The sequence below is a fragment of the Pongo abelii genome, chromosome 8 (genome assembly GCF_028885655.2).
Source record: "Pongo abelii isolate AG06213 chromosome 8, NHGRI_mPonAbe1-v2.0_pri, whole genome shotgun sequence".
In the NCBI taxonomy this organism is placed as follows: Eukaryota; Metazoa; Chordata; class Mammalia; order Primates; family Hominidae; genus Pongo; species Pongo abelii.
This window is the reverse complement of record NC_071993.2, coordinates 10548355-10620443: the sequence shown is the minus strand read 5'-3', so window position 1 is coordinate 10620443 and position 72089 is coordinate 10548355. Positions and strand designations below refer to the sequence as shown.

Sequence of the window (72089 nt, the reverse complement as noted above, 5' to 3'; positions counted from 1 at the left end):
TTTAGTTCTTTCAGAGTATCAGGGAGTGGGATGCCATCTTCAAATCTAAAATAATCCGGCTTCAAGGGGGAAATGGAGTGTGGGAAAGTTGATTACCTGAGATTTGGAGTTAAATTGGAGTTGAGAGAACTTTCTTCTTGTCATGTCTTTCCCCAAAGAAGTCTGTTTATGGCGGATAAAAGTGAGGGCTCACTTAATTAGCTCATGTACTCATTCAATAAATATTTATTATGGGCCAACATATACTAGGTACATGATGGAAAACAAAGAAATTCCCTGTGCTATGGAACAAATTTTGAAGTGGAGACAAGTAATAAATAATTAAGCATGCAAATAAACATGAAAATGTAGGAATAAATGGCACACAGAAAGCACTTTGATGTGATGGCAAGTGACTTAGCTACTCTAGTTTCAGTGGTTGAGGAAAGTCTCTATAAGGATATGATTATTTAGACTAAATAAGAAGGAGCTGGGAAGAACATTCCTCTTGAATTTTTTTTCAAAGTACTAACACTGAGCAAGATCTTTTTTTTACCCCTGAGATGAAGTCACACTCTTGTCAACCAGGCTGGAGTTCAATGGTGTGATCTCAGCTCACTGCAACCTCCGCCTCCCAGGTTCAAATGATTCTGCTGCCTCAGCCTCCCGAGTAGCTGGGATTACAGGTGCCTGCCACCACTGGGCAAGATTTATCATGTGAATGATACTACAGTGTAAACACCAATTAAAATAAAATTTATGGTGTTTGGAGATGAAAATCAAGCTAATGTGATGTTTAGAAAGCAGTCCCCACAAGAACAATTTATTGGGGTGTTGATGATTCTCTTTGCACTTTGAGGTTTCTGTATAATATAGTTTTTAGTTATCGATTTTCATACTTACTTTCAAAGGTAGTTGTTACATACCCATCTTCAAATGCTTAAGAGTGAGTTTGTTTCCTTCGATTTGGGAGTTTAGCAATCTATGACCATCTATATCCTTTATAGCAATGATTCTCAAATTAGGTAGCATCTTGCTCACTTAGGAAATTTGTGAAAATATGAATAGCTCATGTGTACCCCCTGTGATTCTACTAAGGATTATATTTCAGTGCATGGGACTCTAGGCTTTTATTAAGAGATTGTTTGCTATGTTTCTCTGAATTACCCCCAAATTGAGAGAGCCACACAGCGGGTCAGGAGAGCTTGGGCTATGGGTAGCTGTGTGCAGAGAAAGGAGTTCTGTTAGATAACGGGAGCTGACTCTCAAATAAACCTGGTTATTGTGCTAAGTTAAGGGGGATCCACTGCTTCAGTGCTCCTCTGGAGGGATTAATGGAGGTCATAGGTCCTTCAGACATGACTCAGAGGCCTGTTGGATGAGGGTTTGGGCTCCCGTGTTTTCACAGAAACACTCTTCTTTTGACTGTTTTATATTTTGTGGTTACATGTATGACTGAACTAAGTTAAAGATTCTGCTTCTAAATAGATTAAACACCACTGAGCTATGTGGTGAAGAAAGAACCAGGAACAATTATTTCCGAAGACCCACTGAGGTCAGATTCATAAATAAGATTCTAGATACCAGAAATCATAGGTGAGATCCTGGGAGCCAGGCTAAATCTCCACTCGATCTTAGCCAAAAGGCTGAGAAGTGATCAGGCTAAATCTCTAGGTCAGGCTTGATGATGCTTGGTTAAGACAATGAATACACAGTTATGTTTTCTTTGCACAGAAAAAGGTAAAAAGGGTAAAATTGTGACTAATAGTAATAATAATTCCCATTTATTAAGAAACCATGACATTTTAGGATTGCAAACTTTATGCAATTTATTCCACATAACGAATGAGGAAGATATTAATATTTTCACTTTCCAAGTGTGTAAACTTGAGTTTTAAAATATTAAATGACTTGTCCAAAGTCCCCTGGTAGATCAAGAACCTAAACTGAGATCTGTGTGGTTCCAGAGCTCGTATTCTTAATCACAGCTTTCAATCAGACCCTACCTTAGAAAAAACAGAGCTCTTTGCCTGATTTCAGTGGTGAGAATTACAGAAAAGGTGATGAAACCATCGTGATACTTATCTCCTTACCATCATGATACTTATCTCGTTTCCATCATAACTTCTGTGTAGTTTGAAAATTAGTCTAGAGGGGCCAGGTGCGGTGGCTCATGCCTGTAATCCCAGCACTTTGGGAGGTCGAGGTGGGTGGATCACGAGGTCAGGAGATCAAGACCATCCTGGCCAGCATGGTGAAATCCTGTCTCTACTAAAAATACAAAAATTAGCCAGGCATGGTGGTGTACGGCTGTAGTCCCAGTTACTCGGGAGACTGAGGCAGGAGAATCACTTGAATCTGAGAGTCAGAGGTTGCAGTGACCTGAGATTGTGCCACTGCACTCCAGCCTGGGTGACAAAGCAAGACTCCATCTCAAAAAACAAAACAAAACAAAAAATTAGTTTAGATGAACCATCTCTAATAAAGACGAGAAGATGGAGAAAGAGAATACTTGTTATTCTCCATCTATCTCAGATTCTAAGAGGCGGTCCTTGCTTGAGGAAAAAGGAAGCAATGTAAAAAAATCAGAGCAGACAAGCGACCTGTCAGTAAGATAATGCCAGGAGAAGAGTGGGGATGGGCACATTGAAGCATGAACAAATCAAAGATTTAGAAGTCTTTCCAATTTTACCAAGCCATACCAAACCAAACCAATTAACCTACTCTTTGTGCTTTTACCTTATTATTGCTCCTAAAACAGAAAAAAATTCAGTTGCTTCCAGTGATTTACACTTTGCTGTGAATGCTTTTAAAACTGAAACTGTCCCAGCCAGAAATGATGGAGGTCTGCTTCCAAAAATGTCTGGGGCCAAATAAAGACCCATTCAAGTGTGTCATGAATTTCTGACTTCTTACTGTCACAATCCCTGCATGGGTAGCTTCATCTGTCATTCTGATTTAATAATTTATTTAGGGCGATCTCACATGCTACGAGTGAGTCCAAATACATGGTGAGTCCAATTACAACCAAAACATCATTTTCCTCTAATGACTATATAACTGTATTTTTAGATTTAGGCACATTTAGAGAGAGTTTTATCATGTATTACTGATTTTTTTCTCCAATCCAAAATTAAATGTAATAATGCTCTAACTGCATCAGATGCTATCAAGAGGAACGTGTACATTAGCTTCTTCCTTTGGAAACAGGAATTTTCTGGTACACATTTGTTTGAATATCAATTGGCACAAATCAAATATCCAAAATGCGTAATATACTTAATGATAAAAATACCTAACTGGGGTTGTGAGCTTCAACAAATAAATAAAGCTTTTCATTGGCCAGATCCCAGCCTTCAGTGGGTGGAAACTCGTAATGTAATTGATAATTAAATAGCATTGGAATCTATGGTTTTTCCCATTCAAGTCTTGGCTTACCTGCTGACAGTCAATTTTTGTGCCACATAACCTAATTTTTCTCAGACAAAAGATAGCAAATCTGATGGCTAACTTTTTTCCTGGAAGGGTATGTAAGCAAACTGTTTATATAGAATCTGGTGTCTGGCCACGTTTTTAACTGATGCTTGTCAAAGACTCAACAGTAAGAAGTGAGACTCAAAACAACCTCAGGGATAATCTCATGTCTAGAGCATTAAATTGTATTACAGATATTCTGAGGACAGAAATAATAAACTGCCCCATTATATGAGGGATCCATTTTCCTTGGGGAACATCAGGAATGAAAAGATTCCTATGCTACATTGTTTTAAACACCAGTTTCTATGTCATTTATGAATTGGCCAATTCTTTTTATAAAGGGCAAGATGATGACATTTTTTTTTTTTTAGTGTTGCAGGCCACATATAGTTTTTATCTCATCTTTCTCTATTTTCCTCCCTTCCTTCCTTTCTTCCCTCTTAAAAATGTGAAATCATTCTTAGCTCAAGGGTCATATAAAAACAGTCTGTCGAGCTCTTAATCCTATTTACTTTTTAGGGGTATTAGGTCATAACAGCACTTGGCCTAGAAAACTGCTCAGTCAAAAAGCTAAGACAGGGTGAGGATGCAAATGTGATTGATGAGGTTTATAATTAAGAGGGGATTAGCTTCAAAATTCTGGATGACTGAATGCCCACCAGATGTTTCTATTTTTTCTACCTACTTAGCTGTGACTGTGACTTAGGCAAACCAGAGAGATGAAACACTTCTGGGCCCACCCATTGTATTTTTGCTGTCATGCAAAAACTCTCTGAATCAAAGGCAGCGCCAGTATTGGAGTGGGCAGAATTGTATTCTCAGTTCTCCATTCTTTCCAATAACCTTAATTTTAAAATATGATAAATTTATGCCTCCCCCCAACCCCATCTTATGGAATGTGCTGCAGAAATGTAGCTGAAACTTCTAATCAGAGGCCAGGCTAAGAACATGGACTGGCCACTGTTCTCAGCCTCATGGTTTGATTGATGATATATTTGTCCATTTTGAAGAACAACAGAAATGATGTGTAGGTTAACTAGTTTGAATTATCTGTCTCCTTCTGCATTTGTACAGATATCTGAATTGGCTGTGATAGAAATAAAGAAATAATACCTTTAAGTTACCTACATTTCTGGAATTTTTTTTATGTAAGAATAATTTCAATTACATTGTTGGTCCTTATAATACCTGACTTACCAAAGGATCACTTTTTAAAACAGTATTAGTCACCAAATGAACCATTCACAAAATGAAGAACAGTTAAGTTCCTTGAAGCTAAACATTAAAGGCCAGAATGGGGCCAACAATGATAGTTTGCTAACTCTGTAAGAAAGAACACAAGGAATATAGAAAAACCATAGTTTTGAAAAATAAAAAAAAAGTATGATTGAAGAATATGCAAAGGTTCTCATTTTAAAAATATCTTATATTCAGAAAATGCCATAAGAAATAAATTTATATTTTCCCACCAAGAAGTTGGATATCTGTTAGGGCATTTGATGCTTTTCTTTTTAAAAACTTGCATGCCAACAAGTATATTTAGTGCAGATTTTAACTTACCATAAAAATCTTTGGGTTAAAGATATTGGAGAGTAGGATAAGGGCATAGCTACCATCCAAATACAGATGTTAGGGTCCCAGCCAGATGGCATTACTTTGATACCTCCCTTCCCGATTTTTGGATCAAATCCCCTTTCCCAGCAGATGTGAATAGACATCATAATACTATTACAATTCTCAGCTTGGTAATAAAAGACAGCCTTGAAATTCAAGTAGCCCTTTGCCTCTGCATCAAACTTAGCTCTCAAATACCTTCTCGATAGTAAACGTGATGTTGAATAATTCACACCATGTGACTGAACCGACTTGGGATGACACAGAGGGGCAGAGCTGTATGACTAAAGTTAAATCAGAAAGTAGAGATATAAAATGATAAATAATCTTTCCTCGTAAACACAAATGGCATTACACTGAAACACGTTGAAATTATATGGCATTTTCCCAGAATGTTCTTGAGTTTGAGGAAGTTTACCAGAGTATCTGTCAATTACTCCTAACTAAGCTGTGCTAACCAACTCTTTGCCTTGGAACGTGTGTTCAAGAGAACAAAAACCCAGCAGTCTCTGCGGTGGAAAGCAGCAGTCTCTAGTTAACTTTAGCAGAACCAGGTGCCAAAGTGACTCAGAAGCGATGGTATACAAAATGAAAAGGTATTGTCAACAACCATTACAAAAGAAAGAGCTAAACAGCTTAAAAGCAGAGTACAGAAAATAATAAAAGGAAGAAAATGTCTGCCCACTCAAGGAAAAATGCACTCCATGATCTTAATTGCTCACAATTGAGAGTTTAAGGGTTCATTACTTAAAAGTTAAGCCTTTTATGCATAAAAAAATACAGAGAAGGCCTGAGCAAAGTGTTAACAAGTAATTAGAAGCACTTCTTAGCCTCAAATTACCTATGAGGACAACGTATATTGAGCACAATTGGGAGAAAATGTTTTAATTACTGCATGACATGTTCTTCGTCCTTCTACTGATGGATTGATTATATTTGTGTTCCAGAAATAGGCCCTCAGATTATATAATTGAATATCCCTGTCTTCCCAAATAATGATGCTACCCTGAAAACTTGATCTGGAAGTAGAAAATTACTTTTTTTTTTGAGTGGTCCAGCACAGGAGCTCAAACAATTCTGCCAATAATTGCGACCTTGGTAAGTCAGTACCTTCACCAGTTTTACATATCTCCTTCCATATGAGTGAGACATGGGCAGATTGGTGTTTAGAAAGGGTCCTGGGTCAAAGTTTCAGGGGACATGGGATATAAGACTAGACCATTAGGAACCCACTGAAATGCTACTGAGAAAATTCTGTCATCTTTTTCCATCTATCTGTTTCATTTTGAGCAAGGATATAATAACTGCCCTCCCAAAATCAGAGACGTACAGGGTAATGTACCTGGACATCATCAAATGTGTTCACAAAAAAAGTGCTCTAGAAATATAAAAGTAGGGAATTGTTCCACATATGGCTTATATGAATCTTTTCCAAGAAAAAGAATTCCTGAAATGCTCCTTGGAATACTCCTTTGGACATTCGGAACTTGGCATCTTCTCAGTCTGTCTGCTCTCCATCTTTTCCAAAGAAAGCATTATCCTATTGACCTCTGTGTTAAGAACATCATTCCTAATTCACCAGTGAACCCTTCAGATCTACTACTAAAGTATGCCCGAAGTCTGTCCTCTTCCCATTATTTCCACAACTAATATTTTAGTCCTGACCTCATCACATCTGATAGGACTCACCTGACTGTTCACCTTGCTGCCACATGTTTCTTCCCTACAGTCTACTCTCAATAGAACAGTCACAGCAATCCTTTAAAAACAAAAAATCTTCAGTTCAAACCCTTACTGGTGACTTCCTCTCCTGCAGAGAATTTTATCCTTTGTAGTAATAACCCCCACAGCAGGGGGTGACAAATGACCTTTTCTGTATTGCCTGCAGGTAAGAATCATTTTTCCAATTTTACACGGTTGTCACACAAAAATTATATTGAATTCAAATTTCAGTGTGCATAAATAAGTTTTATTGCAAAACTGTCACATTTACTCATTTATGTATTGTGTATTGCTGCTTTCACTCACACTAAAACACAGAATTGTTGACCCGTAGACGTTATGGTCTGCAAAGCCTACTATGTTTAACTTTTCGGCTTTTTACAGTTTGTCAACTTCTGCTCAGACTGTGTGACTTCTCTTTTTCTACCATTCATGTTGTTACTCTGCTCCCACCATGCTAACTTACTCTGTTAAGCTTGTTCTTGTTACGGTATTATTTTGTCTTTTTTTCCCCCTTTTTGTGGAGAATGGGATCTTGCTATATTGCCCAGTCAGGTCTTGAACTCCTGGGCTCAAGCTATCCTCCCGCCTCTGCCTCCTTAAGAACTGGGATTACAGGCATGAGCCACTGCTCCTGGCCTACGGTACTATTTTATATGTTGTTTCCTTTGCCCTTGGATGCTATTTCCCTGAATATCCGAGGACTTCTTTCCTCACATTACTCTAGAATTTAATTGTTACCTTTCTGAGGGAGGGCTTCCTTGACCACCTATAGGAAATAGCACTGTTATAAAAATAAGAACAGGACACAAGTAGTAGTTTGTTTCTAAAATATAATCACTGGTTTGTCTGAATTCAAACCCTTCCCATTTAGATGTTGAACTTTTTCACTGTTAAGAAGCAGTGTTAAATATCAGATATTTAATAGTCAATAGCTCAGATATAGTTTAGAGGACGAACTAGGAGTGGAAAATGACATGATTCTCTTTTTCCCAGTTCTTCCAAGAGCTTAGTATGTGACTCTGGACCAATAATTTAGTATAATTAAGCCTCACTTTTTCTTTCAATGACTGAATAATTATTTCCTTTGATCTGCATAGTAAATATGATGGTTAACCATAGGCATAACCAGTACATGAAACAAATGTCTCAACGAAAACAGCAAGAACAACCTAACATCCCCAGAACACATTAAACATGTATCATTCTCATCAGAATTTAATTTTACATTCTTAAATCCCAGACTTTTTAAAAGGTGTGACTGTCTTTACAAAAAACCTGCTAAGGGTATATGTAACAATAGTACTTGTATTAGTTTCCTACGGCTGTTGAAAAAAGTACCACAAATTGGGTGGCTTAAAACAACAAATATATCACATCACAATTCTACAGGCCAGAAGTTCAAAATAAGCGGGTTAGCAGGGCACATTCCTTCTGAAGCCTGTAAAGAAACTCTTACCTTTCCCTAGATATTGGTGGTTTCCTGGAAATCTTTGTCTTTCCTTGGCTTGCAGTGGCATGTAACTCTGGTCTCTGCCTTCACTTTCACAATGCATCTCCCTGTGTATCTCTGCCTTCACATGGCTATCATCTTTAAAATACCAGTCTGATTGGATTAGGGGCCCAGCTTACTCCTGTATCATTTCATCTTAACTAACTGCATCAGCAATGACCTTTTTTTCAAATAAGCTTACATTGTTAGACAATAGAAATTATGACTTCAACGTATTTTTTGAGGCGGGCACGATTCAATCCACAACAGTACTCATAACATCAGGCAGCACAAAGCTGAAGCTTCAGGAATTTGCAGTGTCAGAAGTGAGGTCCTGCAAATATGTCTATAGCATCTGGATATAGAAGAAAATTCATAGAAGAACCCATAGAAAGGGAGAACTCCAAAATAGGAGTAAACTCTTTGCCTAAATTCTAAGTTGCCAAATTACATGGGCATAGGGGAAACCTCCAGGAGGCCAGACTAATAAAAGCAGCATTTGTGAGCTATATGAACAGAACAGATATATTAGTAGCTGCACACCAATGAGAAGACAAACACTGCATTAATGTCCAGGCAAATTAATTAAATACTGTGTAATAACGAGCAAGAATTCTCAGACGATTACAGAATTCATTGTCATGACAATGGATTATTTTCAATGTCTAGTTTACAACCGAAAATTACTAGACATGCAGAGAAACAGGAAAATATGGGCCGTATACAGGAGCAAACAATAAATAGAAACTGGCTCACAACGGTCACAGATGTTGGATTTAGCAGACAAAAGCTTAACAGCAGCAATTTTAAGTATGTTCAAATAATTTTAAAAAGTAATATGTAATCAATAAAAAGAGAACCTCCAGAGAAATAAATTTATAGAAAAATTACAAATTTGAGAACTAAAAAAATTGATAAATTTTAATAATTTACCAGAGCAACTCAGCAGATTGGAGATGGCAGAGTAAAGTATGAGTAAACTTGAAGATAAATCAATACAAATTACCCAATTTGAAGAATAAAGAGGATACACATTGATAGAAAAATAATAGAGGCTGAGAGGCTTGTGGAAGAGTATCACTCAGGCTATCCAATATGCAATTGCAATTCCCAAGAGAAAAGAGACAGAAACAAGCATGAAAATATTTTGAAAAAAAACAGTTACAGAATTTCCCCCAAATTTGGCATAGAACATTTAATTCAGATTCAGAAAACTTAATGAATGTCAAACCGAACTAAAACAAAGAAAACTATCTTAAGCACATTGTAATTAAACTGCTGAAAGTCAAAGAAAAAAAAGTCTTGAACTCAGCTAGAGAAAACACAGACGTTAATTACAGGAGAAGAAGGCTTTGATTGACTACTAACTCTCCTAAGAAAGTATGGAGCCTGGATAATATTGGAATGACAAAGCAAATGGCTACACATTTAAGCAATTGGTCAATAATTAACTCTATGCTTAGTGAAGCTATCCAAAAAAGGAAGATGAAATCAAAACATTTTTAGATAAATATAAAGTGAGAAAATTTATTACCAGGAGGATAGCATTCCAAGTAATGAAAAAGATGTATATAAACATCTTTTATAGACAGGCTATATAAACACATTTTCTCTTAAATTCTTTAAAAGAGAAATGATTGTTTAAAGCAAAAACAACTTATTTGTGTTTATATTATAGATACAAATAACATATATTATTATATATATAGCTCAAAAGCCAGAAAGTAAGTGGAAATATACTTTTGGAATGTTCATGGCATTAACTCTGAGTACACTGGGTTAAGTTTAAAATGAATATTGTAATCTCTACAATTTTCTACTGAAGAAAAGAGGGATACTTTATAATAAAAAATGGTCAACACACAGTATAATGTAACAATCATAAATGTATACACACCTAATAACAGAGCTTCAAAATACATGGAACAAAATCTGAGAGAACTTAGGGGGAGAAATAGACAAATATTTAATAATAAGGATTTTATACCACTCTCAGTAACTGATAGAACAGATATGTTCCCCCCTCAAAAAAAAAAAAAAAGTAGGAAAATGGATCATAAGGACAGTATCAACCTAAATGGAAATAGAATACTACATAAGATAACTGTGGATTACTCATTCTTTTTATGTACCTCTGGAGTTTTCATCAAGATAAGCCATATGTTAGGACATAAATCAAAATATATTATTGATTATTGAGCATATTCTCTGATAAATGGGATTAAATTAAAAATCAGCAATAATGAAACATTTAGAAAGGCCCTAAGTACCTGGGAATTAAATAATACTTTTCTCAAAAATCAATGAAAAAAAGCAATTGCAAAAGAAATTAGACATCAAAATGAAATAAAATTTAGAGATAAAGCTAAAGTGGTGGTTGGGTGGAAATTTATAACTTTAAAGGTATATATTAGAAAAAGAGAAAAGGACTAAATTAATTATATAGGTTTCTACCACGGAAGGTAGAAGAATGGATTTCCAAAGCTGTCCATGCTTTAATCCCTGAAATATTTAAATATGCAATACTAGATGGCAAAAGAAACTTTGCAGATGTGATTAGTGGCATGGACTTTGAGATAGGGAGATTATTCTGGAGTATTTGGGTGGGTCCAGTATCATCACATGGGGCCTTAAAAGCGCAGAACCTTTCGCAGTTGAATTAAAGGTAGGAGATAGATGAATGAAGAAGGGAGATTTGAAGTGTAAGAAGTATTTGACTCAGTATTCCTGCCTTTGAAGATTGAGGAGGAAGTCTACAGGTCATGGGATATGTGTGACTTCCAGAAGGTGAGAATGGCCCTCAGCTGATAAGCAGCCAAGAAACAGGGATCTGAGTTCTACAACCCTAAGAAAATGGATCCTTCTCTAGTGTCTTCTGAAAGGACTACAGTCCTGCTGACACTTTGATTTTTGTCTGGTGAGATCTGTATCAGACTTCTGATCTACAGAACTCAAAAAGAAGAAACTTGTATAGTTTAAGCCACTAAGATTTTGGCAATTTATTATGGCAGAAGTGTAAAACTAATAAACTCATTTAAAAAAAAGGGGTAGAAGACAAACTATTAATGCTAAGGATGACAGTGGAGATACTACTAGACATCCTATAATAATCAGGGGATAAGGGAATATGAATATTTTATGGCCATGAAGGTTGAGTATCCCTTATCTAAAATGCTTGAGACCAGAAGGGTTTGGGATTTTTGATTTCTAAAAGATTTTGGAATAGAATGTTTGCATTATTCCTATGTACTAGTTCAGAATCCCTAATCTGAAAATCTGAAATCCAAAATTCTCCAATGAGCATTTTCTTTGAGCATCATGTTGGGTGCTCAAGAAGTTTTGAATTTCAGAGCATTTTGGATTTCAGATTTTCAGATTAGGGATGCTCAACCTGTACTTGGGATTACTCAGATGAATTATACAAGTTCTTTGAATAACATAAATGACCAAAACTAGTGTAAGGAAAAATGAAAAATTTAAGTAACCCTGTATCTACTAATGAAATTTAATATTTAATTAAAAGTCTCCCCACAAGGAAAAGGCCAGGCACAGATAGCTTACTGGAAAATTCCATCAAACACTTAAGGAAGAAAAAAAATTTCCAATTCTACACAAAATATTGCATAAAACAGAGAAGGAAGGAATACTTCCCAACTAATTTTATGACACTAGTATTACTCCAATGCCACACCAAAAACATTACAAGAAGGCAAGGTGACAACCAGTATCCTTTATGAAAAAAGACACCAAATTCTTAATAAAAGTATTAGCAAATCAGATCCTCAGTTCATAGAAGGACAATGCTCTTTCATTACAAAAACTCTCAGCAAACCAGGCATAGAAGGGGACTTCACCTCCTTTATGTGGTAAAGTCTCTGCATAAAAATACCTCATTCTCTACAGTGATAGACTAAATGTGTTTCCCTTAAGACTGGGAACATGTCAAGGATGTTCACTTTCATTATTTCTACTTAACATTTCACTCGAAGTCCTAGATATTTCAAACAGCTAAGAGAAAGGATAAAAGACATACAGTTGGAAAGAATGAAGCATTTTGATCAAAAAGTTTATGGTGTATTTAGAAAATCCTAATATGCATTTAAAAATATTTCACGATAACATGGAAAATTGTTAAGATAGCAGTATAAGAGGTCAGTAAACAAACATCAATAGTATTTGCATATTATAGCCACAAGCACTTGGAAAAAAATTTCACTTATTAAGACACTAAAACATTACACAAGGGGTCTTCAAAGTGTTCATGAAAAATGCATATTGTGAAAAAATTATGCATGGATTTCCATTTTTTTGCACTGTAATAAATTCTTACTAACTTTTTATAAAACATCTGAACAGGATCTAGTTTGAGGCACTATGAAGGATACAAGATGAGTTTGAAAAGAGCCCCTACTAGAGCAACATGAATTCCATGAAAACTGAAGAAAGAACAAACATCAAATTTAGAATGAAGCTTGGGTGGAAAAATGAAATCACTGATGCTTTATGTAAAGTTTATGGGGATAGTTACCCAAATAAACTCACAATTTACAAATGGATAACTTGTTTAAAGGAGGGATGAGAACAGTGTTGAGGATGAAACCCACAGCAGCAGATAGTCCACATCAATTTGTGAGGAAAACATTTTTCTTGTTCACACCCTAGTTGAAGAGGCCCAACAATTCACAGCAGGAACAATAACCAACACCATAGACATCTCGAATGGTTCACCTTACACAATTCTGACTAAGAAATTAAAGTTGAGCAAACTTTCCACTCAATGGGTGCCAAAACCATTGTATCCAGATCAACAGCAATCAAGAGCAGTGCTTTCAATAGAATTTTTAAACAAGTAGGATGAAGATTCTGAAGCATTTCTTTGAGGAATTGTAACAGGAGATGCAACATGGCTTTACTAGTATGATGGTGAAGACAAAGTACAACCAAAGCAATGGCTCCAAGAGGTGAAAGTGGTCCAATTAAAGCAAAAGCAGACCACTCAAGAGCAAAGGTCATGGCAACAGTTTTTTGGGGATGCTCAAGCCATTTTGCTTGTTGACTTTGTGGAGGGCCAAAGAAAGATAGTATCTGTTTATTGTATAAGAGTGTTTTGAGAAAGCCAAAGCTTTATCACAGAGTCCTTCGCCAAAACAATGCTCCTGCTCATTCCTCTGAAACAAGGGCAATTTTGCAAGAGTTTCAATGGAAAGTGATTAGGCATCTGCCTTGCATTCCTAATTTGTCTGTTTCTGCCTTTTTGTTTTCTAATCCTAAAAATTATTTAAAGGACACCATTTTATCTTCAGTTAATAGTGTAAAAAATGTTGCTTTGTCATAAGTTAAATTCTCAGGATTCACAGTTCTTTAGAGATAAACTAAGTGGCTGGTATCATTGCTTATAAAAGTCTCTTGACCTTGATGGTGCTTATGTTGAGAAATAAAGTTTACATTTTTTATTTTTAACTTTTAATTCCGTTTTTCCATTACCTTCTTGAAGTCCCCTTGAATAGGAAAAATTTCACAACAATAGTGAAATACCTGTGTACCAAAAACTACAATCCATTGATTGAAGAAATTAAAGAACAACTACATAAATGAAGAACGACTGAATTGTTTATGGATGGAGGACTCGATAGAGTTAAAATGTCAATTTTGCAAATTGAATTTATATTCGATTCAATTCTAATAAAAATTTCACCAGAAGTTTTACTGGGGTAAATATTTACAAGCGAATTCTAAAATTTGTATCAAAATGAGAACTTAGAAGAGCCAAAGCAATTTTTAAAAAGAGAAAGTTGGAGAATATACAGTATCTTTTTCCAAGACTTACTATAAAGCTAATCAATACTATGTGGAATTAGTGAAAGAATAAATGTATAAATCCATGGTACAGATCCCAGAAAATGACAAACACACCTACTGTCAAGTGATTTTTGACAAATAAACTAAGGTAATTAAATGGGGGTAAAGAATAGTCTTTTTGGTAATGGTGCTGAAGCAACTGGCTCTCCATATGACAAAAAAATTGAACCTTGGTTTTTATTTCATACTAAACATAAACATTAGCTCAAAATGCACCATAGAACTGTGTGTGAACACTGAAATTATAAAATTTATAGAGAAGCACTTAGGAGAAAAATCTTAGCATTTCCACTTTGTCCACACAAAAAAGTATGAACCATGAAATAAATTTTTATGCTAGTATATTATAAGAGGTATACTGGTATGTTGTGGTATATTGTGGTATATTGGTATATTGGTGTTATATTGGTAATTTGGATTAATTCAAATGAAAAAATATTGTGCTTTGAAAAGACATCATTAAAAATAATAGGAAAGTCACATACTGGGAGGAAATGTTTTCCATACACTCATCTGAAAAAAGCTGTCTATCCAGGAGAAAAAATAACTCCTACAACTCAATATTAAGATGACACACGGAGCCCAATAAAAATTGGACAAAATATTAGAACAGATACTCTACCATAAGCAAATGTGTACATGAAAAGATACCCCACATTATGCAATTTCAGGGAAGGTTTATTAAAACCACAGTGAGTTAATACTACATACCCAATGGAATGGCTAACATTGAAAAACTGCCAATACACAAAATGTTGGCAAAGATATCCAGCAACTGGAATTCTCCAACATTGCAGGAGAAAGCATCAAATGTTACAGCCACTTTGGAAACTGCTGGGTTTTTTCTTATACATTTCAACACACGTCTACCATATGATCCAGCCTTTTCACTTCTAGCTGTTTACCTGAGAGAAACACCTATGCCTACATTAAGGCTTGCACATGAATATTCATACAGCTTTACTTATAACAGTTCCCAAATGGAAAGTACCCAAATGTTCATCCACAGGTAAATGGATGAACAAACTGTTGCTTATTTATATAGTGAAATACTACTCAGCAATAAAAAATCTACTGATGTATGCAACAGTATGTATCAATCTGAAAGTCAGTACGCAAAATGAAAAAGCCAGACATAAAATCCATACTGCATAATTCCATTTATATGACATTTTATAAAACATAAATTAATTTATAGTGACAGAATGCAAATCTGAAGGCCTGTCTGAAGGCCAGGTGTGGAGGCAAGAGTCACAGTGACAAAAGAAACTTTTGTATGAACGGAAATTCTCTGCAGCTTGATTGTTGTGGCTTCACAGCTGTATAAATCAATGAAAGCTCATCAGATTGCTCAAGTGGTACTTTAAAAGGTACATAGAAATATCAGATTATGCAACGCTGTTTCTGGAGAAAGACATTCTCTTTTTTTTTCTTGGATCACATGTAAGAAGCATTTGAACAGATGCTAGAACAGCATTCTCAACATATACTTACTATTCTGTTGCAATTTTCCTCTACAGTCTTGGGGGCATGATACTGAAAACAACAGAAGGTATAAAATCATGGGGCAGATATAACCACACATCGATTCAACATGAACACAGAGGGTAAGACTTAGAGCTTGTTAGCTGGTAATTGTTTTGTATTTTGTTTAAGCCACAGGTGGACAACCCCGCCATAACCATCTCTTTTCCTTAAAAGTTACCCATCTTCCACTAGGATGGAATAAAAGAATTATAGTGTTGGATGAAGTCATTTCGTCTTTGTAAAGATGAGGAGCACAGAGGACTAAGTAGATTATGAATGACAAAGGCAGTGGGTGATGAGAAATGAGACTTGATACCTCCTGATACCCCGTTCAGCACTTCCTGCCCATTTTTATTTTACAGTAAAAACACACCAAAATTACAGCTGTTAAGACTGCTTACATTCATAAAAATTTTTTCAAAAAACACAGGAAATAGAAAACATGTGCGGCTATAGGTGAAGAATTGAAGCAAATGAGAGAAGCAAACATTATGTCAGCTCCAGATACTCAGAAATACAGTTACAACTTTTCTTGATCCCAATAACCTGATACAATGCTAAGGTCGTCATAGACTAATTAATCAAATTACATTTTCTAGTCTACCTGCTGCATTTCTTACTACATTGTAATTCCCCTGATGACCAAGACATGGCTTTTTCGTTTTTCTTGTTTCCTACAGATTCTGATATACTCCTGTCACATAGTTGATCCTCAGTGAACATTTATAATAAATTGAGCAAATGTCAAATGTCATATTTTCAGGAAGCAATCTGTATACTTTCATGTTGCCTTTAATGTTTATTCTGGCACTATATATATTTTTGTCCATATGTCTGTGTGTAAAATAACAATGTGTATTCTCGTCATAAGGTATTTTCTATTTCAACACCTGTGCAAGTAGAAGGTGAAAACCCTTCCCAAATGCCGCAAGAACTCATGGCAAATGCAGAACTATTGTTAAGAAATTTTTCTCTTCAGACTGTAATGTCATAGCACTTCAGTGAGGGAAGAAGAAAAGACATACTGATATTACGTATCCTTAGGTAAAAGGATTTGCGGCTATTCCTGACTCTCTATTGGAAAAATAGGGTAAAATCTAACTAACATAATTTCAGTGTTATTCAATATTTTATTAATGGGGGAAAGCATCACTTTAACTGCAGCAATCTATAGTGTTATGGACTGATTACTAGTTCAAATGACAGAGTCCTACAGTGAAACCCATAATTTTACATTGCGTTCTGCAAAAGATGATGGCAGTTCTTCACATTTAATGGTGTTGCTAGCTCAGAATCTTGTTAACACTCATAGTCTGAGAGGTTGTGCTTATCCTTTCTTATTTTAAGCCAGAAAGAAAAATTTTCAAAGATCTATTGGCCTTTATTTTTCACGTACTGGATTTTGGTCAATTAGAAAATTACAAAGAAGAGGCACCTCAATTTGAAAATTTGAGAATAGAATGGTAAAATTATAAAGAAATGAATTTTTTTTCCATAATAAAAAAAGACAAGTGCTGTGGTTTGACTTGCATTTAGCTCTTTGTAGCTATTTCTAGTCACTGATTCTATGGAAAGTCGCTAAGGAGTTAGTTGCTTGTTACTGGGCAACAATTTATTCCAATTATAACTGAAATGTTGCTAATAGACAGTTACTGGTGGATAAGAACAGACTTTAAAAATGAACTGTTAAATCCACAGCATTTTCTCTTGTTGTAAAGAGGCAGAAATTATTCTAACAATTGACACTTTGTAATGTTCTAAGGTCTTTTTAGACATTTCAAGCGCTCCGGGGGCACCGGTGAGGACCCAGGGGCGGCATGGTTCAGAGCTGTTAAATGTAGAGTGACACAATTAGATAGAATAGCTACAGAGACCGGAGACCAAATGTTACCAGCGTATGGAATGCCACATTCTCTATAAGATGCAAATAGCATACAACCTTCAAAATCCATCGGAGTTTTTTTTTTTTAGAAAAAGGTTTTAATGGACATTTGGTAACTACATTCTGTTTTTGACAACCTCCCCATTACATTTCTAGTGATCTATTCAAAACCAAAGGACAAAAAATAAAAACTACACCAGTATACAAAGAACAATGGGGGGACGGCAAAATATATTCCTTGCTGTTTCACACGTGCTTTTAAAGGAAACAAACAACCAAACAAACAGAAAAATTGTAGTTCCTAAGTTTCTTGACCCAAATCCAAGCAGACTCATTGACAAGCCTAAACCTCTCCATGTGTCTTCCTGCTTCTGAGACTAAAATATGGATAAGCTCAAAGTTTGACACATGGATATATTTTCAAATGACATGTTTGGTGTACAAAAAAAGAGATGTCTATTTTTTTCTTCTTTATAACATTAAGATGTGATGTAAAATATACTAGCCAGAGTTGCATTTTTCACATAAGCAAAAGTTACATGCAGAGAAAGAACAGAAGTTCATTGATTGTAGGATATGTAACCTTGAGAACTTTATCTTATAGCCAACGGTCACACATTCTGAAACGTCTTAAGTGATCTGGTCAGTGCTAAAGGTAGTAAGAAAATCTGGTTGCTGAAAATTTACACTAATTTCAGTTATTCCCCCACAACAGAGTAACAGGCAAGCACATTCTTAGCAGCAGTTCCAGGCAGAGTATACACAGAAACACTTGTTGAATTTAATTGGGTTGAATAAAAATTTGTCCTTTTGAAGAACAAAGTTGGCATCTCAAATACAAGGTCTGCAAATGATGTAGGTTCTTCTTAGTTGGCTAATGAACTCCTGACTAGTTACAGATGAAAGGGATTAAAATGACTACTGAGCACTCACTTTAGTCTGTTTCGTTATCTGAACTAAGGAAGTCTATGACAATTAGGGTTCCTTAAAAAAAAAGTTTCATCATTGCACTTCCTGTTTGATGAGTAAACAGCAAACTCGTTATGGTCTGCAAGGTACCTATTAAAACCCGTAGCATCCCTGGAAGGGAGTAACTTGGAGAAAGTCAAGAAATCTTTCTGACAGGACACCGCAACTCCAAACAATCAACAACTCATTGTCATAGTGCGACAATCTTAGCCCTGTTACAACTGGGCAAATAGTCCATTTGCAGAGAGAAGCATCATCGGGGTAGACAGGAATGCTGTTATTAACCATTATAAGTATGACGCGAAGGTCGTACATCAGGCTATTACACCTTTTCATTACATGCTAACCCCTCACGGCAGGGAAGCTACGCTTATGACTGCATTAGACAGACAAAGCCTTCAGCTCTTTAAAAAAAGAAAAAGCAAAAAAAAAAAAAAAAAAAAAAGATGAAAAAAATTAAACTCGTTTTCTTACCAGCACGTTGCAGCACCAACTCGCTCACAGGAATGTTGCCTTTTACAGGTTTCTCTTTTAATTATCCTAGAAGCAGGGAGAAAAAAAAAATCAAAAAAAAAAAAAAAAGGCAAAGAAGAAGCAGGGTGGTTAAATTAGCGTGCTGGAATCTTTTCAGTTTGTCGCAGAGTAGAAAAATAAAAAAAGGAAAAAAAAGGCTCAGTAATTTAAATTTGCTCTCAGTTCAGGCTGCAACGCTGGGTCCCGCCCCTTCTTCCGGCTGGGTTCCACTACCTGCAAGGCTGGAACTGACAGCCACTGTGCAAACAAAAAAAGGCAACAAGCATGCTGGGACCATTCTGTCTGCTGTTTGGGTCTCACTTGTCCTGACAACTAAAAATCATCAGTGGAAAGGTATTCTACATTTTTTATTTGAGGTATTTTATTTGAGGTATTTGCATGTAATTCCCATTCATTTTAATTGATACACCATAGTACATGACGTTGGGGTTTGATTTCTGTTTGGGGTGTATTTTTTTTCTTTTTCTAAACATCTATAATTATTAATACTATTTTTACCATGACAGTTTAGTGACATCTTGTGCATTTCTTACTGTTCCTGTCTCCTGCTCCAAAACACATTCTTTCCTGTATTTTCCTTTAATTCCTAAACACTGAAATTTCTAGGAACATAGAGATGGAAATACCAAGATTAGTAAGGTTTCCACTTCTCCTCTGACTCTTTCTTTTTTTGGGGATGGTGGGAGGGCTACAGGGAGGTGCATCATACTAAGAATAATTTAAGGGACAGAGGGCCTAGGATGAAGGTCCCATCAACCCCAGAAACTTCTAGGAAGGATGAAATATTCAAATGAAAAAGTCTCCACAACGAAATGTGAGAAGTTTATTTTCGTATTTATGTACTGTGCAAATAACTAAAAATAATGGAAATAAACTTGTTCTCCATTGCCAATTTTACCTAAGGTGTCTCCTATAGAAAACCGCTTTAATTTTAGCAACAAAAACCTGATACTTAACGTGCAGGGTACTGCAAGTGTGTAGCAGAGGAATTATGAAAGAGAATAAACCCCATCCTTCTTCTGTCAGGATGTAAATTGCTTATGCAGAATTTTCAACAAAGTTTTTTTTGTGTGTTGTTGTTCTTTTCTAAATGCTCTTTTCAGACAAGGGTGTTAGTGACTACTTCAATATTAAAGCTATCGGAAGACTGTATGTAGTAGGGAACATCTATAAAGTTGCCTCTTGATCCGAAGCACTGCTTTTATAAAGGTTTATGGCATTGGTGCTCCTATTCAAGTCTGGATTTTTCTCTGATCATCCTACTACCCTAACTTGAGAGGACCATGCTGACTGATGTGTCATGTCCCATAGCTGGGGGTGGGTTGCTAAGGAGTAAAATATATAATTGTACACAGTTCTTCAACAGTGGCCAAAGACACAGAAGAGAGTTACTCTTGATAACATGACTGTGCTTAATCTACTTTTTAAAATAAACTATTATTTACCTCTTATCCCTACCTCAAGCCATTTAAATGGATTTCACCATTTCTGCACAACTTGTAGAATCTCTTAAATTCAAGGACACACTGCTTTAATACATTTCACTTTTAAAAATCAGACTTTCAAAAGATAAATGATTAACAATGTAATTTAAATAAATATGAGTTCACTTTTTAAATTGGTAAAAATTTAGCTGTCAAATATTTGTTCTGTCATTTGAGGTCTCATCAGAAAACCAAACCAATTATAAATGGAAAGGTCTGAGGATGCACAGAGTGAAACTCCATCTTTGTCTTGTATTGTAACCTTTACCAGGATTATTTCTCTACTACTGTTCAGCAAAGAATGCCTTTGCTCACTTCCTACTAACAGCTGTAGCATAGAAAAAAAAAAGGGCAGGTCAAGTACTCAAGAAGCCATGTTAACTTTCCAAATAGTTAGGCAAACCTTTTTAATGAAACAGTGATAAATTACACCAATGTGCTAATTATAGGACTTTGTCATAGCATAAGATGCAATGAAACAACCCATGCCTTGACTTGGAAAGTGCTATGCATAGATTATTTCAAAAGATATAATTGAAGAGAGATTTTATTTTCCTGAAGCATTCTACAATTAAGTGGCAATTCTTTCAATCCTTTCTCTTTTAAGACTAGTTCTAGACAAAAAAAAAAAAAAAAACACCCGAAAATAAAGTAATGACTTAAAAAATATCTTATTACAAATACGACTAATTTGCCAATATTAGTTACTTTGGTATAATTTTGAACATAACCTACTTAGAACATGTTAGGGAATATTAAAATATACAGAGTGGTGCATATTGGTTTATATTCTGAATGTCTATTTTAAATGAAGAAATAACACTTTAATGTTCATCAATGTTTATTGAGTTCAGTTAGAAAAATATTAATTTTTTAAGAGACAGAGTCTCACTCTGTTACCCAGGCTGGAGTGTAGTGACATGATAATGGCTCACTACAGACTCAAAATCCTGGGCTCAAGCCTTCTGAGAAGCTGGGGCTACAGGTGAACACCACCATGCTTGCTAATTCTTTATTTCATTTTTTGTTGAGATAGGAGCCTGTGTTGCCCAGGCAGGTCTCAAACTACTGGTTACAAGAAAACTTCCTGTCTCAGTCTCCCAAAGTGCTGGGATTACGGAAGAATGTTAATTTGAATTAAAATAAAATAACCCTGACATTAAACTTCATAGAAGGAACATTTTTGTTTGGCTAATGTCAACTAGGTTTTAGCAAATGTGTGAGACATGTGATTCCACTAGATATTTAACCTATTATTTCAGAGAATTTTACTTGGTGCTCGAGAGATTAAGTAATATATTGCATATCTCACAGCCATACTGGAAAAAAAAAATCCACTTCAATAATAAATATCCCACTAAATTGTTAGGGAATTCTGTGGAGTGATACACATTTAGGTGGCTTTCACATCACGGAAATGTGTTTTAAAGAAATACACTGAACAAGTTTCCTGGAGATATATTTTAAAGATCTTCTTGGAATTGGTATATTGTCATATGCTATTTAAATTGTCATGCTCAGAGAAAATATCAAGTTGGGAAATGCTAATTCATTTTTTAAAAGCTGTATCAAATCTATACATTTTAGTCTTTCCAGTTATAACTGATAATTAGATATCATTTTCAAACTTCTTGCATATATTAAAATTATTACTTTTTGATAAATGTATTCCTCATTCTGAGTCAACTGTCTTCAGTGTGATTTTACTGTTTTGTCTTTTGGGCAGTATAATACTGTCTAATAAATCATATGTTGTGGCTGTGATGTCTTATTGACTACAATAACTAATGTATAGTTTTCCATTTTAATAGAATTTGGAAAAATTGTTTGCTTATGTTGTACCACTTAGCTATCATAATTAATTAACCCCTTTATATCTGAATCTTCAGAAAGCATTTTCTCAGTGCTGCCATAAAATGGTCTTTTACTCATGTTTGGAACCGTGTCCTCATCATTGAATCAACTGAAGTTTATGAAACGTCTAATTTGATTTTTAAAACATACACAGACACAGAATTCTTGATTTTAAGGAGATGTTCACAATAATTTCTTTGTGACCACGTAGGTATAGAATTGTGGGTGATTTTATCTGGGTATTTAGATCACAAAGAAATCAAAACAGACACTGATATTTGGCCTAGGATAGAAGAAAGACCATGAGGAGGCCTTAGACCTCAGCAGGTCATTTCCATCTTACTGTCGTATTCTTACACGGACAGGCGGACAGGAAAACGCACCGCAGATGAACTATGTTTTTCGACTGAACCCAGTTCCGAAATACAAGGTAGCTCACGTGCGAATGGCCCACACGGAGAATCAATGTCCGTGTGCCATTGGTGCTGGGTCTATGTGATACCTGAAGTTTCATGGCATTTTATTAATTGCTATTTCTAAACTAAAAGTGCACCCTGCTCTGCTAAAAGGCACAGAAAACATACAGAATGTAAACCGAGAACATGCCATGCCACAGAAAGTATGAACAGAAAACCCTGACTTAGAGAGACATGTAAAAACTAGAACATTTTACAGACACGCCCACTACCTGGCCAAACTGGATGCAAGAATTTGGAAGTGCATATTGCAAATAAGCGAAGTTTTCTTACAAGTCAGTTGATAAGAGATTTGACTTTGAGAACATTTAAGCAAAGATGAAAGCTCAAGGAATTGCAGTATTGAGGTGAGAAAAGGACGGCACAGGGGTGATGAGATGGGATCAGTAGAACAGATTCAGTGCTCTGAGAAGAGGGTGACTTCTCACTTGGGTAACAAAGTGGAGAGCAGTACACTCCCTGTGGGAGATGGGAAGGGGGTTGGCGATTGGGAGTAGTGAGTGATGAGGAGGTCAGTTTGTAACAAACCCATCTGAGAACTCTGTTGGACAAAGTGGAGGAGATGGGGTATTTGGATCCAGCATTCAGAGAAGTTATCAGTGGAGAAGCAATGATGATCAGAGTCAACGGAGTACAACAGAAACCACACAATAATGAGCTCTTCAAAAGAGCGTCAAGAAATAGAGCAGAATCCCAGGAACAGCAAAGAGGAAGCTCAGGTGAGAGATTAAGTGACTTGAGAGGTAAGAAGAAATGTGGAACAAAGTGAGATCAAATAATTCAAGCAAAAATGATCTGGACTAGACCAGGGCATCAAATGCTGCACAGATTTCTATTTATAATCTGGCCAGAATAGAATGGGAAATATCAGTAGGAATTAACTAGTAGAAAGCGATTACTAAAGTGATTTTTATTGTAATGGTAGGGGCAGTTGCCAGATAGCACTGGTGAAAAGGTGAATTGTGAAAGGCAAAATGTCATGGCATTAACCACCACACAATTAAATGTAATAAGGACTTATTAATTATCTTACTGTGGTCCTACCCGGCCATGTAGTTTAATTTAGGTTTTACATAGGTAGTAAAGGATTCTAAACTGACTTCTAGGTTCCTATCTTAAAAGAGTCGACAATCTATTTGTAATGTATACAATTGCATTTTAGATTTCATATGAGAAACCATTCTATTTTGTATAGAGAACACCATGATATGATAGATAAGACAACATACATAGCTGTGCATAATACATAAGTATCTCTTACCAATGTGTGGCATTCAACTTGGCAGGGACTATGTATGCATATAATTTTAAAGGAGATTTAATGGCATACCTAATAAATAGAGTGAGTAAATGCTTGCTGGATCACTAAGTAAAGGAATATAAATGACACTATAATGTACTTTAAACTTTCCAGGAATCAGACACATGTACATGTATGTTATCACTTCGAATGGTGACCTACGTAACTGTCAATACTGGTCTGAACTGGCAATATTCTTTCCTCATTTCAGGACTTGACTTTTAGTAGTTGCTTCTGAGTTTTCTCAAATTTGAATCTTTATGAAACAATTTATAAGGAAGTGTAGCTCTCCTAGCCCACAGATGCTCTGCAAAATGCTCATTGACATAGCTTCTGTTTTCTGATATTGTTAGTAAGGCAGAATTAAATGACTTGCTATTTTGGCATTTTAGCAAAGAAGTAGCATAGCATTTCATTCCAAAACTCAGAACTTCTTTTTAAGCCATTGGTGAGAAAGTCTTTTTTAGGGCAGTTTTTTGGCCCTAAACCATGATTTTCTGTACTTACCAGAATTTATTGAATTTTTCTCTTTTAGATCTAGAAAGAAAATCAAGAGGAGATGATAGGTGGGGAGAGATTATATTTGAATCCTGAAAATAATCTTCCAATGTTTTTCTGAAACAATTTACCACTTTCATTTAACTTAAAGCCACTTCAAACATGGGAATTGTGGGTACAGTTTTCCTAGACACTGAGTTAATTTTATTATCCATTCAGGGGCTTATATACCAGTTTGTTACACAGTTTATTTAGATAAAAGTTGAACAGTTGATAGAATATATTGTTAGGCCCCCTCTTGTTCTCCTTCCATTTTCCACAACATTACATAAACTTTCTAACATTACCCTTTTTTGCTAGAGTTCAATATACACTACTGTGGGAAAAACAAAAACAAAATAGAAACAAAACGAACTTTTTGCAAGCTTGTTGTTGTGAAAATACTTTACTCAGGCAGCCGGGTGTGGTGGCTTATGCCTGTAATCCCAGCACTTTGGGAGGCTGAGGCACACAGATCATGAGGTCAGGAGTTCGAGACTAGCCTGGCCAACATAGTGAAACTCCATCTCTTCTAAAAAGAAAAGAAAATGCTTCACTCTAGAATTTTGATGGGAAGGTAAGCTGTTATATTATCATAAAAAAATTGTTTCATTTTCCAAGTGGTTTAGTCAAAATGCAGACTTGATGTGCTTAAATGAACTTTTCAATTCTGCACTCAGAAAAGTGCCATGAAGACTCACGTGCAGCTTCCTGAGGAGTTTGTATTTCACCCTAGAAGCAATGGGAGGCCACTAAGGTATTTTAAGCAGAAGCACGACATCATTATACATATTGTTGAAAGACAAACCTTCCAGCAGTATTTAAAATAGATTGAAGTGGTGAGATTATTTCAATAACATATTACCCTGAAAATATTTTACCTTGCTTGGTGGCAAAAGGATTTAGGGTAGTGTACAGGGAAATATGATTTGACAATAGAAAATACAATTTTGGGGGAAGAGGGAAAACATAAGAATATAAAAGCAGAAGACAAGCAGGAATTAAATTAATATACAACATCATACTCTAATGTTGAATACCCTTGATAGAAGTAAGCTAAGCTTTGGTTCTATAGCTTCCCAGACAATGTGAAATAGAAAATATCATTAGCTGCATGCATCAAAATATCTAGAAGATGAAAACAAACCACTTGTTTAGGAGAATTATAGCTCTTTGACATGAGAAATTACAGAGGAATTTATCTACTTTCTCACAGAGAGGTACCAGAATGGTATGTTAAACAATGTTTGGCACACACATTTATATTTTACATACAATGGGTCTGATTTTGGTCATAAAAGGACCCAGTTTTTATCAAAGCTCAAGGTGATTATAATTTTAGCCTGAAAGAAAATCAAACGTGGCCGGGCGCGGTGGCTCACGTCTGTAGTCCCAGCATTTTGGTAGGACAAGGCAGGCGCATCATCTCAGGTCAGGAGTTTGAGATCAGCCTGGCCAACATGGTGAAACCCTATCTCTACTAAAAATACAAAAATTAGCTGGGCGTGGTGGTGGGTCCCTGTAATCCCAGCTACTCGGGAGCTTGAGGCAGGAGAATCGCTTGAACCTGGGAGGTAGAGAGGTTGCAGTGAGTCGAGATTGTGCCATTGCACTCCAGCCTGGGCAACAAGAGTGAAACTCCATCTCAAAAAAGAAAATAAATAAATAAATAATAAATAAATAAATATAATCAAACACTCCACTACAGACCTAAAAGTAAATGAAAAGGCATAGTAAGCAATTGAGTAATCAATTAGACTATATGAAGCAGTTAATTTCAGTTAGGCACTGTCCTTGTCACCAGAGATACAACTGGCAACAGGACTTACTGTGGCTCTCAGACTACTGGGGACACAGACAAGTTAACAGACAATTGCCATAGTGCATGATGAATAGAAAGAGAGGGAAAGCGTAGCATGAGATGTGAAGGCAAAGCGTGTTCCCAAATGAGGCTTGAGGGATGGTTTCCAAGGGGAAGTGACATCTGTGTAGGAGCCTGGAAGGGAGAAAAAACTCATGAGGAAGAGACTAGGAAAATGGGAATAGATGAAACAGCCACACTCGAAGGGAAGAAAGAAGTGAACACCTTTCCTCCAGTGAGTTAACAGTTGTATCTCTAGTCCCTAGAACAGAGTTATCGAAACAAATTTTTAACTAACTCATAATTTCTTAAATGTTGATAGAATAACATTGCTTAATACAGTTAACATCATCTACCTAGAACTTATGAAGGGCATCATATTTAATGTTGAAACTCAGAAGCATTCTCATTACAATCAGAAACAAGGTAAGAGTGATTTCTGTTATCTTTGTTATCCAACATTGTTTTGGAGACGAGTTAACAGTAAACAATACATATTTTGAGACAGTAGAGGCAAACTCATTCATTTGTCTTTTTTGGATGATACACTTATCTATATAGAATACACAAGACCCTACATATAACTCAGAGGAGATCAAAGTTACTGATACAAAGTAAATATATAAAAATCAAGAATATTCTTGTACCTCAGCAATACCCACAGAATGTAATAGAAGACAAAAGCCTCTATATGCCAGTAACAAAACTATGAAAAATAAATTTAATAAAACATGTGCAAGATCTTTTTGGACAAAATTATAAAATGTTAACAAAATATATAATATAGAATGGGAATATATGAGTTATACAATGTTATAGAGAACTAATCTATAAATGCAAAGTAAAATCAATCAAATTATTACACATTACAACTCATGGAGTCTGCATCTAAAATTTATTACTTCAACTGTACACTAAGGATCCTTTACAAAATATAATATTTGGGGGAATACTATACAAAAAATTTTCAGCTATTTGTTAATAAGAAATATGAAGCCACAGCTTTAGGAAGCATAGCATACTTTAAAGAAATCAACAAAAATAATTTTACAATGAAATGTAATGAAGACAGAAAAAGGAAAGCAGGCTTCTACTTCTAGCCATGACCCAGTAACACAGTGTGGGACTTACATTCCTGACATGAACAATAAAACCAGGTAAAAAACACAAATCAACCGTGTACAAGCCTTGGATCATAAGCAGCTGAGAACTCTCATCAGTGAGAGAGGGGAAACACATGAAATGACCCCCTACTCACCATAGCTCTCCAGGGAGAGGTCCCAAAATGCAGCAGAGAGAAGCAAAGCTAAAACAGAGCTTTACGGAGTCGCTAATGAGGAGGCAGAGAGTTCGAGGCTACTGAAACAGCTGAACTTTGCATGGCAGATTACCAGAAAGGAGAACATAGTGGACAGAGGGACTCCTAAGTATGTGTATGTATTCCTCAAAAGTCCTTAAGGCCAGGGTGGGATTCTGCATTGCCTAGCACAAAGCGCAAGGTTCAGAGTGGAGCTGATATTGCATAGCTGTGGTAGATGTAGTACTGTGGCCCAGTTAGAATGGAAGGGCATTGTTAAGTTAATACCTGGGCATTCAGCTGATATACCAGCAAGGTCACACCTTAGGAGCAAAAACCGTACCTGAAAGTTATGTAACCTTCCTTAAGAAAACCTAAAATGAAGCCTCGACAAAATACGGTAGAGATGCTAGCAAATTTGCATCCCATTAAAACAAAATTCAATGCTCTAAAAAAGACATTAATCCAGACTTAACAACAATTGATCATTCACAATAAGCAGCATTCTTGCTTATTCCCTAGACATGAGAATAGGCAAGAAGAGAAATATCTATTTATTTAATCCAAAAAGAAGACTGAAAAAGAGAAACAATATGACAAGAGATAGGATAGAAAACAAGTAGAAATATGGTATACATAAACCCAAATATATCAATAACTGCAATAAATGTAAATGCACCAAGCACTCTAATTAAAATGCAGATTATGGGACTGTGTAATAAAGTGAGACCCAACAAAATGCAATCTACAGAGATTCACTTTAAAATAGAAAGATACTACCATATGATCCAGCAATTCCACTACTGTGTGTGTAGAGGTGTATAGACAGACCGATAGATAGACAGACAGAAAAGAACTCAATTTATTGGAGAGCTATCTGCACTCCAATGTTTATTCCAGCACTATTTACAATATAGAGAATCAACCTAAGCGACCATTAATGGATGAATGGATAAAGAAAACGTGGTATCTATATACACAATTAAATATTATTCAGATATAAAAAATAAAATCCTGTCATCTGCAGCAACATGGATGGAAACAGAGGTCATTATGTTAATGAAATAAGCCAAGCACAGACACACAAATATTGCATGTTCTCACTGATATATGGGAGTTAAAAGGGGATTTCGTGAAGATAGAGAATAGACTGGTGGTTACCAGAGGCTGGGAAGTGTAGTGGGGAAGGAGGTTGAAGAGGGGTTGATTCATAGACACAAATAGTTAGACAGAAAGAGTAAGACCTAGTGTTTGATAAGTCAGCAAGGTGACTATCGTTAACATGTATCTATTGTACATTTCAAAGTAACCATAAAAGAATAAATGTTCCTAGCATAAAGAAAAGGTAAATACTGACAGTGATGGATATCCTAAATATCCAAATTCAGGCCAGGCACGGTGGCTCACGCCTGTAATCCCAGCACTCCAGGAGGCTGAGGCAGGCAGATCACGAGGTCAGGAGATCGAGACCATTCTGGCTAACACGGTGAAACCCCATCTCTACTAAAAATACAAAAAATTAGCCAGGCATAGTGGCGGGAGTCTGTGGTCCCAGCTACTCTGGAGCCTGAGGCAGGAGAACGGCGTGAACCTGGGAGCTGGAGCTTGCAGTGAGCCGAGATCAGGCCACTGCACTCCAGCCTGGGCGACAGAGTGAGACTCCGTCTCAAAAAAAAAAAAAAAAAAAAAAAAAAATCCAAATTCAGTCTTTGCATATCATATACATGTATCAAATTATCTCATGTATCCCAAAATGTGTACATTAATTATGTATCAAAAAATAAAACTGTTAGAGGAAAACAAAAATAAAATATAAAGACACAATTAGGTTTAAAGTAAAAGTATGACAAAAGTACATCACGTACACATTAAGCACATGGAAGTCATAGAAGGATACATGTATATCAGACTAAGTGGATTTCAAGATAAGAAGCATGAGAGATGAAAAAGAACATTTCATGCTAAAAGAGCAAAATCAACAGAGAAATGTAACAATCCTCCATGTGTCTGTGGCTAATAACTGTCTTGAAAAATATGAGTGAATCTGGCAGAACTAAAGAGAGAAGTAGAAGAAATTCCAACTTGGAGTTGTAGATTTTGACTCTTCTCTCAGAAATGAATTGAAAAAGGAGACAATAAATCAATAAGGATATAGAAAATCTGACCTCAGACCATTATACCCAGCAACTGCAGAAAACATGCTTTTTTCCCAAGTGCATATGAAATTGTCCCAGATATACCATATGCTGGGCAATAAAATGAGTGTTAACACATTTCAAGACTAATGAGAAAAAAAGAAAAAAATTACATCGTCAGACAAAAAAGAGGCTACATCACTACATATCCTCTCGTTATGTAAGAATAAGGAAATATTATCTACAAGTCAATGTCAGCAACAAATTAGATGAGAATACACATTTCTTAAAAACTCAGTTTACTAAAATCGACACCAGAAGATACAGAATACCGGAAAACTATTTACGTATTAAACAGATTTGTAATAATATACTTTCCTGCAAACAAAAGCCCAGATACACTGATGCATCCTAACAAATGAATCATGTCCATTTTCACACAAACTGTTTTCAAAATAGCAGAGGACACTTCCCTAATTAACATTATGAGGCTATCTGTAATGACACCATGTTGACTATAATAAAAACTGGCATGGTCATTGTAAGAAAAAAATGTACAGCATTAAATTTTCTTGTAAACAAAGTTATCTACCCTATTTCTCCTCAATTCAACTCCCAGGAATTTACTCAAGAGAAATGAAAACACTTATTACCCAAAGAATCATAGTTGATAATCATAATTAACTTATCCACAATAGCCAAGAACTAGAAATAAGAATATGTTAACAAGTGGATGAAGAAACAAATTTTGGTGATTCTTACAATGGAGTAAGTATGTAGCAATAAAAATAATCAAACTGATGATATATAGAGAACAGATATTTTCTAGGTATTGTGTTTAATAAAAGGAGCCAGATATAAAATAATACATAGAGCTTTTTTCTGTTAATATGATGCTCTGTAACAGGCGAAACTAATCTATGCTAATAGAGATTAGAACAACGGTAAGAGGAGTTGGGGTGAGGAGAATGGACCATGCCAAGGTGAAAAGGAAACTTTCAGGGGAAAGAAGCACTGGGGCTGCTTGTTACATGGATGTGTGTATTTGTCAGCACTCACTGAACTGCACACTGAAATCTATGCACATCATTTTATATTTTGTATGTAAAGTTTATAATAAACGTGAAAAATAGAGAAACCAGAACACCTGTGAAAGAAGGACAATGGGAATAACTGGATATATGCTAAATACAACAATGTAACCTGGAAGAAAATGGAGTATTAACAGAAAAAACACAAAGGATATTCTAAACAAGTATGTATGTTTAAATTTTGTCTCTGTAAAATGTTATAAATATCTAATTTGTGAAATTTTCATGAAAAAAGAGAACTGAAATGTTAGAGAAAAATAGCATGTATGTCAGGGGAAAGATGATCTGAGTTAAAGTCTTTGGGTCTTGTTTTCTAGAAAGGTTCTCCTATGGTTCTGACTCTGGTAAGGTTACATGTTTATGGAAAAATTTCAAGAGTAGCCACTAATAGAAAAGAAGCAGCTTAAATATCAAATCAGGAGAGAGAAAAATATTAAAAATAAAATAGATAAAATGAAAATATAATAAAAGAGAAAGAATTGTAGTTGTTAGGGACATTCACATAGTGATTCTTACAACCCCCCACACAGGTTAATCGCCTCATACATATAACGATTTGAATCCTTCCCACAGATTCATGGCTGCACTATTACCCTCATTTTATAGAGAAGGAAAGTGTGACACATAATGTCAAAAAGCTACTTTACTTAATGGCAGATTCAAACTTAGGAAGTTTTGTTACAAAATCCGTTTTGGAGCCAATATCCTATTCTTCCTTGAAAGGCAGGACAAAGATAAATTTAAGAGAGATATAATGAAAGGAATTCCAAAATGACAATAATTTCAATAAATGTGAAAGAAGTTACTGGTAAAAATACTTCTCAAGGGAATTTCAAAAGTTATAGCCCTGTGCCACTGGAAGTGGTAAATGTAAAATATGGCAAAATTGAATGTCAAAGAATGTCAAAGAATGGAAAAAGAGGTAAACGCAAACTAAAATAAAGGTTAGGTAGCTATATTTATATAGAAATACAGTTTAAGATAAAAAGATAGTGAGGGTAGAGGGGATCATTAGACAATAGAAATATTCTATTCACTGGGAACTTACAGCTTTACAAACTTGTGTGCAACTTATAAAACAGGCCCCAAAGTTTACAGCAAACATGGAAAGAACTACTGTGGGGTTCATGGTGAATAAATGATGAAATCATTCAAAGAGGACCTCGAGCCCTAGCATGGAGAATTCTTATCTTTTATTGTTTTAAATAATGATTAGACATAAATATGTACACCATAATGCTTTTAAATACAGTAATAGATATTTTTGCCAATAAAGTCTTTGCTACTTGCTATTATTTGTCTTAAGTAAAACTTATAAGGAGGAATTACTGATTTAGAAATTAAATAATTTTCAAGGTTTGATATTTATTATGTATATGATTGAGTTTATTTCCTGAAAAATTAAACTTACACTTAAAATATAGATATAATTTTCAATATTTTAAGAAGGTTTTACCAATTTGAATAGATGAAATATAGTGAATGTAGATTATTTTAATTTTGAACTCCAGATTTAAATAATACGGGTTTCTTTCATACCAGTCATGATGCATACTCGTGTATGAGTTTTTCATGTTTTACACAATTTCTACTAGCATGTTTATGTTATTTTTGACTCATAAGAGCTTTCATATATTAAAAACATAGAACTTCAATTTGTAAATATTATTTCAAGTTTTAATATAGTTCAAGTACTGCCTATAAACAAATTTTTCATTAAGAAGCTTAAAGGTTTAATGCACTCAAATGTGTTTCCTTTATGTTTTTCTTTATTGCATTGAGAAAATATTTTATTCTTTCAAGATTAATGATTTCCACATATTTACTATGCTTGTAAATTAAATGTACATATAATTATTATTTTAGCAAAAAATCATAATAAAAATAGAGTTGAGTTAATTACAATTAGAATTGAGTAAAATGAAATAAATCAAGACGTTGAAAGTATTGATAGTAGCACATAAATTGAGAAAAATTTAGAGTCATGAATGTTTATAGATTAGTCAACCAAAAGAAGTAGAGAAAGGCAATAAAAATTAGAAACCGATGAAATAGAAAATAAAGATACCACAGATATATTAAAAAATTAATAGTTTTCTTAAGAAGTAAAAAAACAGGCCGAGCATGGTGGCTCACGCCTGTAATTCCAGTGCTTTGGGAGGCCCAGGCGAGTGGATCACCTGAGGTCGGGAGTTTGAGACTAGCCTAACCAACATGAAGAAACCCTGTCTCTAATAAAAATACAAAATTAGCCGGGTGTGGTTGCGTATGCCTGTAATCCCAGCTACTCGGGAGGCAGAGGCAGGAGAATTGCTTGAAACCGGGAGGCAGAGGTAGTGGTGAGCCGAGATTGTGCCATTGCAATCCAGCCTGGGCAACAATAGCAAAACTCCACCTCAAAAAATAAAAAGTAAAACAAAACAAAACAAAACAAAAAACACCTTTCATAAAACATGAGGGGATGTCATTAGAAGAGAGGAGATTTAACATATTATTGGAGAATCCCATAAATGACTTGAAGCCAGTAAGTCAGAAACCTTGGACCAAACAAATTCTTAGAAAAATAAAATGATAGGATGCTGAAGAAGAAATAGCAAGCTTAAATAGCCTAATAACCACAGAAATAAAATTAGTGTTAAAAATTATCACAAAAAAATTACCATCCCAAGTGATTTTGTCAGCAAATTCTATGTAACTTCGAAGGAAAGCATTCCCACTATTCTGCATTTTCCAGAATATGGTAAAAAACAGAAATACCCTAATATCATGAGACCAGCAGAATCTTGAAGCCAATCTCAGCTGTTATTAATTACTGTGAATAAGAATGGGAATTAGCTGGTTATGGGATTGACACATAAAATTCTTTTTCTTTTTTTGTTTATTATACTTTAAGTTTTAGGGTACATGTGCACAACGTGCAGGTTAGTTACATATGTATATATGTGCCATGCTGGTGTGCTGCACGCATTAACTCGTCATTTAACCTTAGGTATATCTCCTAATGCTATCCCTCCCCCCACCCCCCACCCCACAACAGGCCCCGGTGTGTGATGTTCCCCTTCCTGTGTCCATGTGTTCTCATTGTTCAATTCCCACCTATGAGTGAGAACATGCGGTGTTTGGTTTGCAAGGACAAAATTCTATTTCTTTACATGAACAAATGAGAAACAAAAATTACAAAAATATGTATGCCATTTACAAAGACAATAAAGTTACAAGAAAAATCTAACAAAAATTGTGCAAGACAAGACTGGAGAAAACCAGATAATTGTGTTGAAAGCTTCAAAAAATGATTTAACTAAAAAGAGATATCATATTCATGAATTGTAAGGCTCATATTATATATAATTCTTACTCAAACATATTTATAGATTCAATGACATGCCAATAAAATTCAAAAAGACTTTCTAAGTTGATTCTCATTCTTATATAGAATACACTAGACCAAAATTTGCCAAAAAAAATTCTAAGAACACAATGTGTTTATGTGCATGAGTTGCTCTACCAGGTATCAAAACCTATTATTAAGCAACAGATAGTGTGTTATTGGCCTAGGGATAAAGAAATTGATCAGTGGAACAAAACAGAACACTTAAAAACAGATCCAACCATGAAATCTGGCATCCATTGTCACAGCAAGTGTGCAGTAAAATGGGTCATTTAATTCAAAGTTATGTTCTGTGGTATTTTATGTCAGTAAATTCAGCATTCTGTAATTCATCTGAGGGTGGTGCTTGCAGGGGAACAGGGTATGTAAGGCAGACTCATAACCTGAGTGTTAGTTCTGGCATGAATGAATTGCTGCCCCTCTGGGGTCGAAGACATTCGGATGTATTAGATTTTCCACAAGGTGACGGAGTGTCCTCTTTGCACAATGTTATATATTGAGACCTCCAATCTGGGCTCTGCTACTGACAGGGTGGAACATTCAGGAGTAACAATAGGTAGCTGAGTCTTTGCATGAAGAAATTGGGGGTATCTGGCTTATTCATAACCACCACTTCTCTCATCATAACTCCTCCATTTATGGGGCCACTGTGGAAGACAGGATAGAGTCTGCCTGCCATTTGCCCCTAAATGCATCCTGTCTATCTACCTGTTGAAGGCCTCCTTTACTGATACATATTGATTATGCCTACACTCTTGGGTCTTCCCTCTATTTTCCTCCTCTTCATTTCCAATCTTTCAGTGTGGCTATTACCAGGCCCTTATTAATCAGTAAAGCAAATCATTGCTACTGCCCAGAAATGTATACATCTTCTTACCTCAGGTTATTTTTCTTTCCATACAGAAAACATGATGGAGTCTGTCTACTGCTTGTGGCTCTACAAACTGATTTTCTTCTCCTCATTGTTCTTTGAGGTCATTCCTGAGTTGGGCTGTAGTACAGCATCAGACCAATTCTGTCTTAGCCAACCTACTTCCAGAGGAAGACTTTTATTTTCTTCTTGGTTCATTGTTAGGTGGCTTTAGAGAATGGCCAAGGAGGCTCTACTTGTGTGTGGGACACCCATCAACACAAAAAATGTTGGCAATATGGAGATCTGAGGCACCTGTTCTTGTAATTTTGAGGGTCATCTGGAAATGCTCAGGACAAATTCTTAATGTATAACTCACATTGTATCATGGATTGTGACTGCACCTGTCCAACTTTGTAACTTGGTGAATCTGACTATACTCAACTCATTATGTAGTTCCAGTGGTTAGGCACTTGCTGTCTGCTAGAGCTGGGTGGCATGCCAGAAGTTGCTTTTCAAACCCCGGACAGTACCTTGCTTCAGAACTCTTGTGTTCTATGCAGTGCCTCATTTACTGGGGATGACCAGAGGCTTTATATTATCCACCATAGATCCCTCTAGCCCCATTGGATCTGCCAGGTCATACAGTCTGGACCTGTGACAAAGTTCTCTCTCATTCTTTGCCCTTAAAACTGGCAGCCTCTGAGTCACTTCATAAATGATCAGGGCACTTTGTGCAAAAATGGTTTATGCTACCTCCAAAATACAGAGAAAACTACTAAGCCTGTGGCCATGTTTCTCTTAGTGGTAAGGAACGTATGGTTCAATAACCCTTTCCCTTAGATAGAATAGAGTACCACAGCATGCTCCAGATTAATGAAATCTTGTGAACATTACGAAAGTGGCAGGTGTCTGAATTTTAATTTTGTAGAGTACATAGTGCCCACTGGCATGTTATGTACCTTTTAAGGGTATCAAGAATACTTGCCACTTTCTGCTCACTACAGCATTTTAATATATGATTAATATGGTGGCTAAACATGGTAGTTTTCAGAATGACAAGATGATCCAAGTCTTTACAGAATATGTTGTGACAAAGAACAGGAGAACTGACACAACCTATAGGAAAGACAGCACATGTGCACTTCTGTTCCCATGTAAAAACATACGGCTTTGGTCCCCTTTACCCCTGAATTTTGAAAATAATTTACTGTATCAATTATAGTCACCACATCAATACTTGCATACCCCAAATCTGTGATGATCTGTTACATTAACAGACACACAGTGTGGAGGCTCCTCAGAGTACCTGACCACATATCGTCCAGATACAGCAAAAACTATAATTATGAGTACATTCACCAATATTCTAGATCTCCTCTCCATCTAGGCACAGAAATGGATTGCATTTCCCTGCCCTTTTCGAAATGAGGCTAAGTCTATTTGACGTGCTTTGGCCAGTAAAAGGGCAAAGTCACATGCATAACTTCTCGGTGGTAACTGTTAGCCAATGGTCATTATCAAAGTGTTGATGTATGTCTATTCCTGCCCCAAATAACCTGTGTCGGTCATGCCTCTGTGAGCAAGAAGTAAAACTTTGGTTGTGTTAAGCCACTGAGATTTTGGGGTCATGTACAACGTTAATATACCCAGAGGCTGGGAAAATATGGCCTACTGCCTGTTTCTATCATACCATGTTGTTGAACCCTGGTATAACCGATGCTATCATGATAAAAAATGAACAAAAATACCTTAAATCTGAAATGCAGCCCCACACTGAGCATAAGTAGGAATAATTGTTTTCCTAAGCCACTCAATTTTGGCATGACTTATTATGCAGCATTATTGTGGCAGTACCTAATGGATACACTATGTGATTTAATTCTATAAAGTTTTTTTTTTTTTTTTTTTTTTTTTTTTTTTTTTTTTTGGAGACAGAGTTTTGCTCTGTCGCCCAGGCTGGAGTGCAGTGGCTTAATCTTGGCTCACTGCAAGATCTGCCTCCTGGGTTCACGCCATTCTCCTGCCTCAGCCTCCTGAGTAGCTGGGACTACAGGTACCCACCACCATGCCCAGCTAATTTTTTGTATTTTTAGTAGAGATGGGGTTTCACCATATGAGCCAGGATGGTCTCGATCTCCTGACCTCGTGATCTGCCTGCCTCGGCCTCCCAAAGTGCTGGGATTACAGGCGTGAACGACCATGCCTGGCCAATTCTATAAAGTTTTAACACAGACAAAATTCAGGAAAGGTATTTGAAGTCACGATGGCAGTCACCCTTTGTGAGTGGTGACTGGAGGAAGCCCCAAGAGTGTGGCTGAGTTGCTGTGATGTTCTGGTTCTTGATCTACGTGGTAGATACACATGAATATTCAGTTTCTGAAAGTTCATCAGGTTTAAATAACTCGATGAACTTCTGATTTTAGTTTTCCGCATGCCAAGAAGTTTTCCATATTTTCCTTGTGTCAAGAAGATAGAGGAATGAGCAATACCTATGTGTCTTTATATTGAATGATTTATGAACTGTATTGTTAAGAGGGAAAGGCAATCATAGAATAGCCAGTATGAATAGTATGCCACCATTTGTGTGAAATTCAAAAGGTGGATATGGAGACCTACATTCTGGTATATAAAAAATATCTCTGGAATGATAAATTTATTTGCCACTAGAGAGAATAACTGAAAAGTCAGAGTAGAAATTAGATAAACTTTTAACTGAGGCCTCCCCTTTTTAAAAACTGATTTTTTTAACCACGTGTATATAACTGAAATTTTAAATACCAAAATTAGATTTATAATGTATATACTATTCTATTAACTCCTCAATTATATCTGTTTCTGATTGCTACTATTACTTAAATAACAATGTGATAACATCCTTAATTTTGTTTCACTATTTAACATAGATTTCTGAAAATATGATTGGATCCAGAAATGGATGAGAGATTTCCTTGAAGATTAAGTGATTTGATCACAGATATTTACATTTTATATCTTACTATATCTTTTTGTCATAGGTAAAATTATGTTTCATATTTTTGGACAAAAATTTAGAAATTTTTAGGATGAGAACTTGTAAATCCAGAGTTCTTTGGATGATTTATGAAAATTTGATTTGCATTATGACATGTATATTTTAATTTTTATGTGGCCCAGGCTTAAAACGCTGGGCTGAAACAATCCTCCTGCCTCAGCCTTCCAAGGTTGTTTGGATAACAGGCATATACCTCAGTGTCCAGCTAAAATTCTTTATTGATTTTTCATCTTGCTATTTAAAGAGCATTATTCTAAAAATTTATTTATTGTATATATTTAAGGTATACAATATATTTTGATATATTCACAGTGAAATTATGAAAGTCAAATAAACCAATCTATCACCTGTAGTTACCTTTTGTGATAAGAGAACCTAAAATCATAGCAAATTTTCAGTATACAATATTATCAACTATAGTCTTCATGTTTTGGGTTGGATCTCTAGATTTATTCATTCTCACAACTGCAAATTTGTACCCTTTGGCCTACATCTCATTTCCTTCCTCTCATTCCCAGTATCCACAATTCTACTGTTTCTATTTATTCAACTTGTTTTAGATTCTGCATACAAATGAGATCACACAGTACTTTTTCCCCCTATGTCTGGCTTACTTCACTTAGCATAATGTCCTCCAAGTTCATCTGCATTGTGGTAAATGGTAGGATCTCCTCTTTTAAGGTTGAATGCTATTTCATTGCATTTTTCTATGTGCAATCCTAAAGGGTGATTTTTAGGATGGAGCATGGGGTTATCCAGCCACTTCTTAGCCTGTATTAAGAATCACAGCACATAATCACACATACACACACAGAGCTCTACAAATTTTTGGTGTACAGTGGTTTCATCTACCTTGAACTTTATGTCTAAGGGGCTTTTCTTATGGGTCATTTGGCTGCCACAGTAAGCAGTGTGAATTAGTCATTCCTTTTGTCTAAATATCTTCTTTCTTCCTTTATTTGTATAGAGGACAAGGAAGACTTGTGTCTTTTGTCATTTCCGTTTCTGAGAGTTTCCTCTCCATTCTGCCCATTGGTCTCCTATTTTCACAATTTCTCTTGGCAGAGAAAGACACTACAGTCATTTTAATAATCAATAGCAGATTGCAATTCTTCGTGCTTTTCCAGTATTTTTCCAGTGGAGGAATTTCTGCCATGTATGTGGTTATGTCCTTAGAGGTGTCATGCAATGACACAATCAAAATATCTTTATAGATATAAAATATCTACAGATATAAAACATCTAAATATAAAATATCTATATGCATAAAATCAAAATATCTAGCATATGATTCACTGATTTTACTTCAAAAATAAGAATTCTCCAGGTGTCAATGCATTAGTATCATGGTCATTTTTGTTTAATCTTTATTAAAAATGATTGAAAAAGCCATTTGGATGAAGACACAACTCTTAGTTCTCCTTGTATCATGTTAGTAACTTGACATATTTTACTTCAAGATTTTTTAAGAACTTGAATTGACCCTAAATAAAATAACTATTGGCTGTTTTTTCCCTATAATTATGAGCCTTTAATGGAAAAGATGACATCATCAATTCTCAAACATAGTCTTATTTGAAAAACAATCTACTGAATGATATTACACTGCAAGTACCTAGAATCTCTTAATTCTAAGAAAGTATGTCAAGGGCAAGAATTCTGTTGTAAATACCAATTCTACCCTTGTAGAATTATCTTATGCAAATCACTTCATATGTCAGTGCATATTAGAAGGAACTGGCAGAAGTTCCTCCAACATTTGTGTTACCTTTGATTTTTTTCATGGTTAAAATATGGTTAATAAAATCATGTTGTTATGCTATTCATAGGGATATTTGGTGGCAAGTATTGCTATATTTCCCTATAATAGTTTTGACGATTGTAAGATGTTAACATTGCTGTATGACTCTCATATCCTTAGAACATGTTCCCTGTGTACCTAAGTCAATTGATGATACAATTTAAGACAAAAAGAAGAGAGATCACTAAAGAGATGTATGGATTTGTGATGAGTCCGAACTGGATATAGTGTTTCTTAGTGAAAAATCTCTAAGTCAGGAATCTCAGAATGTAAGTCATTCGTTCTGAGTGACAGTAAAAAATAAAGCCAATCTTACGTAAATTGAAGGAATGGAGCATGATTATTGGATGCTTATTAGGGCCCTCTCCTGATCTGATATTCTGTGTATCTTTTACTATATTAATACCCCTGAGGCTGCCTTCCACTTGTCGGGCTATTTCAGTATCTTGGTCATCTTTGAGATTTTCTTGTTGGCATTAACAAATTAGGATGCACTGGCCCTAAAGGCAATGGTTAGAGAATTATTTCAGAAATAGCAGCTTATGCAATTGCCAGCAGTTCTTTGGAAATCTCTCTCATACTATTCTTTGAGTCAAGTCATGGAATCAAATTATAAGTCATAATTTTAGTGTACAACTTTGTCTTCTGATATGCAAAGAGACAGAGCAAAGAGACTGAATGCTGAAGCAATGCTGGAGGAACTATGATAGAAAGATGCTCAGGCTGGTAATTTCTATGTATTTATGCATTTCTATCAGATCTTCTTCACTTAAACACACTCCTTTGGGAGCATGGTCTATTATCATGGATTTTCAGATGCCCCCAACATGGAGTCTACATGGATACAAGGAAATAGTCTATTATATTAATTAGGTTCATTAGCAGCTTTAACGAATTAACTCCCAAACTTTCAGGACTTCAACCTGTTTCTTCCTCAAGTAACCATGTAATCTGGATGTTCCTGAACTTTGGAAATCTTTCCTCCAAGCTGTGGCATAGGGACCTGTGTTCCTTCCCACTTGTGGCTCTGTCATTCATGAACAAGGTCTGAGAATTCTCTGCTTCCAGCCAATAGACAGTGGGGAAACAGCATGGAAAATGCACACAGTTTCTTTTTCTTTTTTTTATTTTTTTATTATACTTTAAGTTCTAGGGTCCATGTGCACAACGTGCAAGTTTGTTACATATGTATACATGTGCCATGTTGGTGTGCTGCACCCATTAACTCGTCATTTACATTAGGTATATCTCCTAATGCTATCGCTCCCCGCTCCCCCGCCCCAGGACAGGCCCCGGTGTGTGATGTTCCCCACTCTGTGTCCAAGTGCTCTCATTGTTCGATTCCCACCTATGAGTGAGAACATGCGGTGTTTGGTTTTCTGTCCTTGCGATAGTTTGCTCAGAATGACTGTTTCTTAAGTACCATGGGTTGCAAGCACCATATTTATCACTTCTATTGTCATTCTGGACCTAGCGCAAGGACTACTGGGAAACATAGACTCTGGCTGGGCAGTTGCTTTCTAGGGCAACTCTATGCTATGCAAGAAGAAAGCACGATTCCCACAGTTATCCCTGCCCCATCCCATGTGTCAGTTAGATTAGGAGATATGTGTTAGATCTGTCCTTTAATATCAAGTTCACTGTTTCTTATTAAGTGGCTACCCACACATGGGTTTTCATCAAGTTCATTAAACCATAAATTGAATCTTTGGCCGAGTCCTATCCCAGGATTGACAACTCACACTCCCCTATTGATGACCCTTGAATGACTCTCATTACGTCCATTACTAAAACAGAAAGGATGCCAGAAACAAGCTGTTATTAAACAAAGCAGTCCTGGTTGCATTTATTTGAAGGTAGTCTTCCCCAGTAGATCATTTTTCTTTGGATTTTTAACTCAAAGTTCTTGTTTAATGAGGTATAGAACAGCACTCTTTCCAGCATCAGGAGACCTGATACTAAACGCTTACCTCTTTTGAACTCAGTTTTCTCATCTGCAAAATGCATTTAGACTGACCAATCTCCAAAAGCTCTTCATGCTCAAAAGTCTCTACAGAGTCGATTGGAAACCTATTATGTTGCTTGTGTACCTTAGGCCCTTTGAAGTTCTGTTTTCTTGTCTTGTGGTCATACATATTGATGTGTTATCCACGTCGACTATGCTCATGTCTGAACGCTTTTGCCAGTGTGATCTGTCAACTTGTCACTGCTTCCTAGCCCTCAGCAACTCTGCTGTAATTTCTGATCATGCTTGAGTGTCTTCTGGAAGCACCCTTTCCCTCCATCACTTCAATAGCTGGAATGTGGCCTATATGCTCCAATTCCTAATCAACTTTTTGAAGCATTAAGCCTTAGCTTATGATAACTGAGATATCTAACCTTTGAAAACATATTCCCCAGGTAGATACCACTCTCTTCTCTTTGAATCTAATTTAGTACCCATGAAACATGATCCATTTGATGGGACCATCTGTTTTTTTTCTTCTGCCAAAGACACTCTGCACATTTTGGCAGCTTCTCTAAGTGTACTCAGTAACTCATGCCAAGTACAGTTGGAATGCACCATGAATCCCAACCCTGAAAACAACTGAACTAAGCAGTGTTCATCTTAAACTGACTGATGTGCGGTGAGTCAAACAACACTGGCCCATATACCTTAAGGTGTGGAGGGGAAGGGGAAGGGAGAATAAGTTAATGTGATAACTTCTACACTGTAAACTGGGGGCAGTGATTTGGATTCATAGGATAGTGACAATTTTGGGATTCTTCTTCCCTGAAGTCTACTCCCCAATTTTGGGATTACAATCTCTATTCACATAAATATCACTGTGATCCTTTTTATACACATGACCCTGTGTATGTCTATACCCAGTTGATTGGTTCAGAAGCAACATCTGAGTCTGAAGGAAGCTACATTTAGGACTCAGATTTCCAATATGGTATTTCTCAAGTCACTGTAGCTATACGAGCAACAGCTTGGGTGTTACAGGACATGAGTCTTCCCACATGGACCAGAAAAAGAAAGATTGCATGTCTACAATGAGAGAGAGAAGAGGCAGGGTGAGAAGGAGGATATGAGGAAGAAAAAAAGAGTAGAAACGTTCAGATGAAGACAGAGTTTTGATATTATTTGTGCACTTGTGTCTGTTTTTCCCACAGCCCAGTCATATTTTGTTTCTTAAATTCTAAGAGGTAGAGCATTTAAAAAATAAATTCTTTTTGCTTAAGCAAGTTATGCTATCTGCAAACTAAATTTTAACTTATACATACAACGGAAGAAAGTAAGATTTAGTATCTTTCCAATTAATACAAGGCTTGGCTTATATTAGTTAATTTCATTAATTGATTAAAGAATCTAGACTAAAAATAAAGTTTGAACCATTTGGAGGTCTGATCTCATTTTAGAATCATTTACTCCAAAAGATGGTGGTTTTTAGAGCTTATCTGTCACAAACAGTGTCCATGCTTTCTGTATGTCCAGATTCTGAAGGGTTAATCATATAAAATATTTATACCCTTAAATCAGACTTAACATTTAATTAGATAAAATATTATGATGCTATAGTTTTTTCTGCTTTAATATTAAACTTTAAGGGATGCTTTATAAGACCATATAGTTCTCTTTTGTATAACAGAAAAGCCAAACACAAAATATGAAAGTACAAAGCATGTATTGAGAAGTAAGCTTAAAATAAAGCTTGGTGATTTTGAATGTCTGTATTCAATTTGTTCACACTGTGGTGAAGAATAACAGTCAAAGAGGCAGGTATTATTCCCGATTTTTATCAAACATTCACATCATATCAGTGATAACATATTAAAAAACTTTATAAATGTCTCTTTAAAAAGTTAAATGAAATATTCAGTGACTTTGTGTCAGTGTCTAGAAAAAGGAACTTCAAACTAGATGCAAATGTGTCTTACCTATTTTTTTTTTAATTAACTCTTGAGAGTGATTTTAAAAACATTGGTTTTATGTATGCTTTAGGAAACCTGTTAATACTATATTTTTCTTCTGGCTTTTGATTGAATTTGCTTTGCTTTAAATTGGGGAGTCATGTTAGGAAACATTATTTTTTCCAAACCCAGGATCCCATTCACTGAGGAGGAAATGAAGAGTCCTCATCTTTTTAGATGGAGCTCTTTGTTAGAATCCTGGCTTCGGAAGTTGCTGTTTTTCGTAGGGCATATCCTTTAACCTCTCTGAATCCTGTTTTGCTCATCTCTAGTAAGATAATAAAGTTTGACTTAAGAGGTGATTGCAGAATTAAAGACATGGTAGACATATAGCAGGCAAGAAATAAATAGTTGCCATTGTTGTTCACACCAATGTCCTCAGCCAAAACAGAAATTCTATTTGGCTCCCATTAAAGTTTTCATGAATGAACTGGCTTATTCTATTCTTGACAACTCATAGCATTACTCCCTCTGCAAATGCAAGAGGGCAGAAAAACGAGGACTCCGCTTACTGCTGTGATGCTGAAGAAGGTTCAACCAAAAAAGCCTCACATCTTTTGTTCTCTTGGCTGAAAACCAGGTATTTGGGTGGTTTTCTTTTAATAACATTCTTTGTCAGCTGGGTTGAATTCCCCAATTTATTAAATTTATTATGTGTATTTGACGTTGTTTTACCACACGATGCCCCACGAAAAACAGCAAATAGAAAAGAAGGAAATAATATAGAAGTAGTTACCTTCCCTCTCCCCAAAGAATAAAAGGCACAAAACCATCATATTTTCATCTGGTCAAACAATCAGAAAGTAGACAAATACATATGCAAATTTAAAGATTTTTCTATGTTTTTCTTACAGAAAGAAGAGCAGTGTTAAAAAAAGAGTACATTTCAAATTGATGAATGAAAACAGCCTTTGAATGACGGATTTAGAAAATATATTTGTTCCATAAAAAATACCTCACAGTAGAAAATAAATTTTCTCATTATCAAGGTTTTCAATTATTATCAAATAAACCATTTGAGTCATGTCTTTTAGTATTAAAGTCAAGGAAAGCATTGGTGTCCCATTTGCTGTGATTCATAGTAAGTTTAGCAGATTCGCGATGGCTGGGTTTATTCAGATTTGTCATTGAACATTCAAAAACAATTCTCTAAATAAATTTTCTATTTTTTAATCATATAAATCAGTACAAACAAACCTCCATGATGTTTAAGGGCTTAAATATTCATTCTAAGTGTTCATTCTGGATGTTTTAGTTTTACTGTCCCTTGGTGTGTCAACCTTTATTTTGCTTACTAAGAGTATACTAGTGTAGGTGAGTTACTGGTAGGGACACAGCAAGCACTCAACTCTTCTTTAAAATTTATTTTTATATTAGAAATTTGCATTTTGACCTTCGTATTTGAAAATGTGTGTCTTCTCTTTACATAGCATATCCACTGGTTCAGTTATAATTACTTACTTGCCTGTTTCAGTAAGTTCTAACCAGAAGGATGCACAGAAGTTAGATGCAACCGAAGGAGGGAAAAAGTATGAATGGGTTTGCGTATCATTTCTCAAGTAATATACATCAGTGACAAAAAGCCGTGAAACTTTACTTTTTTCTAATCGTTTACTGTTGCAGCTTTTATATCAGGTGCATTATTTATTTAATTTATAAAATTCAACTCAACCAAGTTGCCTGATGGTAGAATTCATAAAACCACTCATTTCAGCCGGGTACGGTGGCTCATGCCTGTAATCCCAGCACTTTGGGAAGCCGAGGCGGGCAGATGATGAGGTCAGGAGATTGAGACCATCCTGGCTAACACGGTGAAACCCCGTCTCTACCAAAAATACAAAAAATTATCTGGGCATGCTAGAGGGCACCTGTAGTCCCAGGTACTTGGGAGGCTGAGGCAGGAGAATGGCGTGAACCCGGCAGGCGGAGCATGTAGTGAGCCGAGATCGCGCCACTGCACTCCAGCCTGGGTGACAGAGATTCCGTCTCAAAAAAAAAAAAAAAAAAAAAACACGAAACAAAACAACAACAACAACAACAACAACACTCATTTCGTCCTTACATACCCTATTAGCTATTTCCCCAATTCATTAAACTTTTTTTTTTCTTTCTGGTTTTACGTATACAACTTTAAGTCATGTTTCTTTTAGTTTTTTTTTTTTTTAACCTACTCTCCCTCCACAATTTAAAGAGCTTGTGGATATCAACAGGATGAATGAAATCTTAGCAGGAGTTAACTTATCTGCTATGAGTAATTCAACAATGTGTTATTAAGACAATGTGGAAGCATAAAAAGGCAAAACATTCTTTTCTTTCCAACTTTTATTTTAGGTTCAAGGGGTACATGTGTGGGTTTGTTACATGGCTAAATTGCATGTTGTAGGGGTTTGGTGTACAACTTTGTCTCCCAGGTAGTGATAGGTAGTTTTTCAATCTTTACTTTTCTCCCACCCTCCACCCTCAACAAGGAGTGGTATCTATTGTTGTTCTTTTTGTCCATGTGTATTCAATGTTTATGTCCCACTTGTAAGCGAGACTATGCAGAATCTGGTTTTCTGTTGCTGTGTTAATTTGCTTAGGATAATGGCTTCCAGCTGCATCCACATTGCTGCAAAAAACGTGATTCTATCCTCTTTCATTGCTATGTAGTATTCCATGGTGTACATGTACCACATTTTCTTTATCCAGTCCACTGATGTGCATGTAGATTGATTTCATGTCTTTGCAATTGTGAATAGCACCGCAAAGAACATACACATGGCATGTGTCTTTATGGTAGAACGACTTATAGTCTTTTGGGTATATACCCAGTAATGGGATTGCTGAGTCAAGTGGTACTTCTGCCTTAAGTTCTTTGAGAAATCTCCAGACTGCTTTCCACACTGGCTGAATTAACTTACCTTCCCACCAGCAGTGCGTAAGTGTTCTCTTTTCTCTGGAATCTGTCCAGCATCTTTCATTTTTTTGACTTTTTAATAACAGCCATTCTGACTGGTACAAGATGGTATCTCATTGTGGTTTTGATTTGCCTTTCCCTAATGATTAGTAATATTCAGCATCACAGACAACTTTTGTTATGAAAGCTTTGCAAATGCATATTCTCATGGCCATTTTATCCTTTGCCCCATTGCATAGAGGTTAGAACATTTGAAAATTATCAAAAAGCAGCAGAGACAAGTTCAGGTGGTTTCCAGGGGAGAGGCACTGAAAGTGATTGATTCCTATCAAAAGCACAAGGACAAAGTAAGTGATTAATTCTAGTAAATGACAGTAGAGATAGAGCTGAACTGTGAGAATGTAATAATGGTCATGGCAAGGAAGGCTGATGAGTTCTAGGAAAAGCACATTGTTCGTGACCGGAGCCTTGGTTCTTGACTTTTTCAGGTCTGATATCAGGCCATCACCATATCAAAGAATCTTGATACCACCGTGGTAGAAGCCAAATTTTTACTTTTTGTCTTTATGATTAGCCACAATCATATTTATGTGTTTTTTGTCAATGCTCAATAATGGCAATGTAAACTCTGTCATATCTAGTTTACCTAAGTGTACTATTACCAGGTCATGCTCCACAATTACAGCATCACTGTCAAGGGGCATATTGGGTCATAAGTACTGTGCCCTAAATTCCACTTTGCTAAGGCCAACTGATCAAACAGCAAGCAAATGTGAGAAAGGAGATTGAAACTGAATCACAAGAAATGTGAGTTCTACGTGCGGAAGTGGGATTCATTACAATCCGATGCACTGCACCAAAAGCATAGTGTGAAAGATTAAAAGAATAATTTAGGATTTCCTAACTAGATATCATTGTCTTCTCATCAGCAGTTCAAGTATAAAAAGACAGAGATAGATAAAGTAGGCACATCGGTATCAATGAAATAGCAGTGACTAACATCAACTATTACAGCAGGAAGCCCTAGGCATTGGGAAGCCGGCACAGAGGTTCTGGCTATGTCCTATAGTCAGTGCGTTTCTGGAAACCCTCTGGGAAGAAAATAGCTGATGGGATCAGGGAAGATAGGACCCTACCAGACTAGATCAAGGACAAAAACTGTCTCCTTCACTCAGAGTGACAGATTCTATCAACCGTCAGAATGCATAACAGGTAGTTCAAAGAGATTCATTTCCATGAATTTCCTTTGAGTCCAAATTCACTTTTTAGTAAGATAATACATGCCTCCATTGTATTATTTTTTTCTTGTCTATGTCTATGTTTGCCAAGAAATGCCATAAAGATCTCCGTTTATGAGTTTAAACATAAATAACTGAACTCAGATGAATTCTGCTGGTCACATGGTAATGATCTAAGAACTTGGCAGGAATTGCTGTGATCGCATCTTCAGGCTGCTAGTCATAGACACCTGTTATCACTGGAAAAAGGACTTTTCAGTCACAGCCCTTAATGTTGCCTGTCTTATGCTGGCAGAGACACCTGCACACAGAACCTTTGTTAGTTCAATTTTTTTTGCACAAATTTGTTATTTTGTGGAAGTTACCAGTAAACACACACATGCGAGTTCACACACAAGAACTTGTCTACATCACTACTCATTGGAAACATTTATTTTCTCTTCATTTCTGCTTCTCTTCAGAGGAAAAAAAATTCATGCAGGATAAGGTACCATTGCTTGTCAATCTCTTTCTAAATTTGGAATTAGTCCAGAAAACCCAGGAGGAAGCTCAACTCAGCCACAGTTAATCTTCAGAAAATCCATCCCACGTGACTCCCCCCACACGCCCCCCCATCAGTGCTGATCTTTTCATGTATTCTTTATAAGGAATCCATTGAACTTTAATTAATATGAAAAATTCAGGTTTTCATCTGATTTAAATGTGACTGACATCACGCAGCTGCTAAAACAGGAACAAAGTACAAGCATGGTGAAAATAAAACTTAAAACTTGGTGCCTATTTTTTCACTGCAAATCATCTCAAGCACTTTCATGAGGCAGGAGAGAAATGTACCCACAGCATTTTCTAGGAGTCTTCATGTCCATATGTACAAACAGGGACGTGCTTAAAAAGTGTCTGTACACAGGCAGGAACACGATTTGCTCTGTCACATCAATCAATCTTTAGCTCTAAACGTTCCATTTAAAAATGACTGGAGTGACATAGTTAACATGTCCAAAAGGGTTAACGTGGTAGTAAGGAGGAAGAATTCTTTTGAAATGAAAACACACACTCATCTGCCATTCGTACACACGCACCATCTCCTTGCATTTAGTGGATTGTTCAAAACAGGCAGAAATGTGCTCCTAGAAGGCGTTAGGGTTCTGCTTGCTACAGATCAGGCTGCTCTCATTTTTATGGATTCTACTTATCCATGGGTGTAGTAGAGGATGTGTGTCCTGATGTTGAGACAGCTTTGTTACAAGGACTGTCATTCTGTCTTCTCTATAGAACCTAGTCTACTATCATAGCAACACATGAAAGCCTAAGAAGTGACTACAAGAGAACAATCAGCACATTTTTGAAACATACAATACATTGTTAACTGTAGCCAGAGTTGATAAATATCCTAAATATGCTGACTTCATCAATACCTGTTCTATGCAAGAAAATGTGTTCTCTGTAAATATGTGCCAGTGTTGTGTATCAATATAAATAACGCATTTCTCACTGCAATAAAATATATCAATCATTGAGCTTTATCTTTTTCTGAGATAGGGTCTTGCTCTATCACCCAGGCTGGAGTGCTGTGTTTGACCATAGTTCACTGCAGCTTCAAACACCTGGGCTCAAGTAATCCTCTTGAGTAGCTTGGACTAAAGGTGTGGGCCACCATGCCTGTTTTTTTTTTTTTTTTTTTAAATACAGCCAAAGTCTCACTATGTTGTCCTTGCTGGTCTTGAACTCCTGGGCACAAATGATCCTCCCACCTAAGCCTCCCAAAGCACTGGGATTCCAGGTGTGAGTCACTGTGTTAGGTCCCTGATAAAACTTTACAGTTGTTGGTTAAAAAAAAAATCCTTCTCCACCATGATATGGTGTATGTGGTTGGCTTTCCTCCTCAACGTGTCTTCTCAGAAGACTTTCAGGATCCAGTAATTCCTGGCCAAGAATCAAGCAGAATCCAGTCTCCAGGAGATTAGGATGAGAACTGGTCATAAAGTCAGGTACAGTTCCACAAGCATACATTGGAGAAGAGCTAAGTTGGGCCTGTGAGGTCTTGCATGTAAAATGGCTCACATATTCATGGCAGCCATTTACAGGGTCCTTAGCATCTTACCACATCAAACTGAAAAAATCAGCAAGATCTGGATAGTTGGACAGGTTTTATTGATAAAATAATGACATTTTTATTTGTATTTATACTTATCTAGTAGGTTTGTTCAGTAATAAATATGTGAGCTCTGTGGCTTGGGAAAAAAAAATTTTAATTAGGACTTTGTTCTAACTCTGCCTATTGGCCTTGATCAAATTACTCTATGTTCATTAAGCACCACTTCCCACTGTTACATATGGGGAGAAGATGGGTCATCTCTTATCATATACATGTGAATAAAGCTAATGTGAATTTTTGGAAACTCATTTAAATTAAATTCTGAAAGGGTTAATCTCATTAAATGATTCTGAAATCCTGGCAAGCCTATTTAAAATGTGAAGAATCTCAACTTCTTTTCAGTTCTGTACCAATGTTTTCCTCTTTTTTTTTTTAACCCTGTAACTTCTGATAAGTATACAAGCTACCCTTTTCCATACATGTACAAACAGGTACACACAGATATCAGAGAGTTTTGAAAATTATAGTATAAATAAGCAGCATTGAGATAGTTTTATTTTAATGTGATTATGTTTCAAGGAATATGTATCCGAAGGTAAGAACCACAGGTTGGAGTTGAGTCAATGCTCTTCTTAGTTGTTGAGTAGTTAGGGTCTCGAATTAAATATGTACAGAGTGCCTCTGCCATTTCCTGATTATTTTTGTTAATGTTTTGGTAAATTCAGTGGGCATTTAAGTATGATTGTCTTAACCCTGTATTTCTATCAAAGATTTCAAAACCTACAGGGATATGACTATAGTTTGAGAGGCTGGGGTTGGTAACCAACTTGCTGTGAGTTTCTTGTATTTCTGTGCATCTTGCAGGCAGAGGCACTATCAGCCTTTAGTCTACATTCTCTAGTCAAGGATGTGTGTTTGGCAAACAGTCTTGGCAAACAGAGATGGTTGCTGTCTACCTCTACGGCAAAGGGCAGACATGCTTGCTGTTCAGTGTAATGAAGTTAGCATCTCTCTCTGGGGCTAAGGTCATGCATATTTATTGCCAATTATAGAAGGTTTCTGTTTCCTAAACTCAGGGTTCTTTTCCTAAAATCCAATGAACTGTATGTGGTTATTCTCTGGCTCTCTGTTGCCCGGGGGCACCAGAACTTGAGAACCCAGCACAAGAAATGCTGATGCTGTGACTCTGCTCTTACCATGAGTAGTAAGCTGTCCTTTTTTTCTGACCCAGGAATCTGTGTCATTAGCTAGAGCATCGATGAAACTGTCAGGCTAACTTATGCACTTGCAAGTAGGGTAAAATCTCATATTCTTGACTGTTCTTGACAGACAGGTGTGTGGCCCAGTAGGAATGATGCTTTCCTACTTGTCACAGTACCATTTTTTATGGACATTACAGATCAGAAATATTTTCTTTGGACTGATACAGTAAGCCTATGGTATGGACCAGAGATTAGGAAATTGCCATCTGTAAGCTGAATCTGGCCTGCTCCCTACAAAAACTTTGTTTTTGTAAACAAAGTTTTATTTGAACAGAGCCACACACATCATTGATATGCTGGCTATGGCTACTTTCATGTTATCACAGCAGAGTGGAGTAGGTGTCACAGAAATCCTTGGCCCTCGCAGCTAGAAATATTTACTACCTGGCTCTTTAGAGAGAATGCTTTTCAATGTTTATTAGAGATCAGAGGCAGCAATCAAAAATTCAAACCATCACAAGCTGCTCTAGGAATATATGAGGTAGAAATGAAAGTAAAATAACAATTGCACGATAGGATAAGAGTTTAACAAAATTGGCAAGAAAAAAACAAACAATCTCATTGAAAAGTGAGCTAAGGACATAAACAATTCTCAAAAGAAGATATACAAATGGCCAAGAAACATACAAAAAAAAAAAATGCCCAACATCGCTAATGATCGGGGAAATGCAAATTAAAACTGCAAGGTAATACCACCTTCCTCCTGCCAAGAATGGCCATAATCAAAAAATCAAAAAATAATAGAAGTTGGCACAGATGCAATGAAACAGGGAACACTTCTACACTGCTGGTGGGAATGTGATAGAGTACTACTCAGCCATAAAAAGGAATGAATTAATGGCATTCACAGCAATCTGGATGAGATTAGAGACTATTATTCTAAGTAAAGTAACTCAGCAATGGAAAACCAAATATCACATGCTCTCACTCATAAATAGGAGCTAAGCTATGAGGATGCAAAGGCATAAGAATGACACAATGGACTTTGGGGACTCAAGGAAAAGAGTGGGAAGGGGGGTGAGAGATAAAAGAATACAAAATGGGTGCAGTGTACACTGCTCGGGTGATGGGTGCACCAAAACCTCACAAATAACCACTAAAGAATTTACTCATGTAGCCAAACACCACCTGTTCCCCCAATAACCTAAGGAAATAAAAAATTTTAAAAAAACGGGTAGGAGTTTAACAGCAAAGTACAGATAAACATATTGACTGTATATACTACATTTCTACAGTGTATTCAACAAATATTTGTTGAACTACAGTTGCATATTCAGATCTTGCAAGACTCAGCTCATCTCTCTCAAAGAAGCTGACTCTAATTCTGTACTAGATAATTTATTTTTTCTCCTCAGAGCTTCCATAGCACCTTATCTGAACATCTTTTATAACCAATTTTCTACTTTACATTACAGTGTTTATGTACATTGATTTCTCCTGCTAGACTTAAGGTAAAATTTGTAACTGTAAATGGATTCACAAACTTATTTCCATGATCCAACTTTCAGGATAATGATCAACTTTTAGAAAATTGAGAAATTAATTTGAGCCACTTTTTTTTTTAACAGTAGGAATCATTGAAATTGGATTTTTATACTATAAGATTAAAATAGCAAATTATGCCCTTACATTAAAACATTAAATGTGCTCTAATACATTGTCTTTGTAGAATATTTCTCTTTCTAATTATATTTCTTAAAGTCTAATTGCATTTCCTTAGCTGATTTCAATTTAATAAAGGAGGAATGTAACAGAATGGAATTATACCTATTGGCAAGGGAAAAGATATATACAAATAGACTCTTCTTGAGAAGATGGTGATGAAGAAGATACAAAAAAAGATATCACTAACTCTTGGGCTGGGTGCAGTGGCTCATGCCTATAATCCCAGCACTTTGGGAGATCAAGGCAGGTGGATCACAAAGTCAGGAGATCGACACCATCCTGGCCAACATGGTGAAACCCCGTCTCTACTAAAAATACAAAAATTAGCTGGGCGTGGTGGCATGTGCTGAAATCCCAGCTACTCAGGAGGCTGAGGCAGGAGAATCACTTGAACCCGGGTGGCAGAGGTTGCAGTGAGCCAAGATCGTGCCACTGTACTCCAGCCTGGCAACAGAGTGAGACTTCCATCTCAAAAAAAAAAAAAAAAAAAAAGAATAAGGAGAGGCAAACTTGCTCTCAATCTTTTAAGATGTGTTAATAATTTTTCAGGCAAACCTCATTATTGCATGATGCCCTCAAATTAATCTCACTCTAAAGTAATCATGACATATCCCAGCTGCTGGTCCAGAGCTCTGGGGCTTCGAATAAAGGCTGGAAGCTCTTCACAGAGGCCAGCAGCTTGGAGGAGGACAAAAGGCATGGTGGGAGGAGAGTTCTCAGTAACTGACATACACTCTGGTTTTATCTTTTCATTTTACATGATTTAGTTTCACTCTGTCCTTAAAACTAACAAAAGTTAAACTTTCACATACAACAGGATAGACAGGTGCAAAAGTTTCCATTAACAAAGAATGATACAAAGTAAGGTAGAAATTCAAGAATATTAAACACGTCAGCCTCTCATGTGGGACAGAAATTAGAGAGTTTAAGGGCAAGTGAACTTGTCAGGTTTTCATGTGTTTGTACAAACACAGAGCTAAGAACAATCAGATACTAGAAGAGATAATACTGAATTACTGTTGATATCCTAAGGCCAAAACTTGGCTTACCACTCCGGCAGTCAAAGGCTAGTATCACCTTCATGTTTAATAACTACAAAAGCGGAAGGAACACATTTTCATGTGTGGTTTCCTTATCCTATAGAGACAAAGTTTGTTTTTGAATTTTTGATTAATTCTTACCAGCCTCCAAATTCTAACAGAGTAAAACTATTTTTAAGGGAAGAACAAATGGGATGTGCATATTTTACAAGGCTTGTAGCATGTTACGATTAAACAATGTGGTGTTGAGGAAGAAGTAATCGTATTTATGTTTGACAACCCTACTAACCTGTCAGTTACTTCCAGTTCAAAACTATTGACTTTTGCACACATCCCCCCACAAATTTACCTGTAACCATTACTAATATATCACAGGAGCTGATGAAATGTATATGTATTGAGTCAGTAGCATTGATTGATATGGCTACAGAAATAAATGTTCATAAACCTATGAGTAAAAGTTATTCCAATTTTTTCTTTCTACTTTCATCTATAAAGCCCAGACAGATTCAATTGTGTTTTTATTGCTTGTATGCAGCGTGCGTGCACCCGTATGAAGTCAGTACCAGGCCAGTAAATGGGTATCAGCTCAGATTGTATAATTGTCATTGGGTTGATGTTCAGTTCCATTTGAAAACTAACTGTAGAGCCACCGATTTTGTAAGGAAGTTGGCAATTTTCTTTGTTAATCAAACTGTCCATATCCCAAACTATTACCTTCCTCCTGAAACTGGTACCTATTTCAGCAACGTCCTCCCAGTTTCCAAGACTTTAAATCTGTGAGTTGTCTTTGACACCTGCCTCTCTTTAGTGTTCCTACCTATTCTATTCTGAATCCTGTGACTTTCACCTTTATTAAGGTTTTTGAATACATTACAGGTTGATTAATCCCAGTTCAAAACTGTCATGTGAAATTCTCCAAAATCTGAACCCTTTCTGAGTACTGACATGACACTCAAAATGTTCATTGGAACATTTTGTATTGTGGATATCAGATTCTGGGTTTGGGATGTTCAATGGGTGAGAAAGTATAATGCAAATATTCCAAGAATCCTAAAACTTCTGGTCTTAAGCATTTTGGATAAGAAATTCTCAACCTATACCTCGATTTCATTTCCTCTACCACCATTTCAGATTTAGACCATCATTGATTCTGCTTTGAGTCATTGTAATGAATTCCAATTGGCTTTTAGTCTAGACTCTTCCCTCTCCAATCTAATGAACAGTTAGCTCTTCCAGGCAGATCTTTTATATATGCTCCTTGTACAAAATGATTTAATGACTCCCTACTGCCTAGTAAATAAACTCCATTCTTCACATATTTTAAAGAAAGGCTCTCTAAAACTTAGCCTTAGCTTTATCTAGTAATGAGCTCAGTGGTTATAATCAAGACCCCTCACTTCCCAGAGTCCCTTTTTCTCACTTTCAAAATGCAGAGGTTAAAATTATTTCCTTTTTTTATTATTTGATGATTTTGTACTTTAATTGTTTTTAGGGTAAAATGTGTATTACATATTAAACAACTTGCATTTTTTGTTACTCCCAAAATATGATCTACAGCAGAGGGTTTCTCAACATTTGGGGATTTAGAATATTTTTGAACATTTGGTGAAAGCTGGGGACTTTCCCCACAGAAAAATTCCATACAGAATTTCATGGGGGTAGTTGTGTGGACTGTGAGGACCTGTGGAATTACTCGACACTTTCCTGAATTAGGCCTCTTTTCACCCCATTCTATGTATCTACATTTTCCCAATATACCCCAGGTAACTGTTGAAACCTAATTCAAATCCAATATCCTGAATCCTATTTAGTTTCACTTTTTAGATATGAATGACTCATCCTCTAAACCCTATAGCATTATTTTGTGTGCCTTTCTCAATACCTATGGCATTCTGACTAATATGTCATTCTTCATGTGATTCCCTCTAATTCCATCTGTGTTGCAAGAGGCTTGCAAGCAGGGCCAGTGTCTCTCCTCTTTGCTTACCCTATACTCTTTACACCACCCCATCACCCTGATGTCACCCTTGAACATTAAAGATATTCCATGAGCTTCTATTAAATCAATAAATGAAGGGCCAGAGGAACACTTTTAAAAACTAACTTTACATTTACTTATGTATTTAAATTTAATTACATATTCATTTGTATTTAGAAAAATGACACAATGCCACTGTTATTACCTCCAACTTGTTAAAATATCCTAATAATAAAGAACTGGAAATAAAAAGTGAAGATGAGCTATCTGGAAGTGGTTCAGCTATAGAATGTCATGGAACATTTCTGAGAAAGGCTAGATTTTTGTCCAGATTCTATGGCAAAATAGTGTTACTGCTTATGATAATTAGGTCAACTTTCACAACGATGCTGTGTGTTACATGTTGTACATTACATTCACAATTCAAAAAGTTTAACTTTGGAAAACTTTCTTTGTAACCTTGGGGAAAATAAAACTTGTATCCTTGTGTCCTCTGTTCTTCAAAGTGGTACCTTAAAGATCGGAAAGAGTTCATAGAGTATTTTGCAGAAGCATCATTTGCTTTCCAAAGTGGTGTTCTTTGTTTGTATTGAGGACTAAGTAAATAACCCTTTTTGCCATAGAATCTGGACAAAAATCTAGCCTTTCTCAGAAACGTTCCATGAAATTCTACAGTTGATCCACTTCCAGGCAGCCCATCTTCACTTTTTATTTCCAGTTCTTTATTAGCAGGATATTTTAACAAGTTGGTGGTAATAACAGTGGCATTGTGTCATTTCTCTAAATACAAATGAATATATAATTAAACACATAAGTAAATGTAAAGTTTGTTTTTTAACCCTTTCATGCTATGCATTTCTTCCAAGGAAAATAGCTGCAACCCATTCCCTACTATTATGTTACACTCTTATCCCCATTAGTCAATGATTTATGTTTTTCAATTAAATGACAATAATTACTCTGATTTCCTGCTGGTCTTGAGATCAACATTTTCCTGGGCAATTGAATACATTCCAGCTTACAGAGACTCTATCCTGAGCTCTTCTATATTAGCTTGTTCATGTCTGTGACTATATACATTGAATGTCCCCACTAAGGAGGAATCTTAGCCAAAATCCCCAATCCTACATGGCTTTTATCAGAAAATTGCACTTGTTCCATGATTTATGTAGTGATCTCAGATCTATTCACTCCTTCAATAGATTCTTTAGACATATCTATTAGAACTTTCTGAAAAATCTATTTTGTACTAAATTAATATGGTAGAATAACCTAAACTTTTTTTTCCTCTTTAATTGGGAATGGGGTGGGAATGGAAGTGATATGTTTTGGATCTGTGTTCCCCACCCAAACCTGTGAAATCATAATCCCCAGTGTTGGAGGTGGGGCCTGGTAGAGGTGATGAGTTCATGCTAGTGGTCTTTCATGAATGGTTTAGCACCATCCCCTTGGTGCTGCTTTTCATGATAGCAAGTTCTCACAAGATCTGGTTGTTTAAAAATGTGTAGCACTGGCCGGGCACAGTAGCTGGGAGGCCAAGGTGGGCAGATCACCCAAGGTCAGGAGTTCAAAACCAGCCTGGCTAACATGGTGAAAGCCCATCTCTACTAAAAATACAAAAATGGGCTGGGCATGGTGGCATCTACCTGTAGTCCCAGCTACTCAGGAGGCTGTGGCAGGAGAATTGCTTGAACCCGGGAGGTGGAGGTTGCAGTGAGCCAGGATTGCCCCACTGCCCTCCAGCCTGGGCAACAGAGCGAGACTCCGTTTCAAAAAAAAAAAAAAAATATATGTAGCACCTCCTGTCTTGCTCTCTTGCTCCTTTTCCTGCCATGTAAGAAGCTCACTCCCTTTTGCCTTCTGCCATTACTGGAAGCTCCCCAAGGCCTCCCCAGCAGATACCACTATGCTTTCTTTACAGCCTACAGAACAGTGAGCCAATTAAGCCTTTTAAAAAAAAAAATTACCTATTCTCCGTATTTCTTTACAGCAATGTGAGAATGGACTGATACAGGAGGTAAGCCATATGTGGCATAAAAGTAACCTCATCCGAGCTCATGCTTGCAATCCTCATTGAAGGATGAGGAAGAAGACATGGATAGTTATATGGTGGTTCTTTCAATGTAAGACGGGCCCAGAAAAGAATCAGTATTCCTTAAAACAATACTGTTGTGGCTTTTGTTTTCCAGAAGCTGGAGTCATCCTAACAAGAGTGATAGTCTTTCCCCAAGTGAGACCAGGCTGTGCTATCTGGGGAAAAGCATCACTGGCCTTGCCGAGATGCACCGACGACTCAGTTCAGCTAAGGACTTAACCAGTACAGGACTTGCTGCAGTGGAGCCTGAGCTGGATATGGAAAGCAAAAGGTGAGTCCTGAATTCTGAAACACAGGCCTGAGGGGCGGAGGGAGGCAGTCTTCGGGGAGAGGATGAACATTTATAAACACTCTTTTTTGGAACCAGAAAGGGAATACCTTTCACAGAATGCCTAACTCTACATGGTCCCCTTCTGATGTTGGGAATAAATAAGCTAAATACAAGTTTAGTTATCTAAGAAATATAACTCTCTATATACCCATTAAGATTATATAAATTATATATTTCTTACCCTGTATTATAGTTTAATAACACAGTCAAGTATATCTAATTTATTTGTTGAGACAGGGTCTCACTCTGGTGCCCAGGCTGGAGTGCAGTGGTGTAATCCTAGCTCACTGCAATCATGAACTCCTGGGCTCAAGTGATCCTCCTGCCTTAGTCTTCTGAGTCACTGGGACTCCAGTCACGCACTACCCTACCAAACTTTTTTTTTAAGTTTTTGTAGAGCTGGGGACTTGCTGTCTTGCCCAGGCTACTCTCGAACTCCTGGGCTACTTGACTGTTGCATAGAAAACTATGTCCTTCTATTGAATGTTTTGTGTTTGGTGAGCAAGACTGGAACAGCGGGATGTTTTCGGGTAAAGGAGGGTGGCATTTCCTTTCTTGGTCATCTTGCATGGTTCTCACAGAAAGGTAAATCCACTGCCCCTACTCCTAGAGAATAAAAAATTACTAGTGGAGACACTGCAGAGGCTGGCAGTGGTCAACAAGCCTTCATCCCCCCAATTGAGGACTGTGAGACCACGTTACCCAGCATAAAAGAGGGCTTCTCAAGTCTATGTTACACTGGCAGCTTTGAGGAATGATGTAAGGAGGCTTTTCAGACAGGAGGAACTATCCTTAGTAAAACTGTCTACAAAGAGCCCATTACTTCTTTTACGCAACTCACGACTTCCTACAATAGGTATCAGTGCTCCTAAGCAACCTTTCTTAAGCAGAATTTAGTTATGAGGTTCATGAAAGGAATGAATATTCAGAATTTCTAATGAGGCTCTGCATGAGAGAAGTGATTTCTGGAAGGAAAATCTGAATTCAGTCAAGATGACAGTGGGGTTTTTGCCAGTGTAGGTGTTATGGCTGCTGGCAGTTCTGGAAGGCCAGAACTGGGATGCTGGGGGACAATGTGTGTGGGCCACCAAGCCTTCATTCTGCTTTCCTGATGTGTAATGACCCCTAATTCAAACCTGTAAGGATTAGGGGCTGGAGTGTGCTGAATCAGACATGAGCTTTGTTTCTATGGTTTTCTCATGATCAGAAGCAATCTCTCCTCCTTGTGAAATGTTCACATCCTCCCACTTCCTCTCCCTGCTGAAGTCAAGCACAGATCTGCAATGGAGCCATAAAAACAGTTGGGGAACTTCATCCAGGCAGCCCAAAGTTTGTTCAAAATGATTGACAGGGTCTGGCAATTATGACTCAAGTCAACTGTGGAGTGACTGAGAATGACAGACATCTTTCCCCATCCTCTTTCAGGAATTAGTGGGCTTCCTGTGACATGTGTAAAGCTTAGAAGTTGTGAGATGTGGGAAGGGCATTGGAGCAGTTCAAGATGTTCAGAACCTCTAGTTTCCTAAAATAACTGGGAGCAGCCTGCTGGCCTGGCTGACATCTATGATGTTTTCACATGGCTGAATGGTTACCTGGGTTTAGAGAGAGAGAGAGTCCCTGAAGGAATCATCGTTATGGTTTGATAGGTATCAAAATTTGCACGAAGTGGTACAGCAACTCCTAGAAGAAAACAATGGGGCCAAGCTCCATGACATTGGTCTGGGCAATTATTTTTTTAAAAAGTGACCCCAAAAGCATAGGCAATAAAAGCAAAAATAGACAAATGCAGTTACATCAAACTAAAAGTTTCTACACAGCAAAAGAAACAGTCAACAGAGTGAAGAGACAACCTGCAGAATGGGAGAAAATATTTGGAAACCATACATTTGATAATGGGTTAACATCTAAAATAAAGAACTCAACAGTAAGAAAACAGCTCAATTAAAATGGGCAAAGGATCTGAATAGGTATTTCTCAAAAGAATATGTACAAATGGCCAACAGGCATATGAAAAAATGTTTACCACCACTAATCACTGGGGAAACGCAAATTAAAGTCACAATAAGATATTACCTCACCCCAGTTAGAAAGACTATTATCAAGAAGACAATATATATTGAGTGTTGGCAAGAATGCAGAGAACAGAACACTTCAACACTTCCACGCTGTCGGTGTAAATGTCCATTAATACAGCCATTATGAAAAACCGTATGGGGGTTTCCCGAGATATTAAGAATGAAACTATCTGCAATCCCACTATCCAAAGGAACCGAAATCCATATGTCAAAGGGGTGTCTGCACTCACATGTAATGGTAGCACTATTTACAATAGCCAAGATAGGGAATCAACCTGTGTCCACTGACAGATGGAGAAAGTGTGCTATATACACACGATGGTATACTACTTACACTACTTCCTTAAAAAAAAAAAAAAAAAAGAGGAGGCTGAGGCCAGCAGATCACGAGGTCAGGAGATCGAGACCATGCTGGCTAACATGGTGAAACCCTGTCTCTACTAAAAATACAAAAAATTAGCCAGTTGTGGTGGCGGGTGCCTGTAGTCCCAGCTACTCGGGAGGCTGAGGCAGGAGAATGGCGTGAACCCGGGAGGCGGAGCTTGCAGTGAGCCGAGATCACTTCATTGCACTACAGCCTGGGTGACAGAGCAAGACTCCATCCCCCTGCCCCCCAAAAAAAAGAAATAGAAGGATTTTTTTTTGTTTTTTGAGACAGGGTCTTACTCTGTCACCCAGACTAGAGTGCAGTGGTGTGATCAGGGTCTTACTCTGTCACCCAGATTAGAGTGCAGTGGTGTGATCAAAGCTCACTGCAACCTTGACCTCCCAGGCACAAATGATCCTCCTGCCTCAGCCTCCTGAGTAGCTGGGACTACAGGCACGCACCACCATGCTCAGCTAATGGTTTTGTTTTTTAGTTTTTACAGAAACAAGATCTCCCTATGTCGCCAAGGTGGGTCTGGAACTCCTGAGCTCAAGTGATCCTCCTGCCTCAGCCTCCCAAAGTGTTGGGATTATTGATGGCAGCCACTGCACATGGTCAATTCTGTCATTCTTGACAACATGGATGAAGCTGGGAGATACTTGGATGAAGCTGGGAGATACTGTGCTGAGTAGAATAAACGAAGCACCAAAAGACAAATGCCTCATGAGCTCACCTATGTGTAGAATCTGTAACAGTTGAACTCATCAGAGAGTAGAATAATGGTTCCCAGGAACTAGCAGTAGGCTGGAGGGAGAGGTGAGGAGGTGTTGGTCAAATAATATAAAATTTCAGTTAGGAGAAATAAGATTTAAGAGATCTATTGCACAACATGGTGACTATAGTTAACAACACTGTATTATATTCTTGAAAATTGCTAAGATTTTAATATACTCACCACAAAAAATAAGCATGTGAGGTAATGCATATGTTAATGGCTCAATTTAGCCATTTCCAATGATTAAATATTTGAAAGCAGTTATATACCATAAATGTGTACCTTTTTTAATTAAAAAAAATTATTTTTTAGCAGGATGCTCTGAAATTGGAACTCAGTATTACTTAAACCTTGAAGTCTGGGAACAGGGACACAGTGCTTTTCCAAAACTGCCAGAAAGGTGTCTCTTAATGCTCTATGGATAGAAGTGGCCACCTGTCTTACAGGCTGACGCTGGAGCCCAGCAAAAGTTATTTTGGTAGACCCTTATGGTTTAGCAATGCAAGAAGAGAACCTACTTACTTTCTTTATATTAACTCTGGATACTGATAAACTAAATAAAAATACCCTGGCCAGGGATATTAATTATTTTGTTTATTCACATAAAAGCCTGTTCTGTGCTTGATTTTGCACATGCTTTAAGGGACACATTACACACCAGAAGAGAGGCCTGCTGTTCCCACCCTGAAACTTTCGAATCAACCACTTCCTCCATTTACTGTAGCTCTGTGAAGACTGAAAGGAACATAAAAGCCCATGCAACACAACGCTGATTCTATCGAATATTCTGCCTTATCCAACCCTCCCTAGTCCAGAGTAATTGTTCTCTCTTTTGAGTCACTAAGCTCCCATTTGGCACTTTGAATTTGAATCTTTTTATTTCATGCACTGCCTCAGCAACTGGATTGTCATTCACTTCGACCTCACTCAGCTTAAAATATTTATTTTGTACCTACCACAGGTCAGGGACTGCCAGGCACTGGTGATAAATAGAAGACAACTTGGTCCCTGGCTTCTAGTAAATAATTTCATATACAGATGAAGAGACTGACACACAATCCAAGCACAGCAGACTATGTGTAACAAGAAAGAATGACCAAGGTAACAGGTAGCAAGGCAAGAAGATACAGGGTTCAGGGCATCCCTTAGCAGGGTGTCACCTGTGCTAGGCTCAGGGCTGAGTTGAAGTTCCTTAGGCAGGGGTAGTGGAAAGGAAAGGAAGGGAAATTATATTTCAAGTGGAAGGAAAGCAAGTAAAAAGAAAGGACTGGAATATGTACTATTTGATCCAATGTAGGGAAATGAAAATAGTTTAGCACCAATAAAGCATAAGATATAAAATAGTGAAGATCAGCAGGAAGTAATGCTTAGACTCAGAAGATAGACTTTAGCTTATTTTATTAGAGGGTCTGGATTTTATCCTAGGGCCGATGGGAAGTTATGCTATGGTTTGGATAAGTTAGCAACAGACATTATTATGAGTTAAAACGTGGAAAATGAATTAGAGGATGACAAAGACATGACTAAGATGGAGGCAGCTGGGAGTTAAAGACATATTTAGCTAACACAGCCTGAAGAACCTGGTGAGTATTTACAGACCTGAGGGTGGGGACAGGGAAGTGTCTAGAGCTATTCTCAAGTCCTACCTTGATGTATGTTGGTGCCACTAACAAGGAAAGGAATGAAATAAGAGGTCAAGAACCTCTTTGTAGGCGAAAATAAGTTCATTTTGGACCTTTTCAGTTAAAAGTTTACATCTTAGCACTCCAGGGACAATCTGAGACTACCTCCCAGGAGGCAATCAGAGGTGCAAATCTGGGCTGCTGGGAGGAAGACTCAGTGTGTGTCTCTTCCTGCTTCTCCTCTGAGCCAGCCACTGGGCCCTGGCTCTGCAGCTATCCACTCCGGGCTTTTGATGACGTAGGAATTATGGTGATAATGATGAATCTTTAATCAGATGGATACTTTATCCACTTACAGCATTGTTTAGGTAAGGCCAAATTTTTTTTCCGAGGCCTTGGGCCTGAAGTAATTTGGATGTCTCCATGAATTCATTCACCCTCTTTGTTCTGCCATTTCCTTTGATGTTTCCTTTGTTTGCAGCAAGAGGCTCTAACTAGTCTCTCCTGGGACCCAGAGGGTCCACGAAGTGATGTGGTGCAGACACAGGGTACCATATTTCTAGCTGTTGCCATGATGAAACAGGTGTCTCTAGAGCATGGGAGAAAGGATTCTCCCAAGATTGAGGGGGAAAAATATTGCTTAAAGCATCACCCACAATCACCCTTTTGCCTTAGGGACTCCATCAGGTGCTACAGTTTTTAGGCATTTTCTGTATTCTAGCATACCAGTGATCTATCCAGTTCAAAATCTAAAGCCTCCAAAAATGTATTTATTGATAGATGCCTAAAATTAAAGTGTTAATCTATGTGGATAACCAGAAGAAATTTGACTCTGATTGCTCTGAATGCCCAATTATTTTTTCAGAGATTGATTTTAGAAGTAAACGATCAACTGACTTTTCCAAGTTAGACATATTTTTGTCATGTAGCAATGTGGTACCTAGAATCGTTTTTCAATTGGCTGTCAAAATTAAAAAGAAAGACTGCCTCCTTGAAGGTAGCCAGAACATTTCTGTTGTCTCTGAGCATACTGGTGGGGTACTTTGGAGTTAGTGTTGCACCAAGCTTTATGGCGGGGGACAAGTGATAAAAACTGGGGTAGCCAGAGATCCAGCTACTGCTGCGATAAGGATGAGCTCTAGCCTGGCATCAGCCCAAACCAGCTGGGTGGCAAGAGGTAGGGAAAGCTGACTTTGGTAGACAGGTAGAGTGAAAGGCGAAAACCAAACAAAGAAAACCAGAAACAAAGGTGAGATGGGAAGAACTGAATGTGGAAGTAAAGGGGCTTTTCTTTACCTGATTACACATTGTCTTTAAGTGCTTTTGTCAGTTTTGCTTTACGTATTTTCTTCTTCTGGAGTTTTATTTTTATCCTAGTTATTCTCTACTTTCTTCTGGTTATTTTTAATTCTCTAGAGAATGATGATTAAAACTGATTTTATAGAGCAAGTATTTGTTGTATTAGTCAATTTTCCTACTGCTATGAAGAAATACCTGGGACTGCGTAATTTATAAAGAAAAAGAGGTTCAATGGACTCACAGTTCCACATGGCTGGAGAGGCCTTGCAATCACAGTAGGAGGTGAAGGAGGAGCAAAACCACATCTTACATGGCAGCAGGCAAGACAGCCTGTGCAGGGGAACTGCCTTTTATAAAACCTTCTGATCTCATGAGACTTATTCACTGTCATGAGAACAGCATTGGAAAGACCCGCCCCCATGATTCAATTACCTCCTACCAGGTCCCTCCCATGATATGTGGGGACTATGGGAGCTACAATTTAAGATAAGATTGGGTGGGGACACCGCCAAACTGTATCAGATTTTCTTTAAATTAATCATTTATTAAACTCAGCTCAAATTTGAAGTCACTGCAAGAGGTAGATACTAAAAGGATTTAAATAGGTAGTGTGCATTGTTTGTACCCTGGGCAGAATTTGTAATCTAGTGTGGAAGATAGAATATACACAAATGAATACATAACAGAGCAGAAAGGGCTAAAGTCTGGACAGTACAGTTGGAGCTCAGAAGCAAAATGGATTACTCCTAGAGGAGAAACCAGAACAAACTTCAAAGGAGTGGCAATACTTTTAGCTTAGCAGAAATAACGGTCAGTATTGCAGTGGGTGGTAGCACGCAGGCAAACGCACGAGCAAAGCCACAGCAGTGGAACACAAATAGCAGATCCAAAGAGATCCTAACAAAAGTTGTCTGAGTGGAATCACTCAGTCTTAAAATCTTACAATCTTTCAGTTTATTTTTTTCCACAAGATTTTAATGTTATCATTCTTATTATTTTCCCAGAAAACACCAACACCCTCCATTAAAAACCTATACATCTAGTTATTATGTGTATCCCGAACACTAGTCTCAAACTTTTTTATAGCTTGATAACTAAAATATGGCCTTGTGATATTTGATTAACTTTGGATAATTGTAGCTGTATGTTTATTCTATCATAACAGTTGACACTTTATCAGGCATAGCCTCTCCCTTGTTTGTAGAGGAAAACTACTACAACAAGGATATATTTGCATTGGGAGCTTGCCAGATTGAAAGTGAAAGATATCTTATCCAAATTGTAGATTACAATTTTTGTGAGTGACATTGAGAGACAGAACAGAGATGAGACAAATATCAAAGTCTACCATCCCATCAGTTCACTGGCTATTTGGATTTTCCTTTCCTTGAGGTAGCTGTTTAATCTTTTGCCCATGTTTATGTAGGATTGTCTCATTTTCTCATTGTTTTGTAAGAGTTCTTTAAAATATTTGGATACGAGTCCTCTATAAAGTGTACATATTGCAAGTACGGTTGATGCTCATGATGTGCGGTAGTTATGGTCCATCAAGTTACCATGAACACTAGCAAATACAGAACCATTTTTCTGCATGGAAATACAGGGTTAGGTTACTATAAGCCTCTGGTCACCTTTTTTGTCAACTGATCAACGCATAACCTCGTTTTCTGTTTCAAGACACCTAACTTGATATGCATTGTTGTTTCATTAATATAGAAATCACTGCTACTGGCACAACTCATGCCTAAAGGAAGCTTATCCAAAATGTGTACTTTCTCTGTAAGTCACATCACAACCCTCTAGAGCTTAGGAAACATAGACAGTACTACACTTGGTCATTTACATCAGCAAAATATCCAATAAAAAGCCCCAGAATACAAAAGATGTAGCACTAAATATATCACACAAAGGGCACTTGCTTACAGAAGAAGAGTCAATGGAAGGCAGAGCATCATATGACGTCCTGTTCAACCTCACATGGAAATGTGTGTGTTGGGCGACTCAAATATTTTGCTGCTCTGCATAAGTCTGTGAATGACTGAAAGTGCTGTACTGATCTTGGGATTACAAATAAATTTTGGCAAGTAGGTGAATTCACAAGTTCAGAATATGCAATGAGGATGATCGACTGTGCCTCACTCTAGTTTGCCGTCTTACACACTCTGTTGTCTTTTGATGGACAGAAGCTCTTAATTTTAATACAGTTCAATTTCCTTAATGTTTTCCTCCCTGGCTAATGCTGTGTGTGACTTGACTGCGAAAATTTGCCTGTATCAGGATCATGAAGAGGTCCTCCCTGATTTTCTTCTGGAATTTAAATGTCTCACTTAGATGCATGTCCATCTAATTGGTATTTTTGTATAGTAGGATGTAGGGCTCATGATTTTTCCTTGATATTTGGCTAACCCATAACCATTTATTGCAAAGATTATCCTTTTCCTACTACATTGTGGTGCAAACTCTGCCATAGGTCAGTTGACTAGGTATGTATATATGTGTGTGTCTCTCTCTCTCTCTATATATGTATGTGTGTTTGTGTATATATATATATATATGTCATCTTACGAATTCTGTTTTGTTCCATTTGTCATGTATCTGAACTTGCACCAGTTGTAGACTGCCTTATTGACTGAAGTTTAAAAGTAACTACTGGTGTTAGTAAGGAACTTTCGGATTTATCTTTTGAGATTATCTTAGCTATTCTTAGCCCTGTGTACATCTACATAAATTTTAGAGTAAGCTTATCAATTTCTGCATAAAGAGAGGTTAGAATAATGTAGGACTGACTAGAATTGCATAGAATCTATAAATCAATTTGTAAAGAATTTGAGATATTGAGACTTCCAATATACAAACATTTACTGGAGATTATTTAGATCTTAACTGTTTTTAGTAATGTTTTGTAATTTTAGTGGAAAATTCTTGCAACTATTTTGTGCTTGTTTGATTTTTCTGGAGCTATTATATATAGTATCTTTAAAAAGTTTTGTGTTGTTGGTATATAAAACTATAGTTAGTTCTTATATATTGGCCTTATATCTAATAACCTTGCCAATTTTACTCATTAATCCCAATATTCCATTTGTAGTTTTTACATGTAAAACTTATAATTTACAAAATACGTATGTATGTGTGCATATATATTAGCACAGGCATAAATAGAAAAAAATGACACTCAGTAGAGAACTCAAGCATATACAGGGATTTCATGTGAGAGTGAAATTTGTATATTATCAGGGAAAAGTCATTTAATATATTTATATATATTTACATATATTTATATGTATAGTAGAGACAGGGTCTCCCTGTGTTGTCCAGGCTAGTCCTGGAATTCCTGGGCTCAAGAGATCCTCCTACCTCAGCCTCCCAGAGTGCTGGAATTACAGGTGTGTGAGTCACCATGTCTGACTGCAAAATGTATTATATTCCCCCCTTTTACCACTCTTCTATTTCTCTTATCTTCTTGCACTTGCTGGGACCTAGAGGATAAAAACGAATAAAACTAGGATAAACATCATCTTTTTCTCATTCACAAATAGGGAAATTTCTTCAATATTCCATTACTAATACTATGTTTGCTACAGAACTTTATAGATTCTCTCCATCAGATTAAAGACTTCAGGTTTTTTGCTGGTTTGCCAAGAGGTTTTGGCCTAACTAAATGTTAAATTTTAATCAATGCCTTTTCTTATACATTGAAATGATATTTTTGTGTTTGAATGTGGTAAATTACAAGGATTGATTTTCAAACATTAAATAACTGCTTGAAATAAGCCTACGGTGGTCAAGATGGGTTATCCCCATTACATATTGCCAGAATATATTTTCTGTCTTGTTAGGATTTTTATATCCATGCCCATGAAAGATATGACTTGAGATACTTTTTGTAATGCCATTTTCAGGCTTTGGTATCAAGATTGCTTTAGATTAGGTTTCCCGAGAAAAAGACTGAGACAGTTTTGCTTGCAGGCAAACAACTTCTCTAGGGGAGTGAAGAAAGTTTCATTGTGTTGTAGCGCAACAGAGGCCACGGATGATCTGAAGGAGTCCTTGAGCCTGGACGACCCCTCAGCCTTGTCTGTGAGGCCAGAGTGATGGGCATTTATATCCTGAACAGCCCAGCCTTTGTACAAGTTTGCCCTGGGTTGGTATGACCTTGGAGAGATTGTAGCTCTCTTAGGCCACTAGAAATGCCCATGGAGGGACCCAGCTGAAAACTGTTAGCTGCCAACACTCAAGTCAAGGAGGCAGTCAATGACTAGCCAGGAAGGCAGTATGCTATACCATCTAGGAGAGATCCACTGGCCTCATAAAATTAAATGGATCAAAAATGGTAGAAATAGAACTATATCTGTATACTGATGGGAATAATCTGACACAGATGAAAATTGAGAATTGAATAGAAACTTTTGGTTCTTTGAAAAGAAAGGAAGACAAAACACAATGAAAGGAATCCTTCTCTGCCCTCTAAATAAAAAACTCCAAAAAGTACAAGGTGGAAACCAAAGGCATAATCATTTCCTTTACATGTTAGAAACACTGAGAAGGCTGTAAGATTACATAATACTTAATTATATACTAATACCTTTGAAAATGAGGTGGATTGGATCATTTCCCAGAGAAATAAACCTGCAATTTGATTTTTCAACGTGGAGGTCATTGGTCATATTGACAAGAGCAGTATTAGTGAAGTGGTGAGAAAAGCTGATCCAAAGGCATTTAGAGACGATTAGAAGGAGAGGAAGTGGAGTAAAAACAATGCTTTGGATAATTTTGTGGGCCTAGGGAAATAGAGAACTGGAATGGTAGCTGGAAAAATAAATGAAGTCAAGATAAGTATATTTTAAGATGGCAGAAATAGCATCATATTTCTGTGCTGATGGGAATAGTCTGATAGAAATGAAAAACTGATGCAAAAGAACAGTACAGAAATTGTTAGATGTTCCTTTTTTCTTTTAAAAATCAGCTTTCTTAGGTTGAATAGAGAGATGTTCCTGTCAAGGTAAAAAGAGATGGCAACTGGGTGCAGAAAGCACAAGACTGGCTTCAGATGGGAGCAGGAATAGTCATCAACACCTAGGCATTCTGGTGCAGACACTGGTAGCTGACAAAATGTGCTGTTTAGAGTCTTTGGAAATTTTCCTCTGATACTGTATTAATGGATGAGACAACTAAAGATGTAAATTCACTCCAAGTTGTTCTATAATTTAAATATATTTTAAGTCAAAAATTAACAGTTTCAGTAGGATTTAACCACCTGATCCCAAATTTGCTTGACAAAGCAAATACAAGCCAATTTTGAAAAACAGAAAGGTATGCGTGAGGGTTACTACTACGTAGCAATTTTTTTTTTTTTTATCTGTAGCAACTAAGATAGCTTGGTATTAGCATAGGCATAGGTGAACAGAAAACAAAACAAAACAAAAAAACAAACAAAAAAAATGACACTCAGGAGAGAACCCAAGCATAGGCAGGGGCTTAATTGAGAGTGAATATTGTGTATTATTAGAGAAAAGTCATTTAATAAGCATTTGGGATAAATGAGTATCCACACAAAGAAAATTAGTTTCCTATGCCAAAGTGTCCACAAGAATGCCACATAATCCAATACCTAAATGGGAAGAGTTAATAATTGGGACTTACAGAGGAAAGATATGTCTATTCTCCAAAGTCTTCTTGTAAATACGTATTATCCCCACCCCCAGGAAAGTCAGTCTTTTTCTCTATGCTCTTTTATGCTCTAAATGGATTTCGATAATGAGGTATCTCTCACTATGGTCTCTGTGATGAAAAATAGTCATCAGTGGTGAATTGATAAAACCCATTTTTAAATGGATTTATGGTGGCATTCACTAATACCCTGCTTCTACATGTTTTCCTCAGTATAAATATTATATGAAAAATGCCCATCTTGTCTATGCTACATAATCATATATATCCATCTTTTATGACATAGTATGTCTGATGAATGTGTTTCATAAATATGTTGGATGCCTCCATCAGCTGCATTAGCACTCCTGTCGGCATGAAGAGTGCTCCATTTACCTATGTAACACACTTGTACATCTTGCACGTGCATACTGGAACTTCAAGTAAAATAAAATTAAAACTAAGTTTTTTTTCATCAAAGAGGAATACAATTTTGAAATTACTTGAAGGATTTAATGATCTTACCTGCAGAATTCTATCAACTGTCTATTTATGATTGTTTGATAATTCACTTAAAATCTCCGGTTATTTCCAATTTTGGTATTGTATTGTTATTAAAACTATTATCTTAATAAAAGGAGTGATCTTTTGTCCTAAAATTCTTCCATAGAACTTTGTTTCCTCGTTCATGCCCCACAGAGCTGGTCCATGCCCCACAGAGATGATCCATGCCCCACAGAGCTGGTCCATGCCCCACAGAGATGATCCATGCCCCACATTGCTGATCCAAGCCTGGAATGTCTTTGAAACCAATGAGAGTTCTGCAGGGGGCTTGGCAGGTGAAGCTGAGAAATGGGACCTTTGTAATTCTTGCCTCTGCACCTTGCAGGATTTGTCAAAATTTTTTGACTAGAGATCCAAACGCTTTCCTTTGAATTTTGTGAGCTCCTTAGATCTCTGCCACAGACATTCTTCTTAAAGCACATCCAGCCAGATAATGATCTCCTGAGACTCCTACCTGCTTCAGGTCCACGCATTCCTCAGTGGGACTTGTTGGGAGGTGGTGTGTGCTTGATCTTTATTTCTGAAACTGAAGTTCCAGCTAAGAAATATTGAGGGCATCTAATTAGCATGAGAAGCACACATCACCTTCCATACACACTACTTTTTTCTTCTACATAATTCCAATTGAAAGTGTGCTCACTTAAGGAGAAAATTTAATTGAAAGAAGTGAGAGTAGGCTGTCCACCATCATTCATCTTTGGCCACGGCTCATGTAGCTGATTTCACCCTTCTATCCCTTTTGTTGCCCCCCAAAATGGGCTGAATATTTCCTTCAAGCTGTACTCTGTGGATACAGAGTACAGCTTGAAGGAAATATTCAGCCACTAATAGATTACTTGTATAAATAGGCAACAAAAGGTTTTGAGTTTCTCATGCAGAATCAGGAGTTGGGCCAATGAAAACCAAGACACATTGGAGTATCAAGAATTGCAAATTTTAATCTTGAAGTAAGAGCAAATCCAAAAATGAGGTTATGTCACCAAACTGAGGGCAAAGATGCAGGGTGAGGCAATTT

General features: G+C 36.8%; 1 long non-coding RNA gene across 1 annotated transcript; it reads left to right on the top strand.

Moving 5' to 3' along the window:
- Positions 1–19227: 19227 nt before the first annotated feature.
- On the top strand, positions 19228–61726 carry LOC103891584 (uncharacterized). The gene is made up of 4 exons (XR_655835.2): positions 19228–19388; positions 47256–47363; positions 58487–58663; positions 61668–61726. It is a non-coding gene; the product is annotated as an uncharacterized LOC103891584 (long non-coding RNA).
- The last annotated feature ends 10363 nt before the right edge of the window (positions 61727–72089 follow it).